Source organism: Bicyclus anynana, chromosome 23 (assembly GCF_947172395.1).
Source record: "Bicyclus anynana chromosome 23, ilBicAnyn1.1, whole genome shotgun sequence".
Classification (NCBI taxonomy): domain Eukaryota; kingdom Metazoa; phylum Arthropoda; class Insecta; order Lepidoptera; family Nymphalidae; genus Bicyclus; species Bicyclus anynana.
Window position 1 is genome coordinate 8,329,301 of NC_069105.1, and position 60,948 is coordinate 8,390,248.

The 60,948-nt window shown below is 37.2% G+C and overlaps 2 protein-coding genes across 2 annotated transcripts in view; one reads left to right on the forward strand and one right to left on the reverse strand.

Annotated features, from left to right (window-relative positions):
• The window catches only part of LOC112054571 (protein kibra), a 118,510-nt gene extending 88,480 nt beyond the window's left edge, over positions 1-30,030 (reverse strand). Inside the window, exons 1-2 of the mRNA XM_024094406.2 lie at positions 29,615-30,030; positions 52-161 (exon numbers count right to left, since the gene is read on the reverse strand). Of these exons, the coding sequence (XP_023950174.2) occupies positions 52-161; positions 29,615-29,742 (238 nt within the window). The 5' untranslated portion in view covers positions 29,743-30,030. The remainder of the gene's footprint in view (positions 1-51; positions 162-29,614) is intronic.
• A 3,277-nt stretch (positions 30,031-33,307) lies between these two features.
• On the forward strand, positions 33,308-47,066 carry LOC112054569 (protein FAM114A2). Its single transcript, XM_052888859.1, has 11 exons — positions 33,308-33,591; positions 34,602-34,790; positions 35,626-35,790; positions 36,644-36,860; positions 38,204-38,349; positions 39,117-39,222; positions 39,991-40,113; positions 41,702-41,846; positions 42,663-42,854; positions 44,439-44,562; positions 45,207-47,066. Exons 1-11 carry the CDS (start codon positions 33,415-33,417, stop codon positions 45,279-45,281), a joined length of 1,659 nt encoding a protein of 552 aa, XP_052744819.1. The 5' UTR covers positions 33,308-33,414; the 3' UTR covers positions 45,282-47,066.
• The last annotated feature ends 13,882 nt before the right edge of the window (positions 47,067-60,948 follow it).

The following is a 60,948-nucleotide window of genomic DNA, read 5'->3' on the forward strand; positions in this document are numbered from 1 at the left end:
TCTTACTTACGATAAGCTAACAACTAAATAAGGATAATAAAAGGCACTCACGATTGACATGATTGATATAATACGGCCCAATTTGAGGGTCGTACGCCTCCTCCCAACCCAAGGGTAACTCGTTGCCAATGCAGTCTGCGAACGTCTGCGGCTTTGTGTATCTGAAACAATCGACATTTTTTATCACTACCGAGAAATTATCAATTGAAATGATACGGAGGCATGTGTTGTTGTTGTTTACGTCTCGATTAGCTTGCCAACACATTTGTTACTGCGATTGTGATTAACCACTGAACCACAAGTACCCTCCAATATCTTGTCCTAGGTTCGAGTCCAGTGGCACTAATGTGCGACCATCAATCTCATGAAGAGGAATAGAAGTGCAACACTTTCAAACAACGCATATCTATGAATAGACTGGTTGACGCCGCGTGGTTTTACCCGCCTGGTTCCCGTTCCCGTAGGAAAACATATAGCCAATAGCCTTCCTCGATAAATGGGCTATCTAACACTGAAAGAATTTTTCAAATCGGACCAGTAGTTCCTGAGATTAGCGCGTTCAATCAAACAAACAAACTTTTCAGCTTTATATATTAGTATAGATATAACTTTCAATGCGTTTCATAGACTGTGTGGAATTCATATGATCTAGATTGGCATTCAAATATTCCAAAAATTGTTATTGAAAACATAAACATACGCCCTTTTCGAAAATATTCGGCGATCATTAATTTTAAATGTCAATCAATTTTAATGTCACAAAAATTTTAACCAGGAAATAACAAAATAACTAGTATCTGATTTTAAGTAAAATTTAACAAACAACCCATATTATTAAATGTTATCCAAATTAATTCAGATTTAAAAAACTGCTCTTTATTCCAAACAAGGTAGTAGATAATTATATTTTTTTGAAATTTCGAAATATTCTATTTTTACCTAAAACGCAAGTGTAGTCAACAAGTTATTAAAGTAATGAGTAGAATAAATACTTAAAAAAAAATTAAACCGACTTCAAATACGCACTAGGTACACTAACACGAAAAACTTTACATAACTGTTCCCTATTACAGAAAAAAAATAGTTAAAATCGGTTTTAACCGATTTTGAGTAATTATCGTAAATACATACAGACTGTTAAAATCATACTCCAATTAGGCTTAGTTTACAAGCAATTTTGTCAGGATTATGTCATAATATAAATTAATCTAATGGTGATAATAATAGTCGAAAATTTAAGTTACGAGGGTCCCAAACGGGCCTTGGTCCGAGAAGAGCCCACAACAAACTCAGCCAAGGTTTATTTTTTTGTTTCCCACCATTTTACAAACTTATTCAACACACAGTCGTATAATACAGTTTAACACCAAGCTTTTTTATCATTAATATAATCATTAACACTATAGTAAGACTTTCCTACCAGCGTGCGTTTAATAAACACTTTGAACTTTTTGAGAGACACTAGCTGACGCCGCGCGGTTTCACCCGCGTGGTTCCCGTTTCCGTAGGAATGCGAGGATAAAATATACCCCATAGCCTTCCTCGATAAATGAGCTATCTAACACTGAAATAATTTTTCAAATCGGAACAGTAGTTCCTGAGATTAGCGCGTTCAATCAAACAAACTCTTCAGTTCTATAATATTAGTATAGATTCCAGTGTCTTCATGTGTTTAATTAGAGCATATCCAATAGTAGTTTCCAAATAAATACAAAAACCTTTCCCATAGGTCAAGTAATGACTTCCCACGAAAGCAAGGGGAGAGAACCTATTAAACTCTTCCTATAACTATCATTAAACCAAAATAACTGGGCTCCATTATCTTTTTGAGTTTCGGTTGGATAATTTTGACTATACTTTAGATAGTTGAGATCTCGGTGAGTCAATTTGTAACTTGTAGCATCATTATTATGTCAGCCACTGACGATCAAGTAATCTCACATGCCTGCATCGCTAACGGCTTGACGTCCGACAAAACTGTGTTGGTCGCGATCAGCATGATGTCATGCACATCAGGGGGCCTAGTGGCAGTTTGATACTGTTACTATCGCTTTAACGTAAACGCGAATTTGTAAGGAATTGGAACAGCGCCATCTAGTGGCACTACTGCACAACTGTTTCAATTCCATATAAATTCGCGCTTACGTTAACGCGATAGTAACAGTATAAAAATATTGAACAGTCCCACTAGGCCCACAATGCACGCTAAAGCTACTGTATAACTTGTACATATGTTTTCTATGGTATAGTAAACAACAGAGGGCCTAGTGGCAGTTTGATACTGGTACTGTCACGTAACGTAAACGCGAATTACTAAGGAATTGAAACAGCGCCATCTAGTGACGCTACTGCACAACTGTTTCAATTCCATATAAATTCGCGCTTACGTTCACGCGATAGTAACTGTATAAAAATATTGAAATCTCAACGCTACTGTATAGTTACTTGTATATATGTTTTCTGTGGTATAGTAAAAAACAGTAGACAACTGAACAAAAACGCAAGGTATACCAGACTAGCGGACGCCCGCGACTTCGTCCGCGTGAAACTCGATGTAAACTTTCAACTACCCCTACCCTACTCCTACCCTATTCCTACCTACCCTAACCCTACCCTACACCTACCCTACCCCTACCCCACTCGACATAGATAGGTATAGTGTGTCGCGGATTTTTTTTGTAGATACATATTTATAAGATCTACAATTAATTAGAACATTTTATGGTGCTATCTTTTATAGTTTAGTAAGTTACTATTCTAGTTGATTTTTTACACCTTGTGTCCAAAAAACCCAAATATCCTACGGAACCCTATTTTTTTCCTAAATAAAATTTAGCCTATGTTACTTGTGGATAATGTAGCTTTCGAATGGTGAAAGAATTTTTAAAATCGGTCCAGTAGTTTTTGAGCCTATTCATTACAAACAAACAAACATACAAACAAAGTTTTCCTATTTATAATATTAGTATAGATATAATCTTTGAGCATAGAACTCTTTATGCAGCTAAAACAAATAGGCAATTTCTGGTATAGAAAGCTGAAGGCATAGAGATAAATTGAAGGGCGTACCAGCCAAGTATGTGGTTTAGCTAGGTGCAGATAATGGCAACAGCAATTAATGATAGCCGCATATTATAGTGATGGGACACGAATAATTTTATAATCGAGTAATTTTTATTCGATTATTATTACATACATATAGAATAGAATAGAATAGAATAGAATATCTTTATTTGTCCACACACAAGTAATAAAATAAAATAAACAAACAGAACATACAAATATCTGGTCGTGGACAAAACAACCATTTCATTATATATATAATGAAATAGTCATTGAGTCGTGATAGACCAATGGATATGACCACTGACTTCGATTCGGAGGGCGTAGGTTTGATTTCGGTCCGGGACATGCACCTCCAATTTTTTAAGATAAGTGCATTTCAAAGAATGAGATATCACGTCTCTTAAACGGTGAAGGAAAAACATCGTGACCAAAATTCTTAATTCTACGTGTTTAAAGTCTGCCTATATGCATTGGGCCAGCGTGGTGGACTATTAGCCTAATCCGTTCATTCTGAGAGGAGCCTCGTGCTCAACAGCGAGCCGAATATGGCTTGTTAATGAAGATTATTTCCATTTAAATAATAAATTTAGGAATTTTCTCCAACTTCAAGTACTCGTAAGTGGTTAGCTAGGCGCAGATAATAGCAACAGCAATTAATGATAACTGCATATTATAGTGATGGGAAACGAACACTTTTATAACCGAGTAATTTTTAATTTTCTCCAGTCTCAAGGGGTTTAGCTAGGTGCAAATAATGGTAACAGCAATTAAAGATACGAGTAGCTCCATATAATAGTGATGCTTATATTCTCTGTCGATTTAAAATATTCGTTAAACGTACACAAATCAGATTCAGAGTAGGGTGGTGAGAATCATAAATACTAATCAGGTTTAAATACTAATCGAATCGAAAAATCTGGCCTACTGGTCTCTTAAAAATAAATTGATAACAGGATATGCCTTTTATAAATGTATTACAGAATAACAAATTAATAATTAATAGTGATATTCTGATTAAATAATCTAAGAATAATTTTGTTTTTATGCATGTTAGGTACTTTAGTCAATTGAGATATAAAAATATCAGCAAAACCAGTTCACACATTTATGTCACTATTACCACATTACGCAGGAAGTTATTATTCATTGTAGTACATGATTGCATTATTTATTCTAATGTAACACAGTTTTGTAAAGCCACAACACAAATTTCTTGCAAGCTTCTTTTAAATTGTTCAATGAATTTGTTTTAAACTTCTTCTCAAACTGGAAGCATCTGAAATAAGGGTTTCAGATGCTTCCAGTTTAAGGGAACTTTAATTCTGAATTTATTTTACTTGAATTACCTATTTCACATGTTCAACAAATCTTATCAAAATTGGTTAGATCTGAAAACGTATAAACTGTTACTTTAGAATACATATGTAGTAAGGGTATGAAACTAAAATAGCCATCACGTTAGCCGGATTCATCACCGAGATTTCGTGGTTCGTTACTCGTTACTCTCTATACTTCTATACTAGTGCCGTATTCACTCCTAGCACAGTCATTTCCGAAAAACACAGGAATATTTCTTATATAATTAACAGAAATGGCAAACATTCTTTTAAATAAAGTGAAATGTAATGTAAAGCTCAATGACGTGCATTTGTATCCACAAAACTACTTCAAATCATAGTCGAGTAAATGGGAAATCGTAGTCGAGTAAATGGAACATCGTAGTCGAGACGGACTACTCGTATCACTATACGGGAGCCCGGGAGCCGGCGAGCGTAGGGCGTGGTTCACGGGCGCCGGTATCCTATGCTAAAGTCTCGACTCTCGACTCAAATCCGCTGTAGAGTACCTACTGTGTAACGTGCATCAGTTATACAAGGATCTTATACAGGATGCTCGGATTTCTCATAAGTCTAGGGTTATATTCTTTAACAAAAATTAATTCACAATGTTCAAGGAACAACAACAACAACATTGTCAACCCATATTCGGCTCACTGCTGAGCTCGAGTCTCCTCTCAGAATGAGAGGGGCTTACTTAATAGTCCACCACGCTGGCCCAATGCGGATTGGCAGACTTCACACACGCTGAGAATTATAAAAATTCTCAGGTATGCAGGTTTCCTCGCGACGTTTTCCTTCGCCGTTTGAGACACGTGATATTTAATTTCTTTAAGTTCAAGGAAGACATGTTCTAAAATATTTTCGGAGTAAATGATATTTCTTTTGTAAAATTATAATTATCTTTACATTTTCTTTTCGTTTCGTTACAAGTTTTTTGGGTCAAATTTGCTGCTATCTGAAATCTGCCGCCCTAAGCTCCAGCCTACTTAGCCTACTGGTAAATCCACCACTGATGAGATATCAGGATATCTATGAGAATTAAGAACTCCATAAAATTACATTTTACATACCATAAAATGTTGAGTGTTTATAATTCATATTCAATTCCTCTTAACCTAAAGTAGGCTGTTTATAAGCACTTTTGAACACACTAATTAGTAGACTACTGCCGGTTCGGATGGCAAATAAAATTGACAAGAAATAGAGACGTTTCTCTATTTAATGAATATCAATAGTTCAATCTCAATAGCTCAAGAACACCTAAAGATCATGCGTACCCCTAAAACAGTCTTTCCGACTAGTTAAAGGGGTTAGGATTTTTTTTTTTTCTAATTATCTTTACTAATATTATAAAGCTGAAGAGTTTGATTGATTGAACGCGCTAATCTCAGGAACTACTGGTCCGATTTGATAAGTTCTTTCAGTGTTAGATAGCCCATTTATCGAGGAAGGCTATATATTATCCCCGTATTCCTACTGGAACGGGAACCACGCGGGTGAAACCACGCGGCATCAGTTAGTAACAGAATATATTTAAAGTATGGGATCCCACCGAATCGTCAATGAAAAATTCGTAACTCCTTCCGTATGGCTACCGCGCTGATGACTTATCAAACTGCCGATACGATGGGATAGATGGCGCGTGCGTGTGCATCCATTCCACAACGAAAGAGATGGATATACCAAAATGCACAAGTGCGAGGTAGACGGGAACATTTTACAATGTTGCTATGTCGTGGTGGAACGGCAAAACCAGTCCTGTCACCGGGACATCAAGACGAGGCGCGTTCTTGGAAACGGTGACCCGTGTCACGGAATCCCTAATCGCACACACGTGAACTAACACTCACACATTTACACTACGTATGGTTTCGTATCAAGAAGCGTAATGGTGCGTTTAGACGCTTGCGTTAAACGCGACGTTTTAGTTGAATGTCGCGTACAAACACTGGTATAGGTCGCGGCAGCTTAGAACTGTGCACAGTAGCATATTTTTGGGTGTTAGCGATTTATAATCGCGTATGAAATTAGTTATTTGACATCTTATTTCTATAAAGTGTAATAAACCGACTGACCATATTTGGAATGCCCTTCCGGATGTGTTTCTTTTATAATTTAAACACCTTCAAAGTTAAGGTAAGGTAAGGTAGAAGGTATTTATGATTTTCATAAAGCTTTTGTAGTCAAGCGCGAGCCTATATTGCATAAAAAATATTTAAATGAAATGACTCGAGCACTACAAACTTTATAGAAAGAAAGAAGAATGTATTTTACATTTCCACTTTTTTGAAAGAAAATAATACAAATGATTATCTAAATAAAACAGAAAGCAAAGAAAAGTTCTACATCAACAGTTAATAAAATTGTTAAAAAAATAAAAACGTATTTAAGAGCTGATTAAAGTCCCAGCAGAACCTCAGTCCCCAACACTACCTTTTGTTGTATTGACTTTATCTTATAATATATCACTTTTCTTTATAAGACACAGACAACTGTCATTTTGGTTTAACTAACTTGCCAGGACCTATAAGTGCATGTAAATAGGCTGTTTGTGCGCTTGCTTTAGATCATCTTTCAACCGCGAAAACTTGAGGACTACTTGCCAAGCCGCTTGCCGAGTTACTCGCCGAGTTTCACGACATGCATGTAAACGCACCATAAAATACCATTAACCAAACACCACCGCTGTATGGAAAGGTTGCGTAATGTATAATGACATTCTACTTCCTCTTATTGGTTGGATGCAAATGAAAGTTTTTTTGATACAAAACAGTTAAATTGCTCAAACAGATTTTTTAATAAAGTAAGATAATAAAAAAAGCTTTAATCCAAAAAAGAAATCGCTTTCTTATGGATGCTGCGTTTGAGTTGCATGATTATATTAACTTTATAACCGAAAGTATAATGGTTTTGACATGGTCTGTTTTATATTAATTTATTATGAAACACGGGTAAAACTCACGCTTGGGATCGTTTCGTGTTGCAAGAACCAACCAACCACCAATTCATGACTAAGAGCTCAAAAGGTTCGAAACATATCGGGCATACTCCGACATTGTATCATGTAAGTTTTAGCCGTGTTTTATAATCAATTAATATGAATAACACATAGTATGATAGTTTAAATAGGGATGATGACAGTTTTTTAAATTGTATATAAATAAAGAGTATGCTAATAGTAAAGCAATTTTGTAAAAGGAACAGGGTATCTGCGATCATTACTTTCGGAGCTACAGAGATTTAAAGTGTCAGATTTGCGGCGCTGCCGCGGATCAAACAAAATTGCTTATAGGTAGGTATCTTTGTTATTTGTGCGATTATGTTTATAGTTCATTTATTAAAAAATGTCACATTTAATATAAGGAAGCTAAAACTGTATGAATTTTCAACTAATAACTACGATAAAAGATTTTTATTAGATTTTGAAATTTTATAATCCCATTTATTTTGCAAATAACCAGACAATCTATGCTTTTTATGTATAAATTAGTTAACATTGACCTTATTTACCCAAATGTATCATAAAAATCAATATATTCAAACCTAGTCATCATCCCCATTCTTTGGATGTCATATCTATATAACCGCTTTTATACTTTTTAACCGACTTCAAAAAAAGGAGGAGGTTATGAATTCGTCGGAATTTTTTTTTAATACAATCAAATAAAAGTAATAATTTCTGTTAATCTAATGATTCGCATTTCGGATATGTTTTACCATCGTTATAAGTACATGTGATATTTTAAATATGTTAAAATGCACATAACCGAAAAGTTAAAGGTGCCCTAGAGCGGATTCGAACCTACGCCCGAGTCGAAGGCAGAAGTCATATCCACTGGGCTATCACGGCTCTCTACTGAAAGCTTACCCTTGCCTAAAGTCAAAGTCACATACACTGTGTACGGATAGCGATACAATTGTATAGCGTAAAGGCTTTAGAAAGTCTTTTATATCGTTAAAGTTCGCAAAGTAACGCGACAGAAGGCCAATGTACTGCCATATTCTGCAAATAGAAACGCTACGGGTTGCACTGCTTCAATAAGCATTTGATATTTTATGAATTACTTGCACTATTTTACATTATTCTTCCTTTCAATCCTACTAATATTATAAACGCGAAAGTTTGTATGGATGTTTGGATGTATGTTTGTTTGAATGTTTGTTACTCTTTAACGCCGCTACTACTGAAGCGATTTAGCTAAAATTTGGAATGAAAATAGATTTTACTCTGCATTAACACATACGCTTTACATGTACTTTTTATCCTGTAAATCCGTGGTTTCCCGAGATTTGCGAAAACTGATGATATGAATGTTTGTTACTCTTTCACGCCTCGACTACTCTACCGAACCGAAATAGCTGAAATTTGGTAGGTATTGAGATACATTATAGCCTGGATTAACACATAGGCTACTTTTTATCCTGGAATAATCCATGGTTTCCGAGGGATTTATGAAAAACTAAATTCCATGCGGACGAAGTTGCGGACGTCCGCTAGTATTATTATAACTTTTGAAACGTCAGGATTTTTTTATAATCTTTATTTAAAGGAGTTAGGTATAGATCTAGATTCGGTATATATCTTACTAGCTGAAGCCGCACGGTTTCACCCGCGTGGTTCCCGTTCCCGCAGGAATACGGGGAAAATCTAATAGCCTATAGCCTTCCTCGATAAATGGGCCATCTAACACTGAAAGAATTTTTCAAATCGGACCAGTAGTTCCTGAGATTAGCGCGTTCAAACAAACAAACTCTTCAGCTTTTTAATATTATTTATAGATACTGGACTAGAAGTTTTTGACCGTTTTTTACACCCAATCACACAAAAATATATTTTTACGGAGCTCTTTAACCGACAAACACAATTACAACTATGAAACATCGATACTGTAGAGACAGTTTTTATAATCGCATTAGATCGTATACTTTAACAGAAAGTAATATCCGAAGCAGGTCCTATACAATAAATGGTCTGAGGTACGTTTACCTCGTCCCCCCTCAAATTTTGTTAGTGAATTTGAGTGCGATGCATGTCCAAAGGTAATTGGTCTGAGATTTCTAGCAATGTATCACCAAATCAAAGTTACTACGGAGTCAAGAAGGCTAGAACCCAGCGCCGTAAACCTTATTATTAAAAAAAAAAAACACCAAATACCGGGATTTGATTTGAGTGCCGTAGATGTCCAAATGTAATTGGTCTGAGATTTTGAGCAAAGTCCAAATGTAATTGGTCTGAGAATTTAAGCAAGTCCAAATGTAATTGGTCTGAGATTTCAAGCAATGTACCAAATCCCGGGATACAGTCCCGCCACGGTTCGCGTCTGCAAGAGGCGGTGCCACGCTGTCTCACACAACCACGCACACACACACACACACCAACACATTCTATTAATATCGGGCGGGAAATATTTTAATCCGCATAGCTGGCTTAATGCACATTCCATTTGATTTCAGGAAAAACCCATTTTAACTCTACCATCACGGTTGGTCGGTTAAAATCCGTTTCGAAATCGTCTCTTTTTGTCTGAATATTAAATTATCATCAATATGCTATTTTACCGGCGTATAGAGCCGGCATCTTTCCTTATAGGAGAGAGGATATGGATGTTAAACCCACCATGCTGCCCCAAGGATGGGTGGATCAGCACACAGTCGATAGTAGATACCGTTCGTTTCTAATTTTCTCAAGACTGCTTTATTTACACACTAGCCGATGGGGGTTTCACCCCCGTAGTTCCCGTTCGCGTGAGAATCTGAGGATAAAATATCGCATAACACTCACAAATAACGTGTCTTTCTAATAGTAAAATAATTTTCAAAATCGGCGGCATCATTACAACCAAAGCAAAATGTCTCAAAAGTAAAAGATCTACACACACATAGATACAAGCTGGGAGGACTGTTTTATATCACAGAGAAAGTTATTGTGTGTGTATGTGTAAGTATGCATGTATTACTTATTCACATCGCAAATACTTCAGAATGGAGATAGACTAAGCCTAGATTAACCTAAGCAACAAGAGTTTTAATCCTGGAAAATTCCACGCTTTCTAAAAAAAATTCACGTGGACGAAGTAGCGGGCGCCCGCTTGTTCAATCTATACTCTATACTAATATTATAAAGCTGAAAAATTTGTTTGTTTGTTTGAACGCGCTAATCTCAGGAACTACTGGTCCGATTTGAAAAATTCTTTCAGTGTTAGATAGCCCCTTTATCGAGGAAGGTTATAGGCTATATATTATCCCCGTATTCCTATAGGAAGGGGAACTACGCGGGTGAAACCGCGCGACGTCAGCTAGTATAATATACTATACCTATTGATGGTAATATGTATTCTATACGCAAAACAATGCTGCCAGGGACAGGAATATCACATACTTTCCGGTCCAAAAAAGGAAGCAAACTAGAGGTCAACGTGATTTCCTCACGCATACCAAATCACTGACACACACTGTACCTACAGTCTACAGTACAGTAGACATGTCACTAGCGTGTCGAAACTGAGGCGAATAAAAGTGACAAATTGTCTTAATTTCATTTAGTCACATTTCCTCTTTATTCTTTCCAGGTTAGCCCTTGACTACAATCTAACCTGATGGTAAGTGATGATGCAATCAAAGATGGAAGCGGGCTAACTTGTTAGAAGGAGGATGAAAATCCACACCCCTTGCGGTTTCGACACGGTATGTCTTTGCCGGTAGGGTGGTAACTAGCCACGGCCAAAGCCAGACCTGGACCAATTCATAAAATCTCAATCGGCCCAGCCAGGTATCGAACCCAGGACCTCCATCTTGGAATGCGCATACCACTGCGCCGCGGAGGAAACAAGGAAAGTTATATAAACAAATAATACCTAAATATTGTCTACAATGTTGAGTTGTGTGTTAAGGAAGTGTAAAATTTTTTATACATAAATACTATAATGTACAAAAATGTGCATGTGTGTGCTCAGTGGAGTAGCTATAAATTCGGATCACTTTTTCCGATTATTCGCAGGCACGTAACATATCTAATAGTATAAAATCTTTGCTTTGACTCTTGTCCACCGGATGATCCCATAATTGGGTACAAACGAAAATTATAACTCAAACGTGCATATCATTAAGTACGGTCAAAATTCTTCATGCCTTACGTCATTAACGAGCACCCTCATTTAATCCTAATTTCGAAAATGACGATCTTTGGCGCAATTGGTATTGTGGTTTTCAATTTAAGATTGTATATTTTCTAAATTGGCTCAGTTCTGCTCTGGTGGCAGGCTTCGGCCGTGGCTAGTTACCAAACTACCGGCAAGACCTCAGACCAATTGCCTTTTAATGGACTTGTACGCACCCAATTTCACCAACAAAATCTGTCGATTTCGGAGGGGGACGAGGTAAACTCACACATAGAAAATATTTAACACAAATAAATAAATCATGTGTCCTCACCCTACACACAACTATTAATTATAAATCGTAATACACACACGTGTAATATATGGAGTTACATAGCAGTTCTCGTAAACACCATAGATTTTGAGTAACTAACATAGATAATAAGTAAATGTTTATTAACAAAATGAGTCTTGGTTAGTTGAAATAAATGAATTATTATTATTATTCATTAATACTAACACAATGAAACATCGATTCTATAGACGCAATTATGAATACATTAGATCATGATCATATACCTACTTTTAACAGTGGGGTAACCTCTAAAGGCATGTCCTATAGAAGGTAATTGGTCTGAGATCATGACGTATTGCCAAGAGATTCAGCGTTCGACGATGTCGCGTAATTAAAAAAAAAAATAGTAATAAACTTGTATTCGTACTAACGCAGCCTTCTCCGACTAATTGGAGGGATACGGGATTATTGGTCTTATTTAAAACATAATAAGTAGGTATATACAAATATTCTAAAAAAACATTAAGATCCGCTATCATTTTAGACTGCATCCAACGATACGATCGACATTAAACATCAGGTGAGATCGAAGTCAAAAGCTAACTCGACAAGGGCATTGATTACAAAAAAAAAAGAACTCATACGTGCATAGCATAACATTAAGTTCGATCAACATTCTTCGCCACTTACGTCATGATTCATGACCGATAACCCCAATTTTAATCATTATTTCGAAAATCTTTAAGGATATCGCAGTTAAGTGCTCACTTGACCAAGCCACAGTATTTACTCTGACCAAGGCATTAAAAAAAAAAAACTCAATCGTGCATAATGTCAGAGACACGATCAGTTTTATCTAAAGGCTGTCAAACCGCTGGCGCTGCAGGCATGTGAGACTTGGTCGTCAGTGGCTGACATAACATTAAGTTCGGTCAACATTCTTACATCATGACTCATGACCGATAACCCCAATTTAATCACAATTTCGAAAATCTTTTAGGATCTGTTGATCTGCTACAAACATATCTTACAGTTTGTGATTTGTAATATCAAAAACCTAAGGCTCAATTTTTAGGGATAAAATATAGCATTGTTGTTCAATGATAATGTAGCTTTCCATGGGTGAAAGAATTCTTTAAAACGGTTTGGTGGTTTAGGCGAGAAAGCATAAACAAACTCACAGTCGTATTAAGTAAGTTTATAGTTATGTTTAAAATTGGGCATGGCTTTATAGAAGTAAAGTTTATGGTATTTTAGGGGAAAATCTCTAGATCTACTGAACCGATTTTGAAAATTCTTTAATACTTCAAAGTGTGACTTATTTGTGAGTGTCTTCCTACTAATATTATAAACGCGAAAGTTTGTATGGATGTTTGTTTCTCTTTAACGCCGCTACTACTAAAGCGATTTGGCTAAAATTTGAAATGGAAAAGGATTTCACTCTGGATTAACACATAGGCTACTTTTTATCCCGAAAAATCCATGGTTTCCCGAGATCTGCGAAAACTGATGATTTTAATGATATGAATGTTTCACGCCTCGACTACTTAACCGAATTAGCTGAAATTTGGTATTGAGATATATTATAGCATGGATTAACACATAGACTACTTTTTATCCCAGAAAAAAACCATGGTATTTAAATAAGTTTGTAAAATGGTGGTAAACAAAAAAAACCTTGGCTGAGTTTGTTGTGGGCTCTTCTCGGACCAAGGCGCGCTTGGAACCCTCGTAACTTTAGTTTTAAGTTTTCGACTATTATTACCACCATTAAATTAAATTAAATTATGACATAATCTTGACCTTTCAAAAGTGCTTGTAAGCCTAATTGAAATAAATGAATTTTGACTTTTGACTTTGACTATACCTAGCTAGAGTTACATATACCGATGGTTTGCAGGGCGCTAATGCGAAGGCGTGACGTCATGCATTATTCGATCATTGACAAACGACATTCCGTAGCCGAGTGTGAACAGAAATGTGTTGAGATGCACATCACGTCATTTCGCCAAGGTCCCAGGCCTCCGCTCGGGCCTCAAGGATACTATTCAAATAATAAAGTAATGAAGCTGTCACCATGTCTATATCCAGTACTAGCTGACGCCGCGCGGTTTTACCCGCGTGGTTCCCGTTCCCGTAGGAATACGATGATAATATATAGCCTATAACCTTCCTCGATAAATGGACTATCTAACACTTAAAGAATTTTTCAAATCGGACCAGTAGTTCCTGAGATTAGCGCGTTCAATCAAACGAATAAACAAACTCTTCAGCTTTATAATATTAGTATAGATATTATAAAAATAAATGTCTTAGAAAAGGTTAGATAAAACTTGCCCATAGAAAAAGTCTATATCCATTCTTACCTTGAAGGTGGTTAACTTTAAAGTATGACAGAAAAGAGACGACGGAATGATTCGCTGGAAAAGTCTTCAAAATTTTTAAGATTGTGATGGGCATGACATAATATAAAAATTGAAAATTTTAAAAACCCCTGAAGGTCATGAAATAATTAATTACACTCTCGACACAGTAGAAATATAATAGAAATATTGTCTATATTCTGTGCCCTCGATCAAGTCATCAATATTCTCTTTCAGTGCGCTTTCATTTGAGACCCCACTCGAGTATATTTGCCGACATTCGTTTGTTATTCGCCACTATACCCCCCACCCCCAAACTTTTAAACAGCTCAACCGATTTTCATCAAACATGTCTAAGAACACTCGCACATTAATCACCTTTAATACAAAACAAAGTAAATTGAAATCGCTTCATCCGTTCGGGAGCTATGGTGCCGACAGACAGACAGACAGACACGTAAAACTTATAACTACCCTCTTTTTGCATCGGGGGTTAATAAAATCGCCTGCCAGTGTGACGAACTCGGCTGGTATGCATCGTGATTCAGACGGAAACCTTATATTCAATGCAATGTTTATGTAATCCACTACCTTCCAGTCCGTCCATCACTTTTACCCAGTGGCGTGCATAAGGTTTTTAACTAGGGTATGCAATATAAGTAAAAATATAAGTCCAACATAGGCTTATATTTCTAGAGATTACCACAGACTGTACCTCTGTAAAACATAGAAGTTTAAGTCAGCCATTGACGATCAATTATTCTCACGTTTCTGCAGCGCAAACGGCAGCGAAGACGTTTCATAAGTCGAGTCGTGCACGCAGTGACCAATACACGATCAGTTATAGTCGTGGGTGTTGCAGAAACGTGAGAATAATTGATCGTGAATGGCGTTCATGATTACTTGAAACTACAAGGACAAAAAAAATAGGTATCAAGACTCGAGAGTAACAGAACATAAATTCCATTAGATTTACGCTATTTGATAAATATAGTTGTTACTAAGTACTTTTTCCTCATAATGTTTACTGAATACAGCGGTTTTGCGTTATAAAAACAATTTTTTTACGTTAACCAATGGAATGCGTTCCAAGTGGTAACAAAAAACTTAACCACGTTAACTTGAGTATTACAAAGTACCAACAGATACTTTAAACATAGGGTTGCCAAGTCGCCAAACCATAGCCGGACAGACCAGCCAATTTGGCCGGACAATTGGGTAGAAATGCCGAACACCGTACATTATTGAGGATTGGCTCAGTACTACTCATCATCATCAACCCATATTCGCCTCACTGCTGAACTCGAGTCTCCTCTCAGAATGAGAGGGGTTAGGCCAATAGTCCACCACGCTGGCCCAATGCGGATTGGCAAACTTCACACACGCAGAGAATTGAGAAAATTCTCTGGTATGCAGGTTTCCCACGAAGTTTTCCTTCACCGTTTGAGACACGTGATATTTAATTTCTTAAAATGCACACAACTGAAAAGTTGGAGGTGCATGCCCCGGGCCGGAATCGAACCCACACCCACCAGAATCGGAGGCAGAGGTCATATCCACTGGGCTATCACAGCACTTTAATTTAATTACATATTACCACATATTACTGTTAAATTAATGAGTGCGAGATGTGGCCCCATTGGATATGACATCTGCCATTGATTCGGAGATCGTAGGTTCGAATCCGCTCCGGGGTATCCACAAAATTAAAAATTACCATCTACGTAACATACACAAGAGGTATATTTGAGTATAATAATGAAAAGGCAATTCATCATACATTATAACCGCATAACACTGCCTTTCAAAAACTTTAGCGCCAGCTCTAATACTTAGATAGGCAGAGAGCTGGTTAACAATTTTAGGCTGGTATTTGAAGCAAGCTAAAAGTTGTCATATGTACCTCTCTTAACTACTGTAACCCATAACTGGTGATCTGTGGATATGATATGACCTCTGCCTTCGATTCGGAGGGCGTAGGTTCGAATCCAGTCCGGAGAATTTACTTCCAACATTTCAATTGTGTGCACTGGTTAGCCTAACCCCTCTCATTCTGAAAGATTTGTGCTTAACAGTGAGCCGAGTAGGGTTGTTAATAATGAATGATGACACTAGTGTTGCCAACCGTACTTTATTATATAGTATTGTACTATATTTCGGGTCTGCGTTCTATATACTGATGAAGAAATGTACAGTAAGCTTAAATACTATATTTTCAAGAACTTTACAATATTTTAAATCATCTTTTATTTTAAAACTAGAACATTATCATCGAATCCGAATTTGTTTATCTTATCGAATTCCGATCTTAAAATTAACGGTGTAAAACTGTGCTTTTAGTTTTCGAAATATTTAACAAGCATATAATCTCTTATTTTCTTAAGACCAAAATTCTTGAAAAATGCAATAAATGTATGAATAAAATATAGTTTTTATAAAAACTAACGTGTTTTTCGCTAATTTCGTAAAATACTATATTTTCTTTAAACGTACTCTTATATATTTTTTGGCTAAATCTGAAAAATATTATATTTTCCTTGAGAAGTGTTGGCAACCTTAGATGACAGGCAAGTTTCCACTTTCAGTATGCCTCAAACACCTACCCAAAAAGTTAACCAGCTCTCAGACTATGTTTATCCACTATGGCCCCACAAATGATACTTTCTCACCAATAGAAAGTTAAACAACGGTTTTGGCATAGAGCCATTCATGTGGCAATGTTTATTAAACCTGCATTACATACCGGAAGGTTTCACTGAAGACTTGACAACAGGCATGAATGGGGCGATGTTTGCGGAGGCGCGGAAAAACGACCATTGTCTCCCTGGACATAACATTTAACACAAAAGCCTAACAATTCGGCTTCATAATCAGACCATGTAGCAGTATTGAGTTACTACAACATTCTTTCTTCTGTTATTATTTCCTCTCTTTATTGTCGAAGCTTTAGCTTAAACCCAAAGATTTTTATACTATTAGACATGTCACTAGCGCGTTGAAACTGAGGTGAACATAGGTGGCTAATTTAATTTAGTTGCATAGTAAACAACAAAAGTTATTTGAACAAATAATACCTAAATATTGTCTACAATGTCGAGTTGTGTGTTCAGGAAGTGTAATAATTATATATACATAAATATATAATGTAGACGTGATAGCTCAATGGATGTGACTTCTGCCTCCAATTTTGGAGGATGTAGGTTCGAATCCGGTCCAGGGCGTCCACCTCCAGCTTTTCAGTTGTGTGCATTTAAACAAATTAAATATCACGTGTCTCAAACAGTGAAGGACATCGTGAGGAAACCAGCATAACAGAGAATTTTCTTAATTCTCTACGTGTGTGAAGTCTGCCAATCCGCATTGGGCCAGCGAGGTGGACTATTTGCCTAACCCCTCTCATTCTGAAAGGAGACTCGAGCTCGAATATGGGTTGATAATGATGAAGTAAACACATAATTGTGCATGTGTACGCTGTGTGGAGTAGGCGAATCACTTTTTGCGGTGATTTTGTGGGCACATAGCATATCTAATAGTATAAAATCTTTGGCTACCGTACTAAGCTATGATAGGGACAGGTTGACAAACTTTCAGTCTTCATAAAACGTTATACAGTAAAAGCTCCTTATTCACGCTTCCTTTATTTACGTTTTCACTATTCGGGGATTAAAAAACTACGTCCCAATTCCTATATTCGCGGCTAAATATTTTGTTATTCGCGGATCTGACTGACGAAATTTATTTTTTCACCCAATAACGTATCCCATTTAAAATACCATTCCATATTCACGTTTTCTGTATTCGCGAACTTTTACTGTATACATATAATCACAGATATAAGAGGTAACTAGATTTATAAAGTGCCAATTCTTTGTATTGAAACCAGCGTACCCTGGGGCGTGGCCCAAATGGCTGTTAAATATTTAGTAAAAAATGAAATATGTCACCCTTACTTTAGAGTAGAATATTATTTATTCCTTTTGTCACAGAACAAAACAAGACTGCTAGTACATGCGCGGACACGCTTGCGATGTTCCGCACACCCGGGTAAACGCGGGCCACGCCCCCTTGCTACTTCTATTGCTAAAAGCGTTACCTTTTAGCGTTGTCTGTTCTGTGCATATAATGTATGCTGGCTCTAAGTTCATCATGTGAATCAATGCGCGACATATCAATGTCAGATACATTATAACAAGTTTTATACTACCCAATGCTATGTAACAAATAGATCTTAAACGGTGTTACATAACCGAGTTATGTAACGGAATAACTACCTACTTGTACATTGCGATCAACGCTAACATCCGTTAATTAACATTTAAATAACAAATATTCAATGTGTTTAACATTTTTAAAAACAGCTGTTGTTTTTTTTTTATTATTAAAACAGAAGTTTGCTATCATCTTATCTTACAGGTGGCATTCCAAAACGATTACAATTCACAGTACCTACTTGTAGACTAGTTACCTACACAATTTAACACTACATTCTGAAATACCAATGGACCGTGCTTGCAAGAGCCAGACATACCTTATTTTAGTATTTTCGACTTCAAACAAAAGGAGGAGGTTCTCAATACGACGCGTATGTTTTTTTTTATGTTTGTTACCGCATAACTTCGTCATTTAACCAATTTTAAAAATTCTTTTTTGTTTGAAAGAGAGTTTCATGAAAATCGGTTTAGTAATTTTGGGTTATAATTAAAATAACGAAATTGCCTGTACTGTGGCGCTGCCGAATTACTGAACCGATTTTTATGAAAATAAATGCTAAGACACACTAAAAACAGAAAAAAAAACTTTTTACCAAAAAATTAACCGACTTCAAAATCACAAAAATAAACTAAAAAGCGAAAAATAACACCGTATGTGCTACCTTCTGATAACATTTCTGAGAAACGGCTTTAATTAAAACGTCACTGGCTTGGCACAGCCTTCAAAGTGATCAGAAGGTAGTATGTAGTATGTAATTACGGTAGGTATTAATAGGTAATTATGGATACGATGCTATTTTTTATAGATATTTTCTAAGGGACATATAGAGCAATGTAGGAAAAATGTATTCAATCGAGTTTATATCACACTGTTAAGTTACACTGACAAATGTAGAAAACAATGTATATTTACATTGAAAAAAAATGGTCTAACTCCTTTCCGCGTTCCCAAATATTAATTCCTAATGAAGCAAGTCTCACTCTCGCAGGCTCGGTATACAAGCGCTGTTATGGAATGGTATACATTAGAATGTCGCCCAGTTATGGTCGCATATTTCGCCTACGTTCCAAAGCGTCTATGATTTATTCAAAATCAAGGATTAGAACTGACTTGACCTATAGCGTGGCTCCTTCATTTATTTAAGTTTGTTTTTTATTTGCCCCGTTAGTTTTTTTTTTTTTTAAAGAGGTGTTTTTCATGTTTTAAATATGATCTAGAATCCAGTTCCCGCCGAATTAGTCAGAAATGTAATTAGCAAAAACAACTGTGCTAAAGGTTTTTTTATGACGACAGTTGCTTTATGACGTCCATAATACGTACTATTATCGCAATATGCGGCCAACTTTCAAGAGCGAAACGAACTGTCACCCGCACCATGCTAAATGAAAAACACTTTAGGGGTGGGTAAGAAAATAGTCAGAGACAATAATTATTATTAGACAGTAATAATGAGTAACGGCTTTTTTACCATAGATATATAAAGGCACTATTCAATCAGAGGGTGATATTGCTTGATTTTATTTAAATACCAATTCTAAAATAGATAATATTAAGTAATTTGTAACATTAGAATTATAAAATGCGTTATAACGACGTTATCTCGAACGATAAAATGGAATATTTGATTTACTTTTATCACACCATTTCTAAGATTTCAGCTAACAATAATTCTTATCGAAATATTTGCACTGTTTAATATGTAAGTAACTTGTTTACCACTGTTCCTTTTCAATGTAATAATTATAATAATATATTATTTATAAATTATACTTCCAAGGCTTTTTAGATTCCACGTTAAAACATATTTTTAACCGACAGTGTCGTGTTTTAATTAAAGCTGTTTCTGGAATAACCACAGAAATTTTGTAGTTTAAACGTATTTAATTAAAACATCACTGGCTTGGCACCGCCTTCAAACTGATCAGAAGGTAGCACATAGGTAGGATGTTATTTTTGGCTTTTTAGTTAAAGTTATTTTTTGAGTTGGAAGTCGGTTGAATTTTTTATATTAAAATTTTTATTCACAATCATTGTCAGCCTATTGGAATGGCCCATTACAGAGCCAGGCCTTCCTACTTATTAAGAGATATGGAGCTTAGACCCACCATGCTGCTACAACGGGAGTTGGCGGGCTTAGGGTCATAATTATCAGCCTATTTTAACTTATCGCCGCTTGTTGCCGCTCGTATAAATTAACCCTAAACATGCTTTCCTGGGATCAAGGATACAAGAATAACACATCTTCCAACTCTTGGTTTTTATTACGAAAAGTTTAGTATTTTGACCGAGGACTCGAACCCAGGACATCCGATATAAGCTAATGGTGGGTATAAGCTAACCATTGAACCTACGGGGTATTTCAAAACACATCCAGAAAAACATTTTCCTAATTAAGTACCCAGTTAATTGCTTTCGAATAAAAAAAAAAAACATTTTCGACACGACTGCACAAATTAGTTTAATTTTATTGGACCTCCTTAAATACGTCATGCTAAATCAAGCCTAATATCCATTAACATAGAGTTTATAATCAAATTTAATGCAAAACATTCAAAATCGAATAAGCAAAAACGTGTATGGGCAACATTCTTCTGTTGACCAAGTTAGCTGGCCCCTACAATTATAAGCTTATGCAAATTAGGTAAATAAATTTTATGGCCTCATCTATCGCCTCTTAAAATTCGCCTTGTCTCTTACGCCGGCCTTACACGATTGAGTTTAAGCATAGCTTCGCGGGCTTTGAGCGCGGCGACCGAATCGAGAAATTCCGTAACGATAATAAACCTAACACCAAGTCATGCATCAAGTTAACACATTTCGAATTTATCGTAACGACTCAACCGGACAAGTGGTGTGTGAACCAGAGTTCGTAAAGACATGTTTTATTTTTTATTATTTTCTAAAGAGAATTAAATACTAAATAAATAAAATAAATAAATAATTATATGCATAACTTGACAAAAAAGTATTTTTTTTTTAATTGGCCCTTGACTGTGATCGAACTTGTCAGTCAATTGACTAACATTGTCCAATGTTGGATACCTAATATAATTAACATCAAATCAATAACAACTCAACTGCGGGCTATTTCCTATTTCGGTCTTTATTATCAACCCATCAAAATAAAAAACAAATCAATTGACAAAATGTCATCCACATATTACTATGACACAAATTACAAATGTCATCCGGTGCTTACGGTGGATACTATGTATATGACACTTTGTTGTCCACTTCAATAGGTTGATAATAAAGACCAAAATAGTGAATTAGGCCACTGGCCACAATGTACTCGTAATCTATATTTTTTTTATTCTAATTTCTATGATATCCAAGAAAAGTTGTCAGTAGGCACCAGATGATACTTTTACCTATAATCTATTTTTTTTTACATGCCTAAGCATATTTGACCGTGTGTGTCTATCATTATACAGGTGAAACGGCTAGAAATATGCAAAAATTCCATCTCAAGTCTCAACACCCACACGTCATCTTGCCAAATACGCATAAATTACTATGACGTTGTCTATATTTTAATACTAATTAGGTTTTTTTCTGTACATATGTATTTTTTATACCTTATAAGTTAGCCCTTGACTAACTCACCTCAATATCACCTGATGGTAAGTGATGATGCAGTCTAAGATGGAAGCGAGGTATCTTGTTAGGAGGAGGATGAAATTCCCCACGACATCATACCGGAACGCTAAATTGCTTGGCGGTACGTCTTGCGTCGGTAGGGTGGATTACTAGACAAAGTCTCCCACCAGCCAGAGCTAGACCAATTAAGAAAACCTGAAGCCCAGCCTGAGATCTACGTCTACCCAGGACCTACGTCTTGTAAATACACCGCGCATACCACTGCGCCACGGAGGCCGTCAAAAAAAGTTTATAAGGTTGCAGGGGGTAATCTTTGGATCTACTGAACCGATTTTGAAAATTATTCTACCTATAAAAGCCACATTATTTGTCAGTGTCAAAGGCTATATTTTATCCCCCTATTTCCACGGAAACGGAAACTAAGCGAGTGAAACCGCAGGACGTCAGCTATGTATACTAATATACTTATAGCTGTATGTAATTAAATGCAAGCCATACTAATCTATACTAATATTATAAAGCTGAAGAGTTTTTTTGATTGAACGCGCTAATCTCAGAAACTACTGGTCCGATTTAATAAATTCTTTCAGTGTTAGATAGCTCATTTACCAAGGTAGGCTATAGGCTATATATTATCCCCGTATTCATATAGAAAGGGGAATTACGCGGGTGAAACCGCGCGGCGTCAGCTAGTCTACATAACACTAGCTGACGCCGTGCGTGGTTCCAATTCCAGTAAGAATGCGGGGATAAAAAATAGCCTATAGCCTTCCTCGATAAATGGGCTATCTAACACTGAAAGAATTTTTCAAATCGAACCGGTAGTTCCTGAGATTATCGCGTTCAATCAAACAAACAAATAAACTCTTTGCTCAGCTTTATAATATTAGTAGAGATTAGTATGGCTTGCATTTAATTACATACAGCTACATAACGTTGAAAATATGCATAACTTTGTATGCATTCGTATGTAAACATCAACTGAAGGTCTTTATGCTTAGCAACTCATGGTAAATCGATCGTCATTAGTTCGTAATCCCCTGTTATTCAGTTAATAGGTTGCATACGTAAGCTAGCAAGGTTTTAGAGGTCTTCTCTTAATTATTGATTGAACATTCGTTAGTATTTACTATTTCTTTTTTCCGCAATAGCGTCACCGGTTTAGATAACGCAGAACTCTGTCTACAGAACGCAGAACTGTGCCTAGGAGTTTTCAATGTTTTCATACTGTTACTATCGCGTAAACGTAAAAGCGAATTTATATGTAAATGAAACAGTTGTGCAGTAGTGCCACTAGATGGCGCTGTTTCAATTCCTTAGTAATTCGCGTTTACGTTAACGTGATCGTCACAGTATCAAACTGCCACTAGACCATCTGTTCGTTTCATGTAGAATGGTGCGGGTGACAATTCATTTTACTCTAGAAAGTTTGCGACGATTCGCGATAATAGTGCGTATTACGAACGTCATACAGGCGACTGTCACCGTACCCATGTCATTTGAAAAACACTTTAGGTCGAGCAGAAGGGCTGGAGTCTTATCTTTCTCGCCTCTTTCTTTTCTAGCCCCCTCTAGTCTCTCTCTAGGCGCTAGAAGAACTAAAGGAATACTCTCTCATACTGACGGGGTACTTACGACTTATACCGTGAACTTTGGCAACTTTGCCTTACATTGTCAACAGTGGCGTATACTTCATAGATGTAAAAATCCACTGCCTATCTTGAAGAATCATTATGAACCTGTATATCTATATGCCGTTAACTTTGCCTTACACTCTTTAACAGTGGCGTATGAACCTGTATATCTATATGCCGTTAACTTTGCCTTACACTCTTTAACAGTGGCGTATGCTTCATAGACGCAAAAAGCCACTGCCTATCCTGAGGAATATATGCCAAGGACTTTGGCAACATTGCCTTACATTCTCAACAGTGGCGTATACTTCGTAGATGCAAAAAGCCACTGCCTATCCTAAGGAATCATTATGAATCTATACAGGGTATGTGAAAGTAACTCTGTCTGTCTGTCTGTTACCTATACACCGCTAAACTACTCAACCGATTGGATGAATATGATGAAATGATAATCCTAACATAGCTCGTTCCATCGCCCGCTGTGTGACTCTGAGCTTTCTTATGAGCCCCACAGTTAGCGACCAAGTCTCGAAACCATAGGTCATCACTGACAACACGCGCTATTCGAAGACTTTAATCAAAACTTTCAAAGACTTTTGTTAATAAACAATAGTTAACATATTTATAACAATAATTCGGTATATAGAAGCGATGTTATTATGCGCATCGGAGCAAAAAAAACGCCAAGGACATCTTTATCTCTGCGGTATGCGTATTGTAAACAATGCTATACGCGGAGTATCGCGTACGATCGCCCCGCCTGTACAATTAAGTACCTACCAGTTTTCCAGTTAGTAATTTTCCAATAGTTATACTATGAGTAATTTCTGACCGACCAACGGAATCGGTATGTTAATTGCTTAAACCCTGATGAAACAATCGTTGAGTGAACAGTAAAATTAATGACAAAAATGCTTGGAGGCAATCGGATCGGATTCACTGTGTAGAGTAATAATGTTGTAAATAATGCAATTATTGTACACTAGCGGTCGGTTTTTCTCAAATCCCTCGGGAACCATGGATTTTTTCAGCATAAAAAGCCTATGTGTTAATCCATGCTATATTATATCTCAATACCAATTTTCAGCTAATTCGGTTCAGTAGTCGTCAAATCAAAGGCCGATGAAGATAATCACCCGGAATTTTCGGTGTTTGGTATAATATTATAAGTGAGCACTTTTGAAAAATCAAGTCTGCTAGTTAAAGTGACTAAGCAAATAGGACAGAAAGACAATATTCTCACAAAAGCCCCGCGGAGCTTTAGCAAAATATATGCACAATTAATTGCTATTGCTAAATACGCAACAGAACATGGCCCCCATTAGATGTCAAGAAACGCAGTAAAATGCCCAGCCCCTATACGTCACGCTTGATGGCTTGCACCGCGTGGGAAGTGCCCACATAGATTTACACACACTTGGTTTACACAATCTTGGAAGACGATGCTGCGTTGCCCGATACATATTAATGCGTAAAGCAAAAACTTGTGATCACTTATTAGAAGAATATTACGTACAATCCATACAAATATGTGAAGCAATCACCATTATAAGAATAGGTACCTAAACAATATTATTTTTTTAGGTTCGTCTAAAACACGGTGTCTTGGTTATACTTAGTAGAGACAAGCGTTAAAAGAAGGAAGTTCAGTTTTACGCACAAATGACACCCACGATCCAAAAGTCGATAGTACTCCGACGCCCAAAAATGTTCTTTGCGATCCTGACGACATAACTACCGACAACGCTTGTCAGGCAACTTCTTCTTCTAACACATTTCATCTACGAAAACGGTGGCGTTAAGACTGTTACATTAGGTCAAAACACCCTATCCGAACAATCCTCTAAGTTGAGGTCTAAGACTCACAAGAGACGCCCTAAGTGTCGTGGCGCCCATAATTTATCAAAAACATCGTTTAAGACAAGCTTTTAGCTTTCACAAAGTGACACAGGTCTGGTCATCCAGGCTCTAGCTTAAAGGCTGTAATTTCGGCAATTGTAGATTTAGTTATCCACGAGTAGTTACTTAATGTAAACCAGTCCCATGTTGCAAAATCAATTTATGGTGCACACATAACCATTACATTGGCCGTAAGCCCAAGAGAATCCGCAATAAATATTAAATAAGCAAATCTCATTGCCCATGTGGCATGCAAATTTGTATTGACGCATTCCAAAGCAGTCAAGTATGACGCTGATTCCCACATATTATAACATCCACCTAAGGGAATACGCATAGGTATTCAAAGCGAATTTCACTGTACCATAGAATTATGCATTGCCGCAACGAAGGCGTACAAAGTAACTACTAACGAGTGAAAATGCATTGGATTTTTTTATGGACAAGTCAACAATGCAATCTCACGATATTTTATTTATTCTAATAATAGACTTAAGGTACTGGCTTACTTTAAAGGCCAAAAGCCATGAGGTTTTTTCGAAGTAAATATTTCTTATTATTCCTCATCGTATTGGCACTCTATTGAAACTACAGCAGCTAGGGGATTTTGAAGAGGGTTTTGACAGAGTTAAGGGATTAGTTAATAGAGCTAAGTTCTAGAAGGAGGGCTAGGCGAAAATGATGAGATGGAACGTCAGATCGTGTACTTGCTATAGACTCCTTAATGTGACCGCACCGGCGTCATCGTTAGGTTTAGGTGAAAACACCTGTGCCAGAGTTGCCGATTGCAAGAACATCACGAGGTGGCTTCATTATACTCAAACTTCAGATTAAAAGGACGTTGGCCCGACAGGATGGCTATAGATTAGCTTGGAGTAGCATAGAAGTATCACTATCCCGATATTCTTATAAGAACGGAATTACCGCTGGTGAAGTTGCGAGGCATAACTAGTTTACAGTAAACAAGCACGTATAAATTCCCAATAGATGTGCAAGTTATACAGTTGTTTCCGTGGTTAAAAAGACAATGAACGGTTTTTTCTTCCAATTAATGCGTATCTATAGAATGTCGGGTTTTTTTCGCCTCTGCTTTATTTTTATTGTACACGATATCTTCAAAGTCTACGATCTTCCTTGTCTTATTACGCTTTATACCAATCACTTATCAAATTAATTAGTATTTATTTAAAATAAATTTTGTTTGGGGTCAACCAAAACTGCGCTTTTCAGTGCTGGTTCTCCAATCCATCACCTTGGGACCCAAACATTCTTCGGTTCTTCTATGTACACCACTTAAAGCTATTATTTCAACTTTGCAAGTCGTTGAGTTACATCGGTAATATTGGTTATTCTACCAATTTTCTCATTTCTGATTCCATAATGCAGAGAGCTGAAGAACTCTTTCCATCGCCCACTGAGTGGCTATCTTTGCTTATCTCAAATGTTTTAAGAAATTACATGACCTAGCGGTCACGTAATTTCTTAAAAAGAGACCCAAAGTTATCGTTATTAGTAATACAGAATTAATTACATAAAAATTACTTCTTTCAAAACGTTACTTCAATATCATTTAAATTCGAAACGACGTATTTAATTACTTTCTTAATCAGCGTTTTACTGTCGTGGTTCCCTTCAAAGTTTAATATCATTAAATGCACTGGAGACATACCGATGTTATTTTTAGCGTTAATAAATTGGCTTAGTCGCCCGGTTTATTGTGTGCGTTTTGCAGTACATGTTACTAACAAAACTACATTGACTATTACTGTACCATCGGAGGTTAGTTTTTAGGTTAATTTTCATTATTGTGAAAAGGAAATTTAACGGTAAAATAAGTCTTTTTACTTAATTGTTATTGCGTTGGGGTGATCCTGAAGTAATGTTAAAAACCTTAAAACCTACCTGTCTCCTAATACTTCTTTAGATACAACTATTTTTTAATTATGTTCGAAGATTCTAATAAAATAGATACTTATAGCACATTGATACTATGCAAAGTACTTAACGCATTTAGTATAATACATATTCGTCTCCTTTACGCTGCTTAATTTAGATTTTTTTCTAGTTTTACCGTTTTATGAGTTTTTGGGTCGTTTACGATTACCAGACTCAGGTAACGCGTTCTGAGTACAATTTATTATACTTTCAATTACAAATAATCTTTTGAATTCGACTATACTATATGACCAATTTCTTGTTTTTGTTCGTATAGTCTAATATAACTAAACATAACTAATATTAGACTATGCCGCTATAGTTAAATTATAATAATGATTTAATTTTGACTTTTGATCAGAAATTCAGGAATCCAAACTCATCAAATACTAAAAAAAGAACTAAAAATCGCACTTAACCGGCAAGTGCTTGGAGATTCTTAAATCAAATTACCCTTTTTAATTAAGCTTCGTTTTGTTTTAGACTGTTGTCCAAAGTGTGAATTTAGGGCCCCGTGTTGTTGAGATCGGAATGCGGCTCGCGAAAAAGGTACACTAAAAAAGCAACTTTATGTTTCCTGTGTCAGCGGCCATTTTTATTGTGGCGTCAATACACTGGAACCAGATCTCCTGAATGTCTTCTTAGGATTAATCAATTTAATCCACTGTCGTAAAATCATGCATGTCAGTCATGCATTTTATTCTTATGGGTACACCAATTTGGTAGGAACATAAAATTATACGTACCTAATCGTATTTTGGCGGCTATAAAATTGTAACGATCTCTTAAAAGTTAAAACCATCTTCGGTTTAACTTTTTATTATATTTTGTTGTAATATAATAGGTAAGTCCCAGATCACCGAGATACAGTTTTTAACTACTTATCGAGCAGGAGCCCCTTTATTTTGCTATTTGCTTTTGTATTTTATATCATCAAATTATTAAACCTTTCTGCTTTTTCTTTCACAGATTTGGGATCTCTTCTATTTCATTAATATGACGTCGTTATAGTGAGTCATTTAGTATGTAGTATAGTTTCAATTACTTAGATTTTTTGATCATTGAATTCAAATGCTACTTTTGGATTTGGGATAATGCATTCCAATTTCTCCACAAGTACCATGGCATATGTTAACGATCAAATATATTTGACAAAGTTGTTTGGCAAATTGCTGATCAAATTGTTAAACAAAGACGTTTAATTTGACTAAAAGTTTGCTCGTTTACGGGACCTTTTATTTTTTTCGTTCGTCCACCATTCAACAAACATACAGGTATGTCAACATGGTCATTTGGAATTCCTTTTGCAACTTTACCATAAATTCATCACTACAATTTAACGGTAACGCGTTCGCATTTCGTACTGCAGGTGGATTAATTTTTTTGAACAATGATGCAGGTGCCGTTTTAACTAAGACAAGTAGACGGATAGACACGATCGGCATTTAATAGGGATGTGTTGTAGCACCTGCACTTGGATGAGGTGGTTCGAGGGTGGGTGAGGCGAGGGGGGAGGGGCAGCGCCGCTTTAGAAAGGCGCGACCATTGCCGCGGGCCCGAGCCGCATTCTACGGCCTGTCATTCACACCGCACAACTTGCCTATGCATTGCATTCCGTCTCCCCCCAGTGCAGTGCACGCATCTTGTGTACGCGCACCTTACGAAACGCACCATCCACACGGCACTCGTGTCCGATACGAACGCTTCATCGAATTATTTCTGCGCCAGTTCAGCTCGCATTGCTGTGAACCAGTTCCGTGGCCTCATTAGTTGCGTTCTATCGCCGCTCACCAAATAAATCGGAGCCCCACGGAAACGACACGCCGAACGCAACACGAATTCCAAAGGATAACAGAATGATAAACATAATTTGTGTTTAGGTCATTTGTTGTTAGTCAATTGTGGAATGTCGTGTGAAATCGAGTCGGTTGTGCATTCCTGCCGCCAGTTGGCGACAGCTTCGCGGCTAGAACAGTTTGTTTTTCACGATTTATTCTATTTTAGAATCGTGTTTACATTTTGCTTCGCTGTATTATCGTAGAACAGTACATGCACTATCGAACGCACAGTCCGCAGTCCGCAAATTCCGTATGGAAACACAGCAAATCGCATTGGAATGTGAAGTTTTGACATGGGGCGCTTACGGGTTAACACTTATGTTCGGAAAACTTACCTGTCCCGCGGGTCGATCCACGTCGTTTTTCTACTGTTGTGGTCGATGAAATACAGTTTTCCATCAAAGTCCCTCGCGTAATCCCATCCGTCGGGCAAGGGTATCTCACCGTTTCGTCTCCTTGGCATATTTCACTGATTAAATCCATTCAAACGAATAACGAAGCACACTCGCGAACTAGCTACACGGCCATGTTGAATACCTCATTACGAGGATGACGTCACGCGGATCGGCCAATGGCGGCGAAGGGCCCCCACGATGGAATGCGGCGCGTACGCGAGCGCAACAACTGCGCGCGTCCAACCGGCACTGACGCAACACGACCGCTCCGCGCGAACTCGCGTCGCTGACTGAAGCTCGCGACTCGCCACGTTATCAACGCTCATGATAATATCCTCGAGCACCTAGTCTGAATGCATTCCTCATGACCACAATGTTTACATTACATTCGATGGCCGGGCTCACACAGCAATGATCCACTGTCCACTGGCTGCTGTGCTTTGTACGCGATACTGCAAAATAAACATACATGTGAGCAAAAACTATGTAGGCATCCATTCAATCTATTTACGATTCGTCTGTACGTACCTATATGCGCATATAGCTGTATTTATACAGCGCGCATTCCACAGCGTATGTAGACATACATACGCTGCCGATACCTACATACGTATCTGGCTATATTAGATCGAGATACCTACCTACTTTAGATCCGTCGTTTGCAGAGTCAATTTGCATTTGCATACATTCAATCTGTTGCTATTAGGGCTTGGATTAGGTCACCCAGCTACTAACTAGTGATGGTATTTCAGTATGCACCTACGTTAAATCATATTTTACTGAAATTCGCTTAAAGTCAATGATTTTTTACTTTTAGATATGTCACTAGCTCGTCGAAACTGAGGTGAACAAATGTGTCTAATTGTCTTAATTTCATTTGGTGGCATAACAACGAAAGTTATTAACCAAATAATACCTAAATATTGTCTACAATGTCCAGTTGTGTGTAAAAGAAGAAGAAGAAGAAAAACTTTGTTGCACACAAAAATACAGTGATAAATAAAAACATTTAAATTATTAAAAATCTAAACTTGGCATGCAAAGGCGGCCAAAAAATACATCCGGACACTGGAAAACACCCATGCTCATTATACAACTATTTTACAGTTGTGGGAATCGAACCCACGGCCATTAATGCAGAATGCAGTGTCACCACTCGCTGTGCCACACGGCTTTCGTATTCTTGTACCCTCTCTTAATGCTAGCCACACACCAACCGATAAGCCCACATGCAGCGTTAACGGCTCGTCAGTGGCAGATATTACTTACCACTGTTTGCCGACTAATTCGCTAATGCGAACTTTGGTCATTTGGTTAATTAAAAAAAAAAGATTCCGACGAATTGATAACCTCCTCTTTTTTTGAAGTCGGTTAAAAATTTAAAAATCATCTTTTCAATTACATGAAGTGAAAACTTAGAACTTTATTAAATTTTCCAATAAACCGCCAATTGACTACAATATATGCTACTCATCTATCTACGCTACCTTGAAAATTCGTTCAACAATGGAACGCTACATCAACAACAAGTAACACGGGCATTTTATCCCGTATTCCCACGGAAATCTGACCTACAGGAGTGAAACTGCTGGGAGTCTGCTAAGTGTTTAATAATTATAATTAATTAATTTTAACCAACGAAATTTTATACTAAAATCTTTGATTTTAACTGTATTTTTATCGAATTGCCGAAAATCAATAAGATATAAGAACAGCGCGATTAGAAATTACAAGAGATAAAAATAAACAATAATATTTAAGCAACTACGAAAATGGCTGTACCACAGTAGATTTATTATTCTAACCGAAATACCATCTACAAGAATTTCGACAATTTATTAAACAAAACCTAGTTTCGTCATTCCAGAACACTGATGCCAGATTGATAGTCCATTCCAGTGGTTCCCAAATTCAATAGGGTAGTTGACTCATGATTTCGCATTGTATATGGAACTAGCGGACGCCCGCGACTTCGTCCGCGTGGACTTCATTCAGAAAAGTAGTTTATTATTTTTAATCCGGATTAAAACCTACTTCTAAGTACTCCAAATTTCAGCAAAATCGCTTCAGTAACTGCAGCACAAAGAAGATCCTCCATCTATTTATTTATTTTTAAGAAAAATCAACAGCGTTACCAAGAATACAATATTTCCTGTATGTTACAACCAATTACAGATTTTTCATAGTTAGAACAATTTATAAAAAAGCACAATCTGAGAATACATTCAAGAAAAGGAAATAAAAAAAAAGAGATCCCTTATTTTATCCTCATGGGGGTTGAATTCATCAAAATTCTATTTAAGAACGTCTTCATCATAGTCAAGATTGGAGCATCTTTAATTTCAGTTCAATCAGTTGAAAATCTAAAAAGATTTATACAAACTGTCATCTCCGCCCTATTTTATCCCCTTTCCTTTGGGGTGGAATTTATCAAAATCCTTTCTTAGGGGATGCCTACGTCATAGCTTTATGCATGCAAACTCTAAGCTCGATCGGTTTAGAATTTACAAAGTTTCATACACACTTTCATCCCTTTTTTTATCCTCTTGGAGGTAGAATTGATCAAAATCCTTTCTTAGCGGAGAGCCAGAAATTCATTAACTGCTTGGGATTGCGTCAGAACCGTTGCCGAAAGCCTTCCGGCTTTTAGCCCGATTATCTTATGTGTTTCAGAGCCCACAATATTCGCTCTCGATCCACCTTTGGGTCGCGACCCATACTTTGGGAACTCCTGGCCTATTCTATCATGTCCGGCTGTGCAATTTCAGAACATATTATGTTACAATAGTTTTTCATAAACTAATCACAGATTGACATTGAATTGATAATAAATAGTAAAGTTTTCCAGATATTTAATTTGACGGCCCCGTGGCGCAGTGAGTAGTGACCCTGCTTTCTGCATCTACGGCTGTGGGTTCGATTCCCACAACTGAAAGAATATAATGTGTGATGAGCATGGGAAGTAGGATATTCCCGAGAGATTTGTGAAAAGCTAAATAACACGCGGACGAAGTCGCGGCGTCCGCTAATATTTATTTTAGAATTTAAACTATCGTGAGTGTTATTCATATTAATTGATTACGAAACACGGCTAAAACTCACGCGATATTAGGTCGGAGTATGCCCGACTAGTTTCGAAACCCATACGGGGCCCTTAGTCATGAGTCAAAATACGGAGTACGGAGTTGGGAAATTGGCGGTGTTAGTACACCCCCGTGATGGTCTAAGCTCGGAGAGCACAAAAGCCGTCGGTCGTGCACGATCTCTCACCGGTCTTGTCGGTCTGCCGTCCCATCGGACCAAGGAACATCAGGCCGACTATGATAGTGAGGGAATAGAAAGTACACTTGTGCTAGCGCACACACTTGTGCACTATAAGAATATCTCGGCTCGGGATCGACATGTTCAAAATCATAGATACCTAACAATAATAATTATTACAGAAAAACAAAACTGTACAATTAAAAAATAAAACAATAGATCCGGAATAATTTTTATTCCTTTTCAATAATTATTAAAATAAATTGCTTTTAAATGTCAAGTTTTCATTGATTAATTACACCGATGTCACTGTCATGTCAAAAAACGACAGTGGTATTTGTCAAAACGTCAGCTGCTGTCAGATTGCTGTCAATGTCAAACACGTTGACACAACACACACAACACAAGTCACAATTGCAAAATATTGAATTTTGGGTGTAATATTAGGATAATTTGAATAATTTCGGGAATTCACAAGAATGCCTTCAAGCGATAGTGAGGATTTTGAAAGCGCAGACGAGGGACGAAGCAGCCCAAACAAACGGGAGCGTAAAAAGCGTTTGTCATCATCAAACTATAGTGATAACTTGGAATCTGAACAGGACAATAAAAAACTTGAACCAGTTATAAATAAGGAGGCATCTAGTATAAAAGAAGTGAGTTATTAATAATTCTGATTAGCATATTATTGTTGATGAGCAAAACAAAGTTTTTTGATTTAGTAATATTGATTTAAAAGTTATAACAAAGTATAGTGCAAAAAAAACCATTGCAGCAATATTGTTGCATATTTCAACATTTTGTAGAAGTAGCTGTGTTTCTTCTTTTATAAATAACCTTATTGTTTGATGATGTCACCCAGATTTCTCAGCTTTTCTGTAGAAAAAGTAATTTTCTCACGTATTACAAATAATATTTGTTTTTTTAAAACATATAGCCATGTCCAACCACTCCATTGAAGAGTTACTTCAATAAAGTGGTTGGCACAGTGGAGGATTATCCTTAACACAAATTAAGCATGTGTCTATAAGGATGCAAAGTTTTGAAGTTAATTATAAGACTAAAAACACACAACTTTAATTTATGATATGTGGGTCCTCCTGATAAGGTCAGGCAGGGAGATGGGGGTACAGGCCTTGAGAGTCGAGACGTTCTCCTTGCCCAGGCACATCATGGTGGAACTTTTTCTCCTGGTCTTGTTCTTCCTACCTTTTCGGGGTTGAGGCTTTGCTGGCTATAAGTTGTCCTGGATGTCAATCCATGTGAACTGTGATTGCTCACTATCCTGCACTGGGGCAACTTGAATTGACTTCAGCAAGACACCGTGAACAGTGACCTCCTTACGTTGTGGATGTTCAGGAAACTTGTACAAAACAATTTGCATCTATATTTCTAATTTATGCAGCAAAAAATTGGAATGCCCTTCTGGTGTTTGTATTTCCTGACACTTATAATTAATTAAAACATCTAAGCACGCTCCAACTTATACTGCATTAAGCTTTCCATCGGGTTAATTGTAGTCAAGCACAAGCCTCATATTGCATAAATAAAATTGATTTCTTACAATGTATTTTTTATTAGTTGTAGTATTTTACCATAGTACAGCAGCACTGTGGACCTTTTTATTATCTGTGTACAACATATGTTTGTTTTACAATATTTTCAGAATTTGCCAAAGGATGGTTGGGATGACTTTGACATAGAAGAGGAATCCTTACCCAATAATGAACCACAAAAAGAAGAAACCAAAGCATCCATTGTAAAGCCAGAATCATCAGCAGCTAAGAAAGAATCACAGACCTCTGGTTGGGACGATTTTGATGATTGGGGTAATGACAATGATAATGATATTAAGGTAATTATTAGTTTGTTTGTTGTTATATTATTTTGTTATTATCATCATTGTTATCAGCTTTAAGTATTGCATGAAAGGCCATCCCTGTTTACAGCTTACTTAATTTTTTTTTATTGAATGATGAGTTAGCCTGATATCACTTGATGTTAAGTGGTGATAGAAGGGTTGGCTCATTTTTAGCAATAAGAATCAGCCTGGTTGATCCATTTCACATGGTTTGTTTAGTTATTAGGATACGTTAGGTTAAGTTCCCTATTGTATTCTTAACCAATATTTTAAATGCAAAAATAAGTCTGTCTGTTACCTCTTAATATAGACAATAATTAGAGCTTAGAGCAGAACATGGGATATTAAATATCCTGAATAGCTTAATACCGAATTGAGATGATTTGTTAGTTTGTGAAACCTCAAACTAATTTTATTTTAAAAAACCATACCAGATTGTTTAGTGAGAGTTTTCAATATTTGCATACTGTAACTATCGCGTTAATGTAAACGCGAATTTATATGGAATTGAAACAGTTGTGCGTTAGTGCCACAAGATGGCGCTGTTTCAATTCCTTAGAAATTCGTGTTTATGTTAACGCAATCGAAACAGTATCAAACTGCAACTAGGTCCTCAGTAGGCCTAGCATGTCTAAACAACATTAATTAAAAAAAGTTATACTGTCGACCAATAGCAGCAGAGATGTCTGATCTCTTTCACTATTATTTTATTCTATTTTTGACTCTAGCACTATTGGACAATATTTGTCTTTCTTTTGTCTCTACATATGTTGTGTTGCATATCTTAAGTTTATAGGAGTTGCTAAATAAACATTGTTGTACATTTCAGGAGCAGCCACAGAAGACAAAACCTCAAGCACAGAACATTCAAGAAGCACCGTCTTCTCAGCAGACATCAACAAAGAGTGACGGCTGGGGTTGGGGTTGGGGTGTGGACTCCCTTCTGAGTACTGCAACTGCTGGTATCAGTAATTTGACCACACAAGTTTCACAAGTGAGTACTTGACTCTTTAGTTTATTATTAGTAAAAGTCAGAAGTAGTTTCTTTGTTATTTTTTTACAGCTGGATAGCTAAAAACAATTTATTTTAGTTCTACCAGGATTGAAAAGTACAATATCAATGAGTAACATAGGCTATATTTTATGCATGTATTTCCATGGGAACAGAAACTATGCAAGCAAACCGCAGTAAGAGATAAAAAGCCTTTCTATTCTTTCTATTCATATAAAGAGAAATGATTTGATTGTTTGTTTGCATTAAATAGGCTCTGAAACTACTGAACTGATTTGAAAATTTCTTTCAATCTTGGAAAGCTATACTATCCCTGAGCGTTTTAGGCTATATTTTAGTCTCGTATTCCTACAGGAACGGGAACCACACAACGTCTGCTAGTACATTATAAACATTAGGCTTCATTAACATCATAATATTATCACACACTGTAAAAGTAGTTTTGACTGTGTGTGATGTCTGTTAGTCAGTCTTAGCAAAAGACTAATCATAGTTAAACTGTTATAAAGATTAGCTATGCTTATAATTTAAAACTAATCCTATTACCTTCCAGGGTATATCAACTGTAAAAATAGTTTTGACTGTGCATTGTAAAAGTGCAAAAATATTTGTAATTACTTGTATACCTATTTCTTTTAAACTTAACGTCATTTAATTTTAATTTTATTAATTAAACAATTTGTATACCTAATACAATAAGAACATCTTTGTATAACAAAATGTAATGTTTATTGCAAATAAGTGATGTCTTGTTAGTCAATCTTCACCAAAGACTAATCATAATTATATAGATTAGCTATGATTTTAATTTAAAACTACACCTATTACCTTCCAGGGTATATCAACAGTTCTAGAAACAGGCATTGGTGCTCCAGATCCTGAAGAATTAGCGAGGATATCTGCCAAAAATGACACTAAACCAAATAGTGCGGAGGAAAAGATGATCAGTGCAGAAACAAATCACGAGCAAAGTAACCAAAGTAGTGCTACTGAAGGTGCATTTCCTTTCGGCAGTTTACTGTCTGGTGTTACAAAGTTTGTGGAAACTACTGGTAAGTTTTTTTTATTTTTTATTCTTTACAAGTTAGCCCTTGACTGCAATCTCACCTGATGGTAAGTGATGATGCAGTCTAAGATGGAAGCTGGCTAACTTGTTAGGAGGAGGATGAAAATCCACACCCTTTTCGGTTTCTACACATCGTACCGAAACGCTCAATCGCTTGGCGTTACGTCTTTGTCGGTAGGGTGGTAACTAGCCACGGCCGAAGCTTCCCACCAGCCAGACCTGGACCAATTAAGGACACCTCAATCGGTCCAGCCGGGGATCGAACCCAGGTCCTCCGTCTTGTAAATCCACCGCGCTTACCACTGCGCCACACAGACCGTCAAAAAATTTGTATTATTTTTTCTTTTTCTATACATTTTAAAGAGATGAATGAATGATGAAGAATCTTTGGCATACCATGATTTACCGTGCGGGTGTCAGCTCCACCATGTGGTAGCGCGAAAAATTCTGACCATAGTTCTGGACTTGGCCCTGGCCCTGACCAACGGGTGTAGGGTTAAGGATATTGTATTTTTGTTTGTATTAAATTAACTAAAAACTACTAGACCGATTTTAAAAATTCTTTTACTAATAGAAAGCTACATTTTCAGGCAATAACATATAGGCATACATATTTAATCATCACTATTCATTACAATCACCCATTGAATTCCCACAGAAATTGGAACAATGTGGGTTCATTTTCTATTAAGGTAAAACTTACATCAAATAGTAAAAAAAACATCATCAAATTGTATTGATAAAATTATATTGCGAACCTCAATAGCTCTACAGCTTTGGGGTGAACTTAAACTAGAGAGGTCTAGGTTCATTTCCCATTTATCCCTATAACTAAGCGTATACTACTTGTTGAGGTTACTGTGCCGTGGAAGACTAACATTCTGAAGGACCACAGTATAAAAGTGAATAACTATTATGACCTAACAAATGAACTAACTAAAAATAGCTATGTCGTTAGTCTGTACGCCGTAGAAGTAGGTGCGAGAGGATTACCAGCAAAATCTCTATAACTTGCTTGGCCTCTCTAGAACTGCAGCAACTTCTATATTAGAACGCGTATCCAAAGCTGCTCTAATAGGATCTTATGAAATTTGGCTTGGCAGGGAAAACAACACGAGCGGAGGAGGGAAGTGTTGATCGATCGTCAAAGAATTCCTTAGCCCTACATCAGTGGTCACAAGTCCTGGACTTTGCTCGGAGATTTTCTCTCTAGCACGCGATGGATACGGCACCCGCATTCAAGATTTGCCATTTGCAAAGGGCAAATTGGTCTATTTAGAAAAAAAGCTTGTTGTTCTTAAAAATAAATTACAATACATAATATTACAGGTACAAAAGTAATTGCTGGTGGTCTGGACACATTGGAGACCATTGGCAAGAAGACCATGGAAGTACTGCAGGATGGTGATCCAGGTCTTGCCAAGAAGAGAGCCATGTTGGGGCTGGATTCTGGAGACAAACCTGTGCTGTCGCAAGTAATTTGCCTTTAAAGTTTTATTATTTGCTCAACTCTATGCAGACTTGAGCACTAAGGTTCCCAGTAGGCCTGAACTAACTTACTTATTAGTCTTCTCTTCTTCTTCTTCTTCTTCTTGATGTAGCGGCTCTGCAGGTCTTCCAATCTATTGTGATCGCCACTATAGCTTGGCAAATTCGTTGATGACACTGCCATGATATGCGGGCGACGGGAGAAGAAGGACTTGCGCGGCTGTGATGTCCTGCGCGCTTGGCAGAAGGAAGGACTTTGCGTACGCGTGGGGCATCGCTACACCCCTCCCGGCCCTCGCGTACAATCGGGAGTGTTACGAACGAATTTGCCATGCTAGAGCCGCAGGTTGCTGAAGGCGTGAAACTGTGGTATTTGGAAGTCCATGCAAAAAGCCTATATCCAACTGTGGATGATGTAAAATGTACAAAATGGGAAATCTTTCTCCAATGCAGGGTTCGTAATGACTCCTCAGAGTGGGCAGGGCATTCTTGCATCTATGGTGTGCACGCCACTGATTGACACTCACCTCTTGTGATCAATAAATACAACATAAAACATTATTAATATATACAACGAAACATTATTGCACAAAATCACTATAGTGACAAGCAGCGTGACGGTATCCACGCTGCCTAACAAACAACTGACCACAAGTCATCGACTTGTAATCGAGGAACTCGTAACACGGTGTTCTGCTAATTATGAAGAAAAAATGCCCATCTAGTATTACAAAAGACTTCTAACTACTTCTAGGTGCTGAGGGAGGCGAGAGCCAAAGCAGATGAAGAGGACCAACTTAGAGAGGCAAAACGGGAAGCTAAGGCGGTACACTATGAGACACTGTTTGATGATTACGAAGGTATTGATACCATAAAATACAAAGATTGTTCAGTAAATACTGTCTTTCACAAACTCTAGGTTCGGTCAGATATGTCTCTTGGAAAGTTCAAAGTCTTTGAACATTTTAAGAGTAGACGTACTTCTTTTTTTTTTAATAGAATATTTGCTATATATTTTAAATATGATCGATATTCCCGTGTGGAGTGGGTACGACAATAGTCCAGCAGGCAGGGCTTGAACCACCACTTCTCGGTGATGAGTCCGGGCCATAGATAATACACTATGGTCCGGCCTCTTTACCTACTGAGCTATTGAGGCCTATGTAACTTGATTGAATTCCTTACAATCAAACTGGATCATATGAATATTAAATACTGAAGACATGGCTGTACGGTGTAAAGCCTTTGCCTTTTGCTACATTATAAAGAATAAAGCTTGTCAAACTTTCATACGGTGGTTATGACCTCTGCCTCCGATTCCGGAGGGTGTGGGTTCGAATCCGGTCCGGGGCATGCACCTCCAACTTTTCAGTTGTGTGCATTTTAAGAAATCAAATATCACGTGTCTCAATCGGTGAAAGAAAACATCGTGAGGAAACCTGCATACCTGAGAATTACCTTAATTCTCTGCGTGTGTGAAGTCTGCCAATCCGCATTGGGCCAGCGTGGTGGACTATTGGCCTTACCCCTCTCATTCTGAGAGGAGACTCGAGCTCAGCAGTGAGCCGAATATGGGTTGATGACGACGACGATATTGGTCCCTGAAGCCCATTGTATCGCTGTTTCAGGTCTAGTCCACTTGGAAGCCCTGGAGATGCTGTCGAAGCAGGTCACCATCAGGATAGAGGAGCGCCTGCGCACCGACCCTGACAAGCGGCAGGACATCAAGGAAACACTACAACAAGTTGCAGGTATGATGTCTCAGTTATTTTAAGGGTTTTGCACATTAAAAGGGAAAAGCCAGAATCCTTATGGGATTCTTCTTCTTCTTGATGTCGTGGCTCTGCAGGTCTTCTCGAGGTCCCCGTATTACGTTGATCGTCACCGATCTATTGTGATCACCACTGACTATCAATACTGGTTGGTTGGTTGGTTAAATGCCCTAAGTGGAGGTTTCGTTTATGTATTAGGGCTGGGCAATTGCAAAGAATGTGCATAGGTGTTTCCTCTGCCTCTAGACAGAGTCTGCACAGATCTGTATCCCGGAGTTTAAGGTTGGACATGTGTCTATTGAGTCCACAGTGTCCGGTGAGTGCCCACACTTAAGATACATAGATTATTTCTACTGAGCACTAGTAGATCTGAGGCAGCCTTCTTGTTGAAGGATTTTACCAGCGCTTATTAACTTTATGTTACTTTGTTTCCCGTCTTTGTGTCTGTCAGGCTGTCAAGACTTTTTGTATGAAGAAGGCGTGGAGGCATCGAGTTGACATTAAAACCGTGTATTATGGTTACAGGTCAGGTTTACAGTCTCTTGAAGCTGTGGATAAATAAAACTTCTAAGTTATTTATACCAACAGGTTTGACAGTCTTAAGAGCCTTAAACTCCCTTGAATTAAGCAGTAAAATTCTTTTTAATCATGGATGATTTCTCCGAGATATTTCTGTCACCTTCCCAAATTTCAGCCAAATCGGTTCAAAAGTTTTGGCATGAAAGAGTAACAAACATTTGCACATTCACAAATATTCGCTTTTATAACATTTATTTATTTAGGACTTCTAGTGAATATTACAGTATTTACAAATTAAAGTAATATAAGATAATATTGTGCAATCTTACAGTATTTAAAAATACATGTAAGATTGCACAATATTATCAAAATAGACAAGCCGTGTCATATTGTTACATGTTTCTCGATTGCGGGTGGTATTAACATTTATTATTTATGTTTTTGTGGAGCAGGCTATCAGTGTCAGGATAAATAAGAGGGTATTTAAGCTCAGTTCTTTGTTAGGCAGCGTGGACACCGTCACACTGCCAGTCGCGTTTGTAATTCTGTGCAATTACGCTTTGTGTTGTAATTATTGACACTAAATTGTTTAATCTGGGCATGGAGAACATGTAGAGCAGGGAAGGTGAGGGTTTATGCACTCTTAAGGGATCCCTTAAGCCTACTCTCAAGGTCACAAATCCTGGGACCTGCTCGATGTGTTTCGTTATTACAATCACTGTCTCTGCTACCCGTCACGTTACAATATGGCGTCATCATCATCATCATTAACAGCTGATGGACGTCCACAGCTGGACATAGGCCTCTTGCATGGACTTCCAAACAAAACGGTCTGTAGCCGCGAGTATCCAGCAGTTCCCTGCAACTCGCTTGATATCCTTGGTCCACCTAGTGGGGGGTCGCCAGTTCCGCACCTTGGGACCCCAACATCCATCGGCTCTTCGAACTATGTGGCCTGCCCATTGCCACTTCAGCGTCGCGACTCGCTGAGCTATATCAGTGACTGGAGCAGTATGTCACATGCAATTTATTTAATGTGATATTGCAGAACTGTGTGAAATGCCTGATGAAGAAGACGAGGAAGAAGAAGAGGAAGTGTCAGAAGGCGCTTCTAAAGGGGACGCGCTGCACGAGCGGCTGCAGCGGGCCACCAGGGATATTGGCCTCAAGTTGCAATTCCAACCTTTGATTAAGTAAGTAATAGGTAACATCCTACTAATATCATAAACGCGAAAGTTTGTATGGATGCTTGGATGTATGTTTCTTTGGATGTTTGTTACTCTTTAACGCCGCTACTACTGAAGCGATTTGGCTGAAATTTGAAAAGAAGATATATTTTACTCTGTATTAACACATAGGCTACTTTTTATCCCGAAAAAATCCATGGTTTCCCGAGATTTGCGAAAACTGATGATTTTGATGATATGAATGTTTGTTACTCTTTCACGCCTCGACTACTGAATCGAATTAGCTGAAATTTGGTATTAGGATATATTATAGCCTGGATTAACACATAGGCTACTTTTTATCCCGGAAAAATCCATGGTTCCCGAGGGATTTGTGAAAAACTAAATGCTACGCGGACAAAGTCGCAAGCGTCCGCTAGTAAACAATATTATAGCTTTGCATGTTCGTTGATGACACGCCCACGATCACAAAATCAAAATCACAAAAATAAATTAAAAAGCGAAAAACATCGTATGTGCTACCTTCTGATCACTTTGAAGGCGGTGCCAAGCCAGTGACGTATTAATTAAGTAAGAGTACACACACACAGTATGGTCCATTTCGTTATTTTCATTTAACACGAAATTACTGAACCTATTTTCATGAAAATTAAATGGGACCAATCTGGAAGTATACTCTTTCAAACCAAAAAGAATTTTTAAAATTGGTTAAGAAATGACGAAGTTATGCGGTAACGAACATTAAAAATAAACAATCGTCGAATTGAGCTCATCGTCTTTTTTTTAAAGTCGGTTAAAAAATATTGATTATTATTATTTCAGGCAATACACAGAAATCTTAACATGGCTCGAAACCGACGATCCGAGTATCACAGAGAAGGCTGTATACAAAAAGGCAGTGAGCAGTCTCGCTCAGACCACAGCCTTGTGTGTGGAACTGTACCACAAGACTGGTGAAATGCTGCTGGTGAAGAGTAGGAGGTCCACCGCTGATGAAGCTGATGCACTTACTCAGTGAGTAGACTGAAAATGTCCCAGGTTCGATGACTCCAATAGTCCTAGTATGACAGTGACATCTCGTAAAGAGAAAAAGTCATCATCATTATCAACCGATATTCGGCTCACTGCTGACCTCGAGTCTCCTCTCAGAATGAGAGGGGTTAGGCCAATAGTCCACCACGCTGGCCCAATGCGGATTGGCATACTTCACACATGCAGAGAATGGGGATGATGACTAGGTTTGAATATATTGATTTTTATGATACATTCGGGTAAATAAGGTTAATGTTAACATATTTGTACATAAAAAGCAAAGATTGTGTGGATATTTGCAAAATAAATGAGATTATAAAATTTCAAAATCTATTAAAAATATTTTATCGAAATTAGATGAAAATTCACACAGTTTTAGCTTCCTTACATTAAATGTGACATTTTTTAATATTTGAACTATAAGCATAAACGCACAAATAACAAAGATATTAGTAATTTTGTTTGAATGCGCATACAAATCTAACGATCATTACATTGCGTATGACGTCATTAGTTCGAGCCATTTTGTATGGGCCGTTTTTCAGGGATCCGCGGCAGCGCCGCAAATCTGACCCTTTAAATCCCTGTAGCTCCGAAAGTAATGATCGCAGATACCTTATTACTTTTACAAAATTGCTTTACTATTAGCATACTCTTAATTTATATACAATTTAAAAAACTGTCATCATCCCTATTAAGATAATTCTCTGGTATGCAGGTTTCCTCACGATGATTTTCCTTCACCGTTTGAGACACGTGATAGTTAATTTCTTAAAATGCACACAACTGAAAAGTTGGAGGTGCATGCCCCGGACCGGATTCGAACCCACACCCTCCGGAATCGAAGGCAGAGGTTATATCCACTGGGCTATCACGGCTCTTGAGTGAGCGATATTTCTGGTTGGCTGCAATAGTTTTAATATAAACAATATTTTTCGTGTGATACATGGAATCTGAAAGGGTCTGAAATAAATCGATATCAATTAATAAAAGTTAAGGATTACATAGAAAACATGATTTAAAAAATGTGCATTTATTAAAAAAAATCCAAACATCAAAAACGTTCTCGTCCATTTTGTGACGTCACGATATTACTTATTATTTATTTTAATTCTTTATTGCTCACAAATAAGATACAAAAAATAAGACGAAAAAACAGAAAGTAAGATGCGCAAAGGCGGTCTTATCGCTAAAAGCGATCTCCTCCAGACAACCTCGAATGAAATATATAAAGAAAGGAAAGCGGATGGTGTAATATACCAATAATCTACATAAATAAAAAATAAAAAATACTTGATGTCACTAATGAAATAAATATTACTAAAGATATTGATTAAATCAAAATTTAGAATTAAAAGTATTTAATATTTATTATACTATTAGCTTGACTATCCCTACTCTACCCCTACCCTACCTCTACCCCTTCAATTTATTAATTTTTTTCAACAAACACAAAAAAAAAAATAGTGAAATCGGTCTACCCGTTCACGCGTAATGGCGTGATCAAGGGGTATATGGATTTATTTTTAAATTGGTATATAGATTTAATTTTAATTTCTTTTTCAGATTGACGGTAGTCCTAACAAAACATATAAGTGATTTGGCGACGCAGTTCACGGAGAAGTTGACCAGCCACGCCACTGAAGATAAGGACCAAGTTAACAACTACATTACTAATGTCTTTTTGGAGGTAAGTCGAGGTAGATAGAGCATCCCAACATATACACTTCTTACCTACAATACCCCTAATCTACCCCTGTCCTAAATTAGTCACCTATTATATAGAACCTAAAAGGTTGGTAGGATTGGGGTAGATTAGAATTAGGAATGGGTACGGTAGGGTTAGAGTAGGGACCCTACTTCTACCATACTCTAATTCCCTACCCTTACCCTACCCATACCTTACCCTACCCTACCCCTACCCCTACCCTTTTTTATTTATAAAAGAGAACTATTGTTATAACTAACTATTATAGTCATGACATTATAACTAACTATTATAGTTGATGGCTTTTGCGACACTTTTTGTAAAAAATTATGTGTTCTGCAAAGTTGTAGTACATTGTTTTATTTTATTATCAATACTATTAACACTCGGGGATAGTGTAGCTTAAATGTGTGCTAATTTTAAATTATTTGTTTGTAATGTCTTTTTTAATTATTTTTGTATTCATGTGTGCAATAAGTATTTCCTCTTCTAAGCTTCCCAACATTGAAAGAATTTTTCAAATCGGTTCTGTAGTTTGGGAACCTATTCAATGCATACAAACAAACAAACAATCAAATCTTTCCTCTTTATAATATTAGTTTTTAAAAAACTTTTTTTGTTCACAGGCCGGCAACAGTTCCAAGTATATAGAAAATGCATTCCAATTAGCGATACCCATCGTTCAAATTGGTGCTGTCTAGAATAACACTACAATTGTTACTACTAACCAATGTACAGTGGCGTGCATAAGATTGTTACCTAGGGTATGCACAATAGGTACAAATTGTACAAAATGGAAAATTCCTCTTCCAATACAGCTGAATCATCCAAATGAATCAGGGTATGCGTTGCGTTTATGCATCTATGAAGTGCTCACCATTAAATGTACATCTACCGATATACCTCCCCGCGGTTTCAGCCCCGTAGTTCCTGTTACCGTGACAATACGGGGATAAAATATAGCCTGTGACATTCGCAAATAACGTGGCTTTCTAGTGGTAAAAGAATTTTGAAAATCGGTTCAGTATGTCCAGAGATTAATCCAAAAACACCACAAACTTTACATCTTTATAATATTAATATAGATTTTAATACAGTGTTTGGAATCCATGAGTATTTAAAATACAAAATAACCAGTCTGTTATTTGATATACCAATTACAAATTACATTTTTAGGAAGTAATTGAAATACAAATACAAAATACATATTTGTATGTTAATTAAAATTATTTCAAATACTGCCCAACCCTGTCCTGTCATTCCCATATGTTTTTTTTAATTTTCGAAACGTTAGCGATTATAGAAAGAGAATCAATATGCAACATGACTAGTGACCTCGATGTTAAGTAACAGTGTATGAAATGGTAACGCACAAAACTGGAATGGTTATGATTATCTATATCTCATGCTAACCCGGTATCGTACCGGTACGCTGAGTCGCTTGGCAGCACGTCTTGCCGGTAAGGTGGTTACTGATTGTAAATTTTAAGTCTTTTTCTTATGTAGCCCGGGATCCGTGGAACTTTACAAGTGATTACTATCAAGTTAATTTTCCGTGAATAGCTTCATCTTGATGTGACACTCAATTTTTTTATTTACGAAAATTCTTGATTCCGGTAGCTAACTGGGTTACCAGGTAGTACAAATTTCTGAGCGTCGGAACTGTAACGTTTGAAATGGTAAATAAGACCACGGATGCTTGACGATTATTATTTAATAGGATAGATACGTGTACAGACTTTAGGACATGACAGTAGACAATAGACAAGACAATTAGACAGACAAGTAACATAACATTGACATTTACACAGACTATAAATATTATTAATGTACGTAACAGGAACGACACAATGTACAACGCAATTTGTAGGAAATTGTGGCTGTTAAGTTGTATTAAATAAGCAACAGTAAAAAACATCTGGTTGGTAACAACTTTTAGTAACCTCCCCTCCCAACTTGTATCAATAACGAGGTTATTAAAAGTTGTTACTAACCAGCTGTTTCTTTTTACTGTTGCTTAATTAATAGTTATTCAACTTAACAGCCACAATGTCCTACAGATTGCGTGGTACATTGTCTCGTTTCGACGCTCAAAAGTTTTCATTATCTGGTAACCCAGTTAGTTACCAAAATCAAAAATATTAAATAAAAAAGAACGTAATAGTAATCAATTGTAAATTTGTTCCACGAATCCCGGGCTAATAGAGATGTATTTCAAAATTATATCTAATATATTGTATACTCTTTTATTTTTGTAATATAATAAATATATAGGGCCTAATTGTTTTAAATTTTAAATTTTTATCTTGATATAAAATAAGTTTGTATTGAATAATAAATGAATGTAATTAATTCATTTTAGACAGAAAATAATGTATTTATTCGAAAGTTTTAAGAAAAGAGAAAAATACATTTGTTTATGACTCGAAGATTACAAGATATATTACTTACGTAATGACAATAAAGTATCGAATGTTTTATGCTCATGTTGGTTTTTTATTTTTGAAACCTTTCTTCTAGTTTTTCGACATCGTCAATAACAACCTACATCACTGTTGAGCACGGGTCTCCTCTCAGAATAAGGTTAAGTTATGTATGCAAAGTATCCAAAGCTGCTCTAATAGGATCTTACCTAGGCTAGGCAGGGAGACCAACACGAGCGGAGGAGGGGAGTGTTAATAAAAAGGAAGTTTGTGGCACTCAGAGAATAAAGAATGATCCAGAATGAGTCTTTGCAAGCAGCGTGGTGAAGCCGGCGAAACCCATAAAAAACCAAACGTCACGCGTCTCCTTGACATCTGCATATACGAACTTTTTTCATAATTTGTATTTCAAAATTAAACACTAACAACAATTACGCAAATTAATAAAATAATCAATAATTACCAATAAAAAAACTCTATCTTATTTCTTTAGTTTTTGAGAACAATTTACAAACTTAAGACGCCATTTTCCTTGAATAATATTGAAAGTTAAGTACTTATGCGACGCTTCGTGTCGTACTGACTCGAGAATGTATAAGTTTTTTAATTTTGTATTTGGAGCGGCTACGACACCGTCGTATTCCGAGCGCTCCATCTGCCTATTATTCTTAATCTGTGTCACAACCCTATGCTGTTAATAAATTCGATAGGTTGGTACGAATTCATTTTAATGATAATTCTCACTCAAGCGTGGCATTTTAAAAATGATGAATGACTTCAAATTAATGACAAATGTTTTACACGGTAAGTTATAGTGTAGTTATTAGTGTTTATAGTGTAGTTTTAGTGCAGGAAGTGGGGTGTAGTGTTCATTTTGTGTCACGCGATAGTTTAATTTCTAAAACTACGTACCTATAATTTAGTTCGGCCATGTCATGATGTCAATCAAATAGCACGTGCCATACATGTGCTACTTATTAATTAAGAGTGTGCTATATGTAATTTGGTGGTTACAAATGGTTCTCGATCTCAGATTCTGGAAAAGTTAGGAGCCTGATATTTGGGTAAATGATATTTCAAAGCTTCGTTATGACTATAAAAATACACAATTGTAAAACTTTTCTCGATAGTTTATTTTTTTGAAAAATACATGTTTTGCTCACATTTTGCTTTCAATCTCAGGAAAAGCAAAGTTATTTTCTTAAATTTTTGTTTTGTATAGAAAATTAGGTATATATCTTGAACAAGGCCATTTTGTTTTTACGTTATGTTGTTTAATTTACTTGCAATTTGGTAAAAATGGTTTTGGCGCTCACCTCATTAAATTTGCGTCGCGCGTCTATCGTTCCGTGCTTTTCACTCACGTGAAAGTCATAATTCGGCGTCTCGCTTGCGCTTCGAATTTTATCCATATCGTACCGACGTGCTGCGCGCTTTTAATCGACTACGAAAGGAGATCATTCATTTCATCATTTGCTCCCAATGGGTAGTTCTAACGATACGTACCAGTTTTTTTCTTAGCGGGCACTTTTGGAAATCGACAAAATGTATGGAAATAACGAATCATCGAACCTGTATAACTTGGTTCAGAGCTCTCATACAACTTTTATGCGATACTAGCTATTACTCCAAATGGCAAGTTCTAACGATTCATGCCATTTTTTTTTGTTGGCCGGCACTTTCAAAAAGGGCCCAAAATGAATGATCTCTTTTAAGTTAGTTTTGTAATCTAGGCATTTACAGATAAATATATCTAGGCAGTGAGCCGTGTGTATGTGACCCCCGATTCCGGAGGGTTCGAATCCGGTCCAGGGTATGCACCTACAACTATTCAGTTGTGTGCATTTTAAGAAATTAAATATCACATGTCTCAAACTGTGAATAAACATCGTGAGGAGACCTGCATACCAGAGAATTTTCTTAATTCCCTGCGTGTGTAAAGTTTGCCAATCCGCATTGGGCCAGCGTGGAGGACTATTGGCCTAACCCCTCTCATTTTGAGAGCAGACTCGAGCTCAGCAGTGAACCAAATATGGGTTGATAATGATGCCTCGCGGTTTTACCCGCTTCGTTACTATTTCCGTGAGAAAACGGATAAAATATAGCTTGCTTTCTAGTGGTAAAAGAATTTTCAAAATTGGTTCCGTAGATCCAGAGATTGCACCCTATAACACCACAACCTTTAACCATAAAATTTAGTATTTCTTAATTCAATTCTCTGCGTGTGTGAAGTCTGCCAATCCGCATTGGGCCAGCGTGGTGGACTATTGGCCTAAACCCTCTCATTCTGAGAGGAGACTCGTACTCAACAGTGAGCCGTATATGGGTTAATATTGATGTAATAATATACGTTATATAAGTATTTTAAAGCCTTTACAAATATGATTCGTTTCTCACAAAGGGACACGACAGTTCTGTTGAAAATTCTTCGAAACAAATTACAAAAACCGCATATTTTTTTTGCAAGTCTGTTAAAGTAGAATGGCTTGAGAATAGCAGTTGTGTATCCTTGCGATTGGTTTACAAGAATTACAGGTATGATTGAATTTTAAATTAGTAAACGAGGTTCAACGCGGCTTTATTTATGTACTAGCTGACGCCTCGGGGTTTTACCCGCGTGGTTCCCGTTCCCGTAGGAAAATGGGGATAATATATAACCTATAGCCTTCCTCGATAAATGGGCTATCTAACACTGAAAGAATTTTTCAAATCGGACCAGTAGTTTCCGAGATTAGCGCGTTCAAACAAACAACAAACAAGCTTCATAATATTAGGTATCTACATCTATAATAACTGTATTTATCTAGGTAAATATATTTTAGTAATCAATACATATTTCAAATTTGTAATATACTATGCTATATTCCAATAAATAATCGGTACTGACAAAGACGTACCGCCAAGCGATTTAGCGTTCCGGTACGATGTTGTGTAGAAACCGAAAGGAGTGTGGATTTTCATCCTCCTCCTAACAAGTTAGCCCGCTTCCATCTTAGTCTGCATAATCACTTGCCATCAGGTGAGATTGTAGTCAAGGGCTAACTTGTAAAGAAAAAAAAAATTCGTATCATCAATTTCAAGAAGGTTTTGCAATTTCTGTAAAGGTACATTTAGGTATAGGTAGGTAATTCGCATACATAAAGAAACCCTTTGCAGATGTGGGACAGAGAATTTGCTTTTACCTTTTATGTTGTTACATTTGTCGTTGCTAGATTAGTATGGATATCTCTTTGTGGTAAATAGGATCTCACACACCTGTGACACTATACAGTGTAAAGTGTATAGACACATTATTAAACAACAAACCAATAAATGTTAAATAATAAAATACTATTTACCAGTGGCGAAGTATACAATTTAGATAAAGGTAAACTGTCCCAAAGAAAAGGAAATTCATATACCATGATACAAACTCGGTTTCGGTTTCTCATATATCTAGATACAGTACAACAATGATAATGCATGGATTTTTAAAGGTAACCCGGCGGGAGTCGGTTTGCATGAAGTCTTCGTCTATACATTGGCTTCTTAAGAGCTATGAAGTGCATGAACCGACGAAGCAGTAGGATCATTTTGTAGTTTAAAAGATAGTAGATTTAGACGCCTCAAAAACGCCCTTTATACGATCCTGACTAAAACTTAACGAACGACAATGCTTCCCAGGCAACACAAACACAATCTACACAGTGTCTTCGCCGGCGAAGACGAGGTCCCTGATATCTGACGTCGGCTTTCTGACTCACGTTACCCGGACTGTACACCCAGGCCAAAACACCCTTCCCGAACGGACCTCTAAGCCAAGATCCGATTCTTAGAGGAGAGATTTTAGAGAGTCGTTCCACCCATCTACTCTGCTTCTGCCTTCGGGCCCCATCTGGATGCTTCTGTGTAAGTCCCTCTGTGTAAGCATAGGCTTAATGGGACTTACACAATCAGAAAAAATGAAAGATATATCCATACTATGCTTTAAGTAAACAGTTGTTAACAGGTGGCCCGATGTTTTGGTATACATGAATTTTATCTCTATTATATGTCTGTATATAACTACAATACATATGTACATACACTAAACGATTTAACTATAGAAACTACGTAGTTAGTACCAGCGCCGGCCCGAAGTAAATTTTAGAATGGAGTGAGATCCAATTATGGCGCCTCTCCTGTTTGCTCCTAATAATATATACATATTATACCAATTGTGAGTGCAAAGTAAGTATGGAACGTGAAGATCTCGACCATACTCTGGAGTGACCAACGTTCTTTACCATTTAGGCGCCCTCTAGGATTTGGCGCCTGGAGCGACTGCTCCGTTCGCCGTATGGGCGGGCCGGTGTTAGTACTATAACTACAAGTATATATAGATAAGTACTATATACTTGTACTATTAAGTAGCTGGTACTGTAGCACTTCCAGTTTAGTCTGCTTCCGTCTAAGACTTTGATCTTATTTGTTTCCTATAAAGTATTCTGGGCTACTCTCGAGTTAGCCACCATAAACCCTAAGACTTACCTATATCATATATGTTCTGATTGTGTATTTTGCTGGAGAGTCCTTAATAAAAACGCAGCGTCACTGTCACTGAGAGTTTTAGCCGAGCAGAGAAGCTCTGAGTCAAGAGTACTTGAAATCTGCAGGTCTTCCTCTGCTGATGGACTAAGAGCATATCTATCCTGTGAAACTCGGACCTCGGCCTAAGAAGGACGTAGTAACCCATGGGGTTTGTAGACAGAATGACCTGGCGACGTAAGAAATTGGCTTCACAGGTGAGATTGCAGTTAAGGAGTAGGTACAGCCGAACTTGTCGATTGAATAAAAAAAATCACAAACTAGATCATCAAGAATAGAATAACAGATACAGGTTTCTTCCTATCCATAAATCTTCCTTATCTATGTACCTATCTATATTGAACAAAGTCGGAAGTAAGAACTTCAAGGGTCCTCCAATAAATCACTCTCGAAGTTTACACCCCCGCCCATTTAAAAATAGTAATGAGGTACAAAAGCCTATTGAATGTTGCAGCTATCACGGAAAAAGAGCAAATTTTCAATTTTTAAAAAAATAAGTAAAACTAAGGTTCGTAGAAAATTTTAAAATTTCAGACAACTTAACAAATGTAGGTGTTTGTTACTCATCATAGGCTACTTTTTAACCGACTTCAAAAAAGAAGAGGTTGTTCTCAAGTTAACCAGTATTTTTTTATATTAACACGCTTTTATTAACTTCAATTGTAACTAACTATGTATGTAAGAAAATCTTGAAATCTTAATTTGACCCACTTGCCGGTCTTTGATTAAGATGAAATTTTACACACGCTCTGAGTTCTGATGACAATACATGACTAGATGATGATAGATTGCGGATTGGCTATTTGAAATGCACCCCTATAATATGGGTATTAAATGAAAGGGTTTGCTAAGCGTGTTTTTAGTTATTTAAACTATTTTTTTATTTGGTTTTATTCCCGTTGCAAAATCTTTGATTGCTGGGAAAAAATCCACCTCCAAAATTCAATCTCTATGTGCGTTTCGTAAATATTGGATATGGGGTTCTGCTGAAATTAGGTGATATAGAAACTTATTAACTTTCGCTCCAAAATATTACTTCCTATTCCCTCACGCTTTAATATTCTTGCTTTATTATATTTAGTTGGGCATAAAGACATATTTCTTTATTTATACCTCTCTCTACTCGTATATAAAATGAGCTTTAATACGAACTGACACTCTTTTTACATGACTCCAATTATATCAGAAAATACTCTAAAAGATAAGTGTCTATTTTTAGTCGGAAATTGCACATTACTTCCTGAGTTACACCTATTCAATAACAATTGAATAATTTATTGCCTTTTACCGTGCCGATTGGCAACGTAGAGATTTAGTTTTGCTAGGGTAACAATTAAATGAAACAATTTCGGACTTGTCCAATTTTAGGGTTCCAATTTCCGAGTACAGAAACCTTTATTTTAAGTATATATGTGACTTTGGATTATGAGAGTTTTGTCAGTTTTGGTCCAGTCCTAGGTTGGGCTATAAAATATTGAGTTTTGCATTAATCCAAAAATTCTCGGAATGCATTATACTTATTAAATTTTTCTAGTTCTTAGTCGTGTACTCTAGACAGTGTGATTGTGGTTACATGCAATTCTAATTGAAAATTAGTTTATTTAAATTAGGATTAATTTACAAGCACTTTAGAAACATCAGGTAATAATATTAATAGATAATGATGCTAATAGTCGAAAACTTAAAATTAAAGTCACGAGGGTTCCAAAGCGCCTTGGTCGGACAAGAGCCCACAACAAACTCAGTCAGGGTTTAATTTTTTCATGACTATTTTACAAATTTATCTAGAACTAAGTACACAGTCGTATAGTGCAATTCAATACCAAGCTTTTTATCGTAATTATAAAAAAAATCTTTAAGTTTGCGTTTTATCGTTTGTATCGATGTGCGACGCGTTATTTGCAATGCTTCTCCTCTTTTGGCGATTGGTTACATTAAAAAAGCCTTAGTAGCTTCATAGGCAAATAGAGTTCTTGAGTTTAATCACTGTCTGGTGAAATTTTGTTATACAAACTATGTCTTTACATAAGTCGGTGGAAAAATATTGCACTTACATAACTTAATACTTACTTAAGTTAACATTGAATGATGAATACATTAATTAATGTGAAACGAACGAATAATGACTGATTGAACACTGTGAAGATACGTCATCACCGATTATTGCAATTTGCACCTTAAACTTGGTTAACCATTATCGCAACATTTCTTAATAATTATCTTTAATAGTTTACATAGGATGTTGAACTGTGTGCGTGGCGGCACCTGAACTGGGTCCTAACTGAAAATCAGTGCTGCATCCTTTTTCTAGGTTATGCCACACATTACAAGGAATTCTTTAGTGCTCCACTGTTGGAGTGGACAGTTAAGCCATAATATAATTTAGATTTATTGTGATAGGTGGCATTACTTAAAAATAAAGATCTTTCTTTCTTTCTTTCTTCCATTTTCACTATATTTTAATACTCTGACTTCCAAAACAGCCTTTCAGCTTAGTTGGAGGTAAAAAGTAGTACTCTTCTTCTTTGTTATATGCTTACGTACTTCTATCAATTTTCATTTTATTATAATCACGTTTTCGATCTACGGTGATCGTCACATATTAAATCTACTCTCTAATACTCGTTGCTGTTGGGTTGCAAAATTGAATTTGTATAGGCAATATCAATTTTCAAAAAAGGAACTATATAAAACAAAGAGAAGAAAAGTGGAGTATTTATTGGTCATGTTTAAAATTCATGGTCACACTACACGTATGGGATTAAACACAGATGTACCGGGACACCTTTCAAAGGTGTGTTTTGAATATTGACATGCGCCAAAGTTATGTCATGGTTTGATAATGCTAGCTAACCACCGGAGTCCTGAGATTTGCTATGTTATTAAAGCAATCAAGGTTTAAGATAAGCTTTTTACAAGCACTAATTAAATTAGTGGGTCAAATCTTTTAGGCTTAGACTTCTTGACATTGTATTTGGATCTTTGTTATCCTTGTGTATATTCGGTGACAATGCATTAATAGGGTACCATGGAGCTGGACTGATGATGGAGACGGAAGGTGGCCATAAAATGGCCATAAAGTGGCCAACTTCTTGAAAAATATGATATACTAGGCTTAAAGTGTAGACGAAAGCAACTCGAAGTCATGCTCTTGTATGATTTATGTAATAACAAGTACGATTGTGTAGCCCTAACGCGCAAAATTTGTTACAAAGTACCACTCAGGGCTCGAATGCGAAGTGTTCGAACGCATCAGCTCTTTGCTACCACCAACTGCCGTACAAATGCGGGCAAACGTTCTCCATTATATAGAATGACGCAATCTTACAATGAGTGTTTCAATAATATTGATATTTTTTCTACACGTGTAGGTACCTTCAAGAGGTTGGTTATAAAACGCTTGCAGAGTTTATAGCTATTAGTTAATTAATAATTTAGTTTTAGTCTTTTCTTTCATCCATTTTTTTTTATTCACTTTTCAATTTAATTTTTTTAAAATTTGTTTGTAATAATTTTATATAAAGTATTTAGGTACGTAGTAGTCTACTTTATAGTATTGTAATCTGTGGTTTCCGAAGCTGGTGTCATAGTTATAATTTTTATTTATATTACTAATATGATAATATGATTGTGTACTATGATGTTGTTTGTAAGCCCTCAATAAAATAAAATAAAATAAAATAACGAAAATACAATTTTGTATTTTCGTTATTTTATGGCCACCTCATGTTAGATCATTAATACTTACTATATAGTATAAAAGTTTTATTTTTAAATTACATTTTTTGTAAACTATTTGTTAGTATATACGTTTATAGAGTTCTACTAGTGGACCCGGTCAAGCTTCGCTTTGATTAATGTGCGCTTCTTCCCTACCTTTCCCTACTCCAACCCTACCCTTAACCTAACAGAGAACCCTACTCCAACCCTACTCTTAACGTAACCTTACCTTACCCCTACCCTACACCTACCCTACCTCTCTGGTTTAACAAATCTTCGCGTAGGTTATCGTTGCGCACATAGAACAGACAACACTAATACCTACCTCTAACGCTTCCTCTAAGGGAGCCGTGATAGCCCAGTGGATATGACCTCTGCCTCCGATTTCGGAGGGTGTGGGTTCGAATCCGGTCCGGGGCATGCACCTCCAACTTTTCAGTTGTGTGCATTTTAAGAAATTAAATATCACGTGTCTCAATCGGTGAAGGAAAACATCGTGAGGAAACCTGCATACCAGAGAATTTCTTAATTCTCTGCATGTGTGAAGTCTGCCAATCCGCATTGGGCCAGCGTGGTGGATTATTGGCCTAACCCCTCTCATTCTGAGAGGAGACTCGAGCTCAGCAGTGAGCCGTATATGGGTTGATAACGACGACGCTTCCTCTTATATCTGTGGTTGCGCATCCCTAGTGGAAAGGTAGCCTAACTATTACAATGCAGACACGGACAGACGACGGCCTAATACGGTAAAAGGTGTATGCAGAATGACAATTGTGTATTACATTGTTGCAAAAGGGTTTTGTATAATTGTTGGTGATCGTGCCAATCTTCTTATTATATAAAATTGAAGTGTATTTTAGTAGGTATTGCCTAAAAAGTTTAGTTTATTTGAATTGTACTTACTTTTCAGTGTTCGCTCATTAGACCAGTTTTATGTTAATACATATACGGGTATAAATAACCTGGTCGGACCTAATAATATGGTAGTTGGTAAGAAGGCTCAAGTCAAGAAGTCACTCATCGGACGATGGAGCGAGCTATGCTCGGAGTATCTCTGCGTGATCGAATCAGAATGCTCAACGAGTCGCCAAGTTATAGTGACACTTTGTTTAAAGAGTTCGAGGCACAAAGAAAGAAAATCTAAGAACTTCATAACCCGACCAATGATTCGAACCAGGGGCTTGCTCAAAGTCACTCAGCGGACGAAGGAGCGCGCTATGCTCAGAGTATCTCTGCGTGATCGAATTAGAACGCTCAACGAGTCGCGAAGCTATATCAATGACTCGAACCCTTGCTTCGTGATTCCACATCTGCTAATCACTGGACCAACGAGGCAATACAATAGCTATAATACCTACATATAGGTTTAACTAACTTCTTTGGCAAGTGAAATCGATACCTCCCTTAATGATATCGTCTCGTATAAAAAATCCACCTTTCGTTTAACTTGGAGAGAAATTCAAAGTTTTTGCGCTTCTTTAAAAACTGTTCCCAACTTCTATATATAAGGGCGCGCACAAGAGTTAGACGATCTATATTTTTTATATTTTTGCACTCGTCTACGTAATGTAAATTAATATTACTCTTTACCCCCTAAGCTAATCTAACCGAATATATTTTGCCAGAAGTATTAAGAGCGCGAAGCGCGTCGGTACGATATGGATAAAATTCGAAGCGCAAACGAGACGCCGAATTATGACTTTCACGTGAACGATTGACACGCGACGCAAATTTCATGACGTGAGCGCCAAAACCATTTTTACCTAATTGCAAGTAAATTAAACAACATAAAGAAAAACAAAATGGCCATGTTCAAGATATATACCTAATTTTTCCGGGAAGACAAGTAGCCTATTTGGTAATCCAGACTATATTCTATCTCTACTTCAAATTTCAGGTAATTCAGTTCAGTAGCCGAGGCGTGAAATAGTAACAAACATTCATACAACTTCAGAATCATCAGGATTTCGCAAATCCGGGAATCCATGGAATTTTTTGGGATAAAAAGTAGCCTGTGTCAATCAAAATTAAAATCTATTTCCATTCCAAATTTGAGCCAAATCGCTTCAGTAGTAGCGGCGTTAAAGAGTAACAAACATCCAAACAAACACATATCCATACAAACTTTCGCGTTGATAATATTAGTAGGATGTCTCGGAATACAATATTATGTCTGTAAATAAATTAATAATAATTAATTGGTCTTGCTCAGCTACGATGGAGCTAAAGTCTCTAGCATGCTTGTACATATGTTTTCTGTGTCTCTAGTCAGTGGGGGACCTAATGCTCAGGCACCAAGTCTCCCGTCCGACAGATGTCCGGATGCCGAGTTCCGTTCCTACGGTACAGGTTTGATTTAGCCAGCATTTAATTACGTCATCACATTATTAGAATACACCGAGAAAAAATTCCTGGTGCGCCATACTTAAAACACGTAGCAAACCAGACACTATTAGAAAGAAAAAAGGAAGAAGAAACATTTATTTAAAAAATTGTGCCATACACCACAATGCCTAAGTAAGCACTATAGTTGTGTCTGATGCTTCAACCACCTGATCAATTGAAAATCAAAACTAAAGTAGTTGAAGCATCAAAAACCACTTCGTTATGTTTGGCACAACCTTGAAAAAAGGTAACAGCTCAGCATTGTGCCGCATAAACCAAGCAAAGTACTTGGCCAAGCGGCGCTGATTTTCAGCTGCTACCGCGATCCAGGTGACACCACGGATATACATAGCCACAGTGACAATATGCTATATTAATACCTTTAAATTAAAAACAAAAACAAACAACCTTGAATTAATATGCTAAATAATAGGACTACGCTAAACAAATAAAGCTATTACGCTTATAGCCGGCACTATGTTGTATACAAGCTCCATATGTAACATGGTGTTACTTCTAAACGGTACAGTAAGCTGCGTCATTACTAAGTATACGGCATCTATTGTACGAATCCTGTAGTAAATAGTAATGTGCGAGCTCCTTACATAAGTAGCCCATTTAAGTAGCTTATTTTTCTCATGTACCAACAGTACATAAGTAATATTTTTGGCCTCGCATTTTAGAACGAGTATATCCACCGCCGGAACACGTGGACGTATTGAGAACCAACCTCTTCCTTTTTTTAACTCGGTTAAAAAAAGAGGTTGGTCCTCAATGGCGACCCCGCAATAGTAAGCGCAGTGTTGGTCAACCCCCCCACCAGCTGGACTGAAGACATCAAGCGAGTCGCAGGGATTCGCTGGAAAAAAAGAAAGAAAACCTTGAAACCCGAACTCAGGACTATCTGAAGCGGCATAAGCTAACCCCTGAACCAATGAGACAGTTCATATATTCATCAGAGTCATCATAAAACAATAAACCGGAAGATGCCTGCCAAATATGGCACACCGTCTAGCGAAAGAGACGGTCATAGAGTAAAGGTGAGTCGCAGTAAAAGCGAGGCGAGACAAAAAATCGCATTAGTGTTCCAGTCACAGGCGTGAGAGCGCGCCACTTCCGAGAGAAGTCTACACAGGTAGTGGTGTACTATCACGGAGAGAAGTGTTAAAAAAATGAAAAAAAATATTTTAAAAAAATATTCATCCACATGGTCGTGAAGAATGTGTGAAGTACTGGAGTGATTACGACAATAGTCTAGTAGGACTATTGTAGTAGAACGCCTTGTTGTGCAAGGGAAGGTGGAGGGAACTAGGCCACGCGGAAGGTCATCCATGCGATGGACCGACCAGATTAAAACTGCTGTAGGCGGTCCCTTGCATGAATGTACGCGACTCACTACACAAAGGGAGAAGTGGCGAATGCTCGTGAGGCGTATTACATCTGCCTCCAACACCGGTGGGTTTTCATCCCTATATCGCGGTGTATCTAAGACTCGAATTAAGTGAGTGTTGAATATTTTCTCACACTCAAGGCTAAGCTTGAAATGCCCTTAAACCTGAAAATTCTGATTCTTAAAAAAATAATAAATAGGCATTTTTGTAAAGCGTGCCATTTTAGGACACATCTCAGGTGAAAGGTGAATCCTTGGTGTATTTTAGTGTAAAGCAGCAAACTGGAATCACTATTTTGGTTTTGGATAGGGTTTAGAACCCTCGGAGCGAGTTTTAATGTGCAGAAATATTATGTTGTAGAAAAAAGATAGACCTCCTCCTTGCGTCGTATTCCTCATTACTGACTTCACCTAACAAAAGCTTGCTTCTTCACGATGTCGCGCCATGTGGCTCTTCGCGACTTGCAGAGCCTCGTGTACGCGTCGAGAGTGGCGCGGATTTGATCGGACCAACGCATCGGGCTACGTCCTCGAGGTCTCTTTCCTTGCACTTTGTCAGTGATCACTAGTTTCTCTAAGTTATTTCCTTCTCACCTGGCAATGTGGTATAGATTATGGAGACTTATATTGGATTGAGTTTCCAATAACAAACATCCTTTTAAGACGACAGGTGTACCTGTTACCCATTTCTCCGCGATTGTACCGGAAGCGGACGGTGTAGTGCTCTTTGTGACCGTTTCCGCCATCTTCACTTTATTCTCGAGATGAATGGATGCACGCCCTACTGCACTCTGTTGCAAAATATTACTGTTAACGCAATTTTACTTAAAAAAAAAACTTCTCAGTTCGCGATAAACAATACATAGGCTTTTTTGTATCTATATTGTGTGGCCTATTTACACATTTTTTATGCTGACGCCGCGCGGTTTTACCCGCGTGGTTCCCGTTCCCGTAGGAAAACGGGGATAATATATAGCCTATAGCCTTCCTCGATAAATGGGCTATCTAACACTGAAAGAATTTTTCAAATCGGACCAGTAGTTCCCGAGATTAGCGCGTTCAATCAAACAAACAAAATCTTCAGCTTTATAATATTAGTATAGATTACATAATATATTAATTAACCTATACTAATATTATAAAGCTGAAAAGTTTGTTTATTTGTTTGTTTGATTAATAGCACTAATCTCAGGAACTACTGGTCCGATTTGAAAAATTCTTTCAGTGTCAGATAGCCCATTTATCGAGGAAGGCTATAAGCTATATATATTATCCTCTTATTCTTACGGGAACGGGAACCACGCGGGTGAAACCGCGCGGCGTCAGCTATTTATTTATATATGAAATAATCAGCCAACTGCCAGCTCGTTATGTATTTGGCGAATCACCTGGATCATAAAAGGCTCATTGGAATCAACGTTCATCATTATCATCATCATCATCAGCCGATAGACGTCCACTGCTGGACGTAGGCCTCTTCCAAGGCAACTTGCAAGAACATTCAAGAGCCGCCAGCATCCAGCGGCTTCCTGCAACCCGCTTGATATCCTCGATCCAAATAGTGGGGGGTCGATCAACGCTGCGCCAACCCATTTTCGGCTCACTGCTGAGCTCGAGTCTCCTCTCATAATGAGAGGGTTTAGGCTAATAGTCCACCACGCTGGCCCAATGCGGATTGGCAGGCAGACTTCACACACGCAGAGAATTAAGAAAATTCTCTGGTATGCAAGTTTCCTCACGATGTTTTCCCTTCACCGTTTGAGACACGTGATATTTCTTATAATGCACACAACTGAAAAGTTGGAGGTGCATGCCCCGGACCCACACCCTCCGGAATCGAAGGCAGCGGTCATATCCACTGGGCTATCACGGCTCGGCTCTTAT

What these genes read in the sequence shown, in the direction of transcription:
- LOC112054569 (XM_052888859.1), top strand. Translation starts at nt 33,415, where the DNA reads ATGCCTTCAAGCGATAGTGAGGATTTTGAAAGCGCAGACGAGGGACGA. An exon ending in CAATTCCAACCTTTGATTAA is followed by an intron (nt 41,847 to 42,662) that starts GTAAGTAATAGG and finishes TTATTATTTCAG; the next exon opens with GCAATACACAGAAATCTTAA. An exon ending in GAAGCTGATGCACTTACTCA is followed by an intron (nt 42,855 to 44,438) that starts GTGAGTAGACTG and finishes TTTCTTTTTCAG; the next exon opens with ATTGACGGTAGTCCTAACAA.